Raw genomic sequence first — 72089 nt, forward strand, 5'->3', positions numbered from 1 at the left:
CCCAAGTACCTAAAGTAAGAGTAACCACAGGCAAAGACAGATCTGGTTCGTTCGTATAGAATGCTGTTTGTAAGAGCAGCTAGACTCAGCAGTAACCATTAGGTAACCTGACAATTGGGGTTTTCTCGTCAGAGATATGAATGTAATCAATCTGAATTGCTTCGATGTCTTCCTTTAATCCAACCTGGCATGTATACCAAACACTCAGGCAGTCCTTAACTTTAGGTCACACTAGCATCCTATATGCTGTCTCCTTTACAGCTCAACCACATTTCCTAGAATACTCCAAATAAATCGAGGTTCTCATGTGGATTTACGTTTTAGGACAATTTTCACTTATTGTACCATGTAGCTATCTAGTCGAAAACATTTTGCATTTCGTTTTGATCCGACCACCCCCTTTTGCTGAGCGATCAGTACATTTCACTGCCATGTATGGGCCCGGGTTCTATTCCTGGTCAGGTTGTAGACATCTTCGCTCGGGGACTGTGTGTTGCATTGTTCTCGTCATTTCATCATCATTGACAAGCAAATCTCCCATTGCGGTGTGAATTAAAAAGACTTGCAACTCGGCGACCGAACTGTCCCAGGTGGGTACTCCTGGCCATCAGCGCCACACGATCGTTTCATTTCATATCTGACGACTTTACAAGATATTCTATGACAGCATCACCTGCAAGCAGTATAAGACTTAGCGATATGGGTCTGTAATTCAGCGGATTACTCCCATTTAATTTCTTGTTGTTGATGTGATTTATGCAACTTTCCAGTTTTTGAGTACGGATTTCTCTGCGACCGGATATATATGGTTGTGAAGGATGGAGCTTGTAATGTTACCTAACGGCTACAGTCGGTTTAGTTGCTCTACTGAACAGTTTCCCATATGAGCAAACCAGTTGCATCTTTACCTGTGGTTACTCGTACTTTATGTATTTGGGCAATGCATGGCTTGCTTAAGAGAACAGCTCGATGTAGTCATAGGTTTGAGCTGTACACATCTGATTTCATGACATGAAACTAATTCACTGCAGATGATAACCTGTAGCTGTGATAAACGATTAGTTTAACAAGGCCAGTATTCTAACGTCTGTAATTAATTTGGACGACAGAGAATTATGTTGAATAATGATTATTCAAGAAAGGACATCTCAAACAGGAAGTGGTCCTATGATACTCAATTAGAATAGAGACGGAAAATACCCTTATCAAATGCAGTAAAGTCAGATTGAGAGCGATACGAGAATGAGAGAAAAATCCTCTAACTAAATATTGATCAAAGATTCGCGAAAACTAGTCAATTTTATGATCACAACACACGAAAATTCACCAGCTCAAAATACACTCCTGGAAATGGAAAAAAGAACACATTGACACCGGTGTGTCAGACCCACCATACTTGCTCCGGACACTGCGAGAGGGCTGTACAAGCAATGATCACACGCACGGCACAGCGGACACACCAGGAACCGCGGTGTTGGCCGTCGAATGGCGCTAGCTGCGCAGCATTTGTGCACCGCCGCCGTTAGTGTCAGCCAGTTTGCCGTGGCATACGGAGCAACATCGCAGTCTTTAACACTGGTAGCATGCCGCGACAGCGTGGACGTGAACCGTATGTGCAGTTGACGGACTTTGAGCGAGGGCGTATAGTGGGCATGCGGGAGGCCGGGTGGACGTACCGCCGAATTGCTCAACACGTGGGGCGTGAGGTCTCCACAGTACATCGATGTTGTCGCCAGTGGTCGGCGGAAGGTGCACGTGCCCGTCGACCTGGGACCGGACCGCAGCGACGCACGGATGCACGCCAAGACCGTAGGATCCTACGCAGTGCCGTAGGGGACCGCACCGCCACTTCCCAGCAAATTAGGGACACTGCTGCTCCTGGGGTATCGGCGAGGACCATTCGCAACCGTCTCCATGAAGCTGGGCTACGGTCCCGCACACCGTTAGGCATTCTTCCGCTCACGCCCCAACATCGTGCAGCCCGCCTCCAGTGGTGTCGCGAGAGGCGTGAATGGAGGGACGAATGGAGACGTGTCGTCTTCAGCGATGAGAGTCGCTTCTGCCTTGGTGCCAATGATGGTCGTATGCGTGTTTGGCGCCATGCAGGTGAGCGCCACAATCAGGACTGCATACGACCGAGGCACACAGGGCCAACACCCGGCATCATGGTGTGGGGAGCGATCTCCTACACTGGCCGTACACCACTGGTGATCGTCGAGGGGACACTGAATAGTGCACGGTACATCCAAACCGTCATCGAACCCATCGTTCTACCATTCCTAGACCGGCAAGGGAACTTGCTGTTCCAACAGGACAATGCACGTCCGCATGTATCCCGTGCCACCCAACGTGCTCTAGAAGGTGTAAGTCAACTACCCTGGCCAGCAAGATCTCCGGATCTGTCCCCCATTGAGCATGTTTGGGACTGGATGAAGCGTCGTCTCACGCGGTCTGCACGTCCAGCACGAACGCTGGTCCAACTGAGGCGCCAGGTGGAAATGGCATGGCAAGCCGTTCCACAGGACTACATCCAGCATCTCTACGATCGTCTCCATGGGAGAATAGCAGCCTGCATTGCTGCGAAAGGTGGATATACACTGTACTAGTGCCGACATTGTGCATGCTCTGTTGCCTGTGTCTATGTGCCTGTGGTTCTGTCAGTGTGATCATGTGATGTATCTGACCCCAGGAATGTGTCAATAAAGTTTCCCCTTCCTGGGACAATGAATTCACGGTGTTCTTATTTCAATTTCCAGGAGTGTAGTTCAGAGTTCAGCATGATGATTCACAAATTAACAAATGTGGTACAAAGAATAGTAACTTATACTCTATCTATTCTCAGTACTATAAATCAAGTGGTAAAAGTTAAGAGTCCTATTCTGAAGCACATCAAAACCTCTCGAAATATGAGTCCCATCAGAAATTGAAGAATAGTGGTGGTCATTCACCACCCACAATCAAACACCTCCACGATCGAATATCACTCGTTTGTCTCCTTCCAGCACTCGACATAAAGTGTCCAGAATCGTTCCCTTGAGCTCTTCAATCAAGAAGTCTTAGTCTCCACTTTATTCCTGTAGTGTTCCACTACTATCTGCTTTGCCATTGGCTGAAGGCCACCCCCACCAGAAATACATCGTTCTTAAGCTGTAGAGACATGATATGATTCAAGTTGAACACTTCCCAGACTAAGGTAATACATTACAACAATATTTAAACAAATAAATCTCATGAACATTCAGTTACACTCAGATCATATACACGCCAGCCACTGTGGCCGAGCGGTTCTAGGCGCTTCAGTCCGGAACCGCGCTGCTGCTACGGTCGCAGGTCCGAATCCTGCCTCGTGCATGGATGTGTGTGATGTCCTTAGGTTAGTTAGGTTTAAGTAGTTCTAAGTCTAGGGGACTGATGACGTCAGATGTAAAGCCGCATAGTACTTAGAGCCAATTGAACCAATTTCAAATCATTTACAATAAATATAAGTAATAGTTGTTTTATAAATCAATAACCAAGCATTCTTGCTCAAGTTTGCTCACAGTAAATGACAACAGATTGTCCTTAAGTATTATTTGAACAGTTATTTAATGCCCTTTTGACAGTAGCAATTTTGGTTCTCCTTTCAATCATGGTGTCCATTCGACTGAGCGCTTACAAATTAGCACAGTTTTTAATGGAAATGTCGTGTGGCTAGGGCCTCCCGTCGCGTAGACCGTTCGCCTGGTGCAGGTCTTTCGATTTGACGCCACTTCGGCGACCTGCGCGTCGATGGGGATGAAATGATGATGATTAGGACAACACAACACCCAGTCCCTGAGCGGAGAAAATCTCCGACCCAGCCGGGAATCGAACCCGGGCCCTTAGGATTGACAGTCTGTCACGCTGACCACTCAGCTACCGGGGCGGACACAGTTTTTAATAGCACTTACAGTCAACATTTAATGAAGCTACTGACACAATATTAAACCGTTCATTAAATAACTACACGAGCACGACGATATGAAGTATTGATGCTGTGTTATTGTGGTGGATATGATGTTCTGACAAACACATGCTTAATGAAACGGATATAAAAGACGTTATAAATAAATAAATAAAAAGATGTAAATACTTAGCTTTCAGGGACGATAGATAAAGTGCAACGCCATCATCGGAGATATTGTTTATTGAAATTGCACAAAGTGTTTAAAAGATATTAACCCAGAGGTTCATTGTGTAATTTTCTTTTCACTGCTAAATATTGACGTTCTTGTTTTCAAGATATTGAAATTACTGTTGTGTCATTCTATGCGCTTCATTTTTCTGGGATCGCCGATATACTCAGGTTCCCTTTAATATTTTATTGCACTCTTTCAGTTTGTCTCAAAGCCCGCCATTGTTTGGAGCAAAGCTGGCCCTCTCAAACCCCGCCATTGCTTGGAGCATAGCTGGCTCTCGTAAGCATTCGACGCACCGTCCAAACAGGATTTTCTCCACTTCCGGTGAAGCCTTTACGCTCGTGCCTGGGCTCGCCAGCAATGGTCTGTGTCTCTGGACCGAACGCGGCTCTTTGGCTGCCCTGGGGCGGCTGACGAGACTGTTGCTACAACGCTTTCACAAATACTTTTACATACTTCCGTGGATATACCATAAAATTTATCTCCCATTGACAAAACTACTGCTTCGCCGCCTGCATAGATAGCTTCTCCTAATCTCTCCGATACAAAATAGTCTTCATTAGTTTCACCTACCTTACTATAATTGTTGCTATTGACTAATGTGTCATTAGAAATCGTCATACATTCCACCCCATCAAATTCAGATCCACCTCTGCCTCTCTAGATAACAGACGCTTACAATTAACATACATTCGTTCCATCATTCACTTCCCTTTCACCAAATAAATTCTGCAGTGCCATATCATTATCGAAACTCTTAACACATTTCATGGTATTTCTTGCACCTTCTTTATGGTTTCCCTGCTTAAAACTACTCTCCATTTTATTCTTACTTGTTATAACATCCATCTTTAACATTTGCGGTTTCTTTGGTGAATTTTCGACGCCCACAAAATTTCTAAAATAACGTGTCCTTTTCAAAGCCGAATTATTTCGCTACCTCCGGCCCTGAGATGCGTCAATCTCTGATTCCCCGATCTCACGTTCTGGCGTTCCATCTCATGAAGCTCTTGCCCCTCAAATCTTTGTTTCTGGTTTTGATTTTCGTTATGAAAGTTCTCGCTTCCCTTTCCTCTGTGAAAGTTATTGTTACAGCGATAACTGTTTTGGTGATTATTATAATTCCTGTTCTGGTGCCCATTTGGTGGTTTGAATTTACACGCCTGTTCAAATTTCTCAATACAGTTTAAAACTGGACTAACTGGCCCACTGACATTACCTGAACCACATGCAGTGGGTGATTGCTTACTCATTGGAAGCTCCATTACTAACAGAAACCCTGCAGGTTCACACATATTAAGGGGAGTTAGAAGCGATTTTTTTTCGTTCTCGCATTTTTATCTCATTATAAAATTTGCAATTTTCTGAATAAAGTGATAGATAGATATCACTTATAAACTAACATGGGAAGTATTTTATTTTATTTTTTAAATATAATCTACACCGGTTGAAAATATTAAAATTTTTACGTGCATTACTTTAAGATCTAATAAAATCGGTAATTTTTTTTATATAGAATGCTATGGATTGCTGTGTTATAAAGATTAAATTACATGTTTGTATTGGTAGCACTGTCAAAAATGGTATCGTATCGTTTCATAGCATAAACACGCGTTGTATATCGAAGTGCTAACGTTTTTCCGAGGAAAACTGACGAATAGTTTGGTAAATCTCTCAAAATGTAAAGTATGACGCCAAACCGAAGTGTTTTTAAGAAAAGTGTGTTTCATGGTAATAGATTTTCGAAAAAAGGGAAACATTGTGTTCAACATGTGGCGTGTGAGGTTACAGACAATAAAATACAGGCAAACTCGTCAGTATCTTGAGAAACACCCATTAGTGCTTCGAAGATTAAAATAAAATGTTGTGATACACAGTTTTCTCAAAACAAAAGTGAGTTAAACGGTAGGTTAGGTTATATGTAGATAGATTTACACAAGGGTGTTAGGTGAATGTGTGTGTTGTAAAATATGTGGAGGGCCAGTTAGTTTACATGAAGACAGTGAGGTATCAAATGGACTAGCCAGGGAACTTATCATTAATTGTGCCAGTTGTAAATACACTCATTTATTTTGGAATTCTGATAAGTGTAGAGATAATTATTTTGAAGTAAATGTTAGGTGGCTTTATGGATTGAGAGCTATTGACAAAGTACACTCTGCAGCAGAAACAAAAAATGGTTCAAATGGCTCTGAGCACTATGGGACTCAACTGCTGGGGTCATTAGTCCCCTAGAACTTAGAACTAGTTAAACCTAACTAACCTAAGGACATCACACACATCCATGCCCGAGGCAGGATTCGAACCTGCGACCGTAGCGGTCTCGCGGTTCCAGACTGCAGCGCCAGAACCGCGCGGCCACTTCGGCCGGCAGCAGAAACAATGTGTGCCGTGATGAATATGCCACGCCCACCTTGTAAAATCGACAAGTATGCAGGATTCCTTGGAGCTGCCGTGGAATCTGTTGCATGTGAGTCAATGAAGGGTGCTGCAAACGAAGCTGTTGAAATAAATGATGGTATGACTGACATACCAGTAGCTTTTGATGGTACTTGGCAGAAGCGCAGCTACTGTTCTAAGAATTCTGTTGCTATGGTGATCAGTGTGGATACTGGAAAGGTAATAAATTTCCAGATTTTAACCAAACATTGTTATAAGTGTAAATCAGGGATTGAAGAAGGGCCTATCTGTGACAGAAATTATGAAGGGACAAGTGGTGGTATGGAGACCCCTGTAGCTACTGAAATTTCCAATCGATCTGTGAACGAAAGGGGAGTGTGCTACATTAAGTTATTAGGTAATGGAGACTCAGGAGCATATAACAGTGTAGTAGGCGCTCAGCCTTATGGTGAGAAGATTGTCACAAAACTTGAATGTGTTGGTCATATCCAGAAGAGGATGGGCACCAGGTTGAGGAAGTTCAAACAAAGTTTGAGAGACAAGAAACTTTCTGATGGTAACACCATAAGAGACAGACTGACAGTCAAAATGATTGATGAATTACAGCAGTATTATGGGATGGCCGTAAGAAGTAATACTGAGGATTTGTTGAAAATGAAACAAGCAGTATGGGCTAACTTCTCCCACAGACTGTCAACTGATGAAAAACTAGTACACCACCTTTGCCCTCCTGGACCTAATTCATGGTGCAATTACCTCAATGCTCAGTACTCAAATAGTTCATACAGCCATAAAAATTCCATCCCAGCAGCAGTCATGGATATCATAAAACCTATTTACAGAGACCTGGAAGATCCTGAGTTACTGAAGAAGTGTCTGCAAGGTCAGACTCGAAATCCCAATAAGTCGTTCAGTATTCTTATATGGACTCACTTATCGAAAAATGTTTTTGCTGGCATGAAGACAATAAAATGGAGGTTTAGTGATGCTGTTGTTGCTTTTAATGATAGCAACATTGGTAAGGTGAAAGTACTACAGCATATGGGAATTAATCCTGGAACAAACTGCATCAGAGAACTTGAACCGATGGACAAGGTTCGCATTGATAAACCGAAGTATGCAGCACAGTTGTCCACTAAGGAGTCCAGAAATAAGAAAAGAAGAAATAACATGGAATGATCAAGAGATGATATACAGTATGGGTGCAGGGTGCTTCTGAGTGACTAAAAATATAGTCTTTTGAAACTTTAGAAGCCGGTCCCGAAAATTTACATTTTCTGTTGTATTTTTCCCTAAATCTGAGAAACCACTTCGAGTAGAGTATTCAAATTTTCAGGGAGTAATTGAACTAAAAGAAGAACATAATGTTATGTACAATTAAAATTGTTTAGGATAAATTACAAAAAAGTACACAAATTTTAACCGTGTAATTAAAAAATTATATTTCCGGAAGCAATGGCTGAAATGCAATTATTGTAGTTAAGTAGACTCAGAACATACAGTTTAAATGTCCTGTAAAAGTTTCATGTCAATGGCTACAGTGGTTGCTGAAATACAGTGAAGCCAAGTCACTAATCATAGAATGAAGGCTTTCACGGCAGGTGTTGTCATCACTTAATACTTCCGGGCTGAGATGCCGTGGTCACGTGACTGACAGCGGCGCCCTCTGGATGGCTTGTATACGCGGTGCTCACTCGCGCTCTCGTTGCTGTTCGCCCATTGTCCTCAGAGGATGCATTCCGCAGTCGAAGGAGAAACGTCAGGGGAGAGTTTTATGTATGGACCACGGCATCTCAGCCCGGAAGTGTTAAGTGATGCACAGTCACTAAATTTAACGTTGTCGGGATAGGGCGTTCCAACTCCCCTTAAAGTTAGCGGCGGCGATATTTATCGGTCATGTGGGCTTTTTCCTCTGTACTGCTGCTGCCCGAAGTATCGATGGTCATGAACTCGAAGTCGCCGCCAGTGGCCAGCGTTTCAGTGGCCTCCTCTGCCGCTATGCCGCAATCGAAGTCTCCTCTGCTGTAGGCTGCTGCAAACTCAAACTCAGTGTGTCTCAGCGTAGCCTTCTTCTTCATTCTTGAAGTTCCACGGTTTAACTTCCTCACACTTAACGTTTGCCATCTATTCTCGCGCTCACGACTACTGCAAAATCTTACGTTCAGAGCCCCCACGCAAACTGCCTATCATGCAATAGATTTAGGACTGGATCACAGAATATTTTTCCCTCGTTTTATTTGCGAGTGGTACAGAAAAGGAAATGACTAGTAGTGGTACAGGCTACCCTCCACCACGCGCCGTAAGGTGGACTGCGGAGTATCTATGGAGATTTAGATGTGGATGGAAAGGAGGCCGCTAAATTTCGGCTACACGATACATCACACAAATCTAAAGGCATTAACCTCAGCTAAATCCTTAGGAATTGCAATACGAATAACTTAATTTGGAACAATGACATAGATAATGTTGTGGGTAAAGCAAACCAAAGATTGCGATTTACTGGCAGAACGCTTAGAAAATGTAATAGGTCTACTAAAGTGACAGCTTACACTACACTCGTCTGCCCTCTTCAGTAGTATTGCTGTCTGGTGTTGAATTAGCGTTAGATAGGGTTGACTGAGGACACCAAAAAGTTTCAAAGAAGGACAGCTTGTATTGTATTAACGCGAAATAATGGACAGATTACCATGGATTAATAAACGAATTGGGCTGTCAGTCATTAAAAGAAAGGATCTTCTCGTGAAGTATCACTCACTAATTTCCTCTTCAGAGAGTGAAAATATTTTGTTGGCGCCCACCTATACAGGGAGAAATGATCATCGTAATAAAATAAGAGAAATCGCACAGAAAGATTTAAGTGTTCGTTTTTCGTGCGTGCTGTTTGGGAGTAGAACAGTAAAGAAGTAGCTTGAATAAGGTTCGATGAACTCTCTACGAGGCACTTAACTGAATTGCAGAGTAATCATAAAGATGTGGGTATAGACTGCAACAACAAATGGTAGGCACTAGTGAAGCCACATCCTTTCTTCCAGCTCCACAGCGTCACAGCACGGAAGTCGAATATACAGCGGAGCAGAGGAAAAGACAGTCCGTGTTCAGACAACTTACTTTACATGATGCAGTTTTGCTTTGAAATTCCTGTCGAAATGTCGGTGGTTGTCACGGATGTTACCTGGCTGCATTCCCATAAGTTATCTGACCATTGCTTACGCCAGGAGAAACTAAGGCCTCCCAAAGACCGCCCAGTTCGTGACCTCGGATCAAGCAGATAACATTGGCTAGATGGGACACATGTGTTACTTGTTTTTTAGACTGAGCTGTTATTGTGAACTTTGTACATAAAGAGAAGAGTTTTGCAAACATGTACATTAAGCGATGCTTTAATATTCAAAGACATTTGGGACATTCCTATGGCAATGGGTTGTATAAAGTAAATATTTTTATCATTCTTATAGTGAACTATACAGAAGAATGCTGAAGATTAGATGGGTAGATCATATAACTAATGAGGAGGTATTGAATAGGATTGGGGAGAACAGAAGTTTGTGGCACAACTTAACTAGAATAAGGGATCGGTTGGTAGGACATGTTCTGAGGCATCAAGGGATCACCAATTTAGTATTGGAGGGCAGCGTGGAGGGTAAAAATCGTAGAGGGAGACCAAGAAATGAATACACTAAACAGATTCAGAAGGATGTAGGTTGCAGTAGGTACTGGGAGATGAAGAAGCTTGCACAGGATAGAGTAGCATGGAGAGCTGCATCAAACCAGTCTCAGGACTGAAGACCACAACCAGAACAACAATAGTGAACTAATATTCACATGTTGTAGTTCCAGCATCTCACAGAGTAATTAAAGAAGCCACTGTTACCCAGAACGATGGTAGTTTCGTTAAGTCATAACAGAAGTTCTACGAGGCTTTTCGCGAATGACCCTGTTGTATACAGCGAAATTGCAACACTAGAAAAGTGTAGCGAAATGTAGGAAGACCTGCAGAGGATTGATGCCTGGTGCAGGGAGAGGCAGTTGACTCTCTAGTCCAGTGAAACGGTATTTTGAAGTTCAGGTGTAATTATTTTTAGTCGTGTATTTTATGTTTTCTGGTGTGCTGAACACGAATATGGAGTTGTCCAACAAACATTTCTTCGCGCAAATAAGAGAAATCATCAAAAATCCACTACAAGTAATGTTTTTTAGTGGTTTTCAGCTCATTAGTTACAAAGAAAGCCTAAAATAAAGACTAGGAAACTACCTACAATTCATATCTTCAACATATTTTTGTAAGTCATATGGTTTCCACGCAAAAACAGAGTCGAAATATCGGAAAAATCAGTAATTTTAGAAAATAGAAAAAGTGCCATTAATATAAACTACATGTGTGTATATAATTTAGGTGAACATTATTCTAAATGACAATGGAAGAGGATAGTTTATATACAAATAGTATATATTTAAGTCCTAATGTGAGCTCTCCTTGACATGGATTCCATAGATTCTTCAGGGCAGCCTTCCAGTTCTTCTACACCTAAAACAAATAATCGTTGACTTAATTCCAAATACTTGATAATTTACTGAATAGATATGAAAGCAGTACATATTAAGAAACATGTTTTGAACACACAAATAAATAGTGAGTGAAGAGATAAATTCGAGATTTAATTACTAATACATAATTACCTTCAGGTAATCCAGAGAATTCAGGGTCATCCTATGCTTCTCCTTCAATTTCTGCAGTGAGTATGTTATTGCCGCTGTTCTCCCAGTTCAGGCACATATTAGAACAGTTCAGTCCCACTTTTTTGCATTCACAGTTGGTCTGACAGGTTTTCATGCATTTGCAAGAAACAAATTTTAAAATTGATTCTGATGTTGGTGGCTGTAGAGATGGTACTGGCTGCAGACCGCCCTTGCTTCTCTTCCAACCCCAATTGCACAGTAAGGTTTTTGTTACCAATCCACTGTTGTGCTTGAAAACATACTTTCAACGGATGTTGCTGTGCTGCAGCCTCAGTGGGAGGTAGAGACGCCAAATGGATTGTTCTTCTGTATAGGGACCTAAGGTAGCATTTATACCTCAGTTTGTTCAAGGACGTACTTTCTTGTCAATCAGTTTGAACAAGGTAGCATTTATACCTCAGTTTGTTCAAGGACGTACTTTCTTATCAGTCAGTCTGTACAGTGCAGTGCAAAAGGGAAGCCAGCATTTGTAACAGTGTCGGCATGTGGTGTAGGATCTTTAAAAGTTTCAGTGGTCTTGGGTAGAGCAGGGCTTTTCTTGAGAGATTGGAGAAGCATCATCTTTCCGACTTTGAATGAGGCTGAAGTTATGTCACATCCTCCCAAGGTATGCAAAAACAATATTTTGTCACTGATGGATTGTTCTGATTGGCAGTCAGGAGTTGTGAAATTGCCACTGTGCCCGGAATCAGAAAATACGCATTTGAATGTACACCTTGACAATGATTAACCACCTTCATCCACAATAACTACAGAGTTATGCTGTTGTGCGAGATCCATTGCTGTAGCTACAATAAGAGTATGCCCATCCTCTTGTGCCTGCTGTGTGTGAACGCCAACTGCTGAAAAGTTGCCCTTCAGCATTGAGATGGGAGGATTTTTGTTTTTCGTATTGCCTAGGAACAATTTTCTGGTGACACTGTCGGGATCATTATTTAGTTGAACATCACGCCTACTGACATCTACTTCCGTGACCTTCTAGCTCGTTCGGCGAATTTAGTACGTTCTTGAGGGTAACCATCGAAAACAACTACAGCACTGTCCTTGTGCTTGGACTTAATAAATGAAACATAACTTTAACAAATTGATGAAAATGATTGACCCCTAGTCCTCGTAACTGTGCCTCAGGTATCCTCCATCTGTGACGTACACACACCCTTTCGGATTTTCCTGTACAGTTGGTGTGAATGCTTTGTACGAGTATAAAGCAGACTTGGTACCTTTCCTCATACCACAGACGTTATAAAGAAACGACGGATAATGAGCCCGTTCGTATTTTGAGAACCAAAATGGTTCAAATGGCTCTGAGCACTATGCGACTTAACTGCTGAGGTCATTCGTCGCCTAGAACTTAGAACTAATTAAACCTAACTAACCTAAGGACATCACACACATCCATGCCCGAGGCAGGATTCGAACCTGCGACCGTAGCGGTCACGCGGTTCCAAACTGAAGCGCTAGAACCGCAAGGCCACACCGGCCGGCTTTTGAGAACTCTTCAAGTTCTTCATCAGATTATTTAACAATAGTGATTCTTTGAAAATTAGTCGTAGTAGATGTGGATGATTACATCACTTGTTTTGGTTGCATTGTTCTTGGTAGATGGTGGCAAAACTCCGTCTTTACTCTCGAGTTTAACAGTTTCAAAATCACAACACACAGTTATATCAGCTACAAGAAGTCCAGTCTCCTTAGCCATGTGACAGTTGATTGTGCTGCCTCCTACAATACCAGTACTAAGAGATAAGATGCCTGTGACATAAGGAAAAGGATAGTGTTGTGTAAACCATTCCATTAATTTTTTAGATTCACTTGTATCCCTTTCAGTCCTTGATTATCTCATTTCTATATATTGTTCAAATGGTTCAAATGGCTCTAAGCACCATGGCACTTAACATCTGTGGTCATCAGCTCCCGAGACTTAAAACTACTTAAACCTAACTAACCGAAGGACAACACACACATCCATGCCCGAGGTAGATTTGAACCTGCGACCGCAGCAGCAGCGCGGCTCCGGACTGAAGCGCCTAGAGCCGCTCGGCCACAGTGCCTAATGTGGCAGAGGAAGTCCGCCGAGAGACCTGCAGGGCCCTCACCAAGGCCAGGCCGCCGAAATCTAACATCACATCCGAGGAGAGGCTTGCACTCAAGAAACTACGCGAAGACAACAGCATTGTGGTACTGCCAGCAGACAAAGGGAACTCCACTGTCATCTTGCAGCGAGTGGATTAAGATGAGAAAGTACGCCAACTTCTGGAGGACCCTGCATACAGAATTCTGGAGTGTGACCCCACGGACAAGGTGGCCAAGAAGACTAGTGCTCTCTTGAAGGAAACAGGGATGCCCGATAAGATCATCAGACAACTACGGGAAAAAGCGCCAGTGCCACCTAGACTGTATGGTCTGCCTAAAATACACAAGGAGGGTGTGCCCCTACGTCCTATTGTCAGTAATATTGGGGCACCTACGTACACAACAGCCAAGTACCTGAAAGGTCTCCTGGCTCCATATGTGGGGAAATGTATTCACCACATCCACAACTCAGAAGATTTCCTGCAACGCCTCAAGCAACTGCACATCACAGATTCGGACATCATGGTTAGTTTTGATGTGGTATCGCTGTTCACCAGGGTCCCACTGAAGGACTCACTAGAACTGATTGCAGAGAAATTTGATGGTGCTCTGTTGGACCTGTTCAGTCATACACTGACATCCACGTATTTCCTGTACAGAAACCAATATTACGAGCAAACTGAAGGTGTAACTATGGGCAGCCCACTGTCCCCTGTGGTTGCCAACATGTTTATGGAGAGTTTTGAGGAGAGGGCATTGGAGACAGCCACATTTAAACCCACATGCTTCTTTAGGTATGTGGATGACACCTTCGTGATCTGGCCACATGGGATGGACAGGCTCAATGAGTTTCTTGAACATCTTAACTCGTGCCACCCTAATATCAAGTTCACCATGGAACTGGAGAAGAATGGCCAGCTGTCATTTCTGGATGTACTAGTCCAGAGGAAAGCAGATGGATCAATTGGCCACAGTGTGTACCGAAAACCTACACACACTGATTTATATCTGCAGGCCAGCAGTTGTCACCACCCTGCACAGAAGAATGGGGTTCTGAAGACTTTAGTCCACAGAGCACGTGCCATATCAGACCAAGAGAATCTACCCATAGAGATAGAACGTCTCAAAACAGTTTTCTCCAAGAATGGATACATGGACAGACAAATTGAGAGGGCACTCCGACCAGCCACTATACCACAGGTTCCTGAAGAAGACCAAGATGAAGCAAGGAAGGTGGCATATCTGCCCTATGCTGGCTCTATTTCTGCCAGAATCAGTAGGATCCTGCGTAAACACAATATCAACTGTGTTTTCTGTCCATCCAACAAGATCGGGGGACTGCTGGGGAGTGTCAAAGACGACCTGGGGTTACGAAAACCAGGGATTTACAATATACCTTGTCAATGTGGCATGTCCTACATTGGCCAGACGACAAGAACTGTGGAGATCAGGTGCAAAGAACATCAGAGGCACACTAGATTAAGACAGGTGACTAAGTCAGCCATTGCTGAACACTGTATAGGACTAGATCATGCCATGAAGTATGAGGATACCAAGATTCTAGCACAAACACCCAGATTTTGGAACAGCGTTATAAGAGAATCGATTGAGATTAAAATGGCTGACGATCTTATGAATCGTGACACAGGGTACCAGCTAAGCAGAGCCTGGGATCCGGCTCTGGAATTGTTAAAGGAGCAACAGGGCCAGCTGAAACACTACACAAACAGAAGAACCAGAGACATGGAGATGGTAAACGAGCCCCTGACGGACTGCCAGGAGCACCAGACCGAAGATGGAACACCCAGAAGTGGGACTGGTGGGCGCGGACCGCAGAGGGAACATCCAGAGCCGCACCAGACGAAAAACGGAGCGGCAACGCTCCAACAGGTCGTGGTGAGCGGGCGCGGACCGCAGGGGGAACGCCTGGTACCCCAGACCGTAGATGAAACCCCCAGGTGCGGGTTTGGTGGGCGCGGACCGCAGAGGGAACACCTAGAACCGCAGCGGACGAAAAACGGAGCAGCAACGCTCCAGCAGGTCACAGGGAATGGGCGCGGACCACAGAGGAAGCGCCTGCAGCCGTTGGTGGAGGGGGAAGGCCATAGGCATAAACACTGGACCAGGTCCACTCGAGGAGCGGCGAGGCGAGCGCATCGCTGCTGTTGCGCGCTTCGCTTACTCGGCCGTTGAGAGCTCGTGAAGAGGTTTTCTGTGCTGTGGGCGCTGCGGAGAGCAAATTGTCGTGCGTTGTTTTGACAACGCGTGCAAATTGTCGTGTTCCGCGCCTCGCAGCATGGGAAAGAAGGGTGCGCAGAGGAAACCTGCCGCTACGAAGGGTCCTTCGGTTGTGCGACTCTCTGAGTCTGCCGACCGTGCAAGGAACTCCTGTGAAGACGAGTCGCGGCCTGTCCCCCCTTTGTACGTCAAGTGCAAAGGCGGGTGGACAGCGCTGTTCGACACCATGACGAAATGCGCTCGGAACGAGGTGGTCTACGAGTCTGTCGATACAGACTCGCTGATCTGCGTTCGAGCCGCAAACGTGGCCGACCACAGGGCGATCAAGGTCGCAGTGGCCGACCACATCGTCGACGCGCCGCCGGCGCGGGAGAAGGCACCTTCCGTAGGAAGGATGAAGACGACTAAGGCACTCCTCAGGGGGTTGCCTTGGTGCTGTGACGAGGCAGCGGTCTGGGAAGGGCTGCTGCGAGCCGGGTTTGGTAATGCAGCCGCAAGGTTGCACAACCGGACCAACAGGAAGAGGGCGCCGCTCTATGCCGTGACCGTGCAAACGGTCGACGGCGGGAGCGACATCTTCGACTTGCGGAAGTTGCTGGGCTTCCCGGTTACGATGGAGGCTCTCCCGACCGCCATGGATCCTCAGCCCCAGTGCTTCAGGTGCCAGGGCGAGGGCCATGTTGCGAAGTACTGCCGCAACGCGGCGCGGTGCGTCAAGTGCTCAGGTGAGCACGACAGCCGCGCCTGCGACCGCGGCAGCAACGCTCTGCCGACTTGTGCCCGGTGTGGCGGCCCGCACGTCGCCAGCTGGCGCGGTTGCGCGGCTTTCTCTAGCCGCAGCCGTGCCGGGGACGGCGAAGCGGCCGCGGCCGCACCGACGCAGCAGCAGAAGAGAAGACGACGTCGGAAACGGCGTAGGGCGGAGAACAGCCCGGTGCAGCTGAGGGACGGCGCAGCAGCAGATCCACCTGCCAGGGGCGGGGACGGCCGCTCGGAAACGGGCCGCCAGGACGCAGCTCGCCCTCCCACGAAGAGATGTGACCTCGAGCTCGGCATCGCCGTGAAGGAGGCCACAGCAGCCCTCAAAGCCGTAATGGCGGCGGAGAGGGCTGCCTTCGCAGCCGCCGTGGCTGCAGAGAAGGAAGAGGCCTTGAGGCAACTGCGTGCAGTCTTCGCCCAAGGCCTCAGTGCAGTCGTACCTGCGAACACTCCTGCGACCTCGCAGAAGGACGTTCGCGCGCCTGTCCCAGCGGTTGCCCCAGCAGCACCGCAGGTGAAAGGTGCAAAGAAGAAAACCGCCAGGGCAGTCTTCATCGCGCAAGCGTCGCCGCGCTGCCGCGCCGAACTTTTGTGTTACAGGGAGTAAGCCACTGCGGCCGGCCCAGGAGACAACGAGGGAGCCCAGCCGCGGCACCGGACTGACCCAGCGAACGACCACGCAGTACATAGGTAACGTTGCACGATACCTCACGCTAACCCCCCTCACCTTGCATGCTCTGTCGCAGCTAGCAAACCGCTACTGCTCTTACTTCCCGTCCTACTGTCGCAGAGGTTTTTTTCCCTTGGCGCTGGCCTTGGCACTTTTTTTTCCTCTGCTCTTACAACCGCTACCCTTCGATCGCTTTCGACCACTACTATCTCCTGATGGACCATGTTAATGAGTAGCCTTACCCAGACGCATGGATAACATCACAGCCTGCATCCTGTGACGCCTTGATTCAAAACTAACATGCATACGGAGGTGACAGTAGAACTTTTGTGTTGGTCACCACGTTGGTGCGGGCGTGGAGGGGCCCCATCCTTAGTTAAAAAAAAAATTTAGTTAAAAACTCGAGGAGCAGTCTCAGGTCGCACCTGATGAAGGTCTCGAGCTACGTGACCGAAATATCGTGCAAGTACGACGCTGATATCCGGCAGAACACCCGACAACCCAAGATGTCATTAGATCGCCGGGAAAGCCTGAAGAGTTACATTTCTATTCCTTTTTCCTTGGCCACTTTCACTGCACCCTCACTCAAGTCTTTTTCACAAATAAAACACTTATCACGGGACATTTAGACCGAGCTGTTGCACTGTATCTCAGCGAAAACACGAAGACACCAAATTAACTTCACGCCGCTGTAGAGAGAGAAAAGCGACACGGCCGCGGCAGTGAACGTAAACAATCTGGGGAACTGAGAACTGTGAGGCCTTTAAGTGTCAAAACGTATTGTACCTCCCCATATAATGAAGGGCTTCTTCGGTTTGCCAGCGTGAGCAAAGAGAGGAGGGGGAGTGGAGCGCAGCCACAGGTAGAGAGAGGGAGAGAGAGAGAGAGAGAGAGAGAGAGAGAGAGACAGGTGGAGAGAGAGAGAGAGGGAGGGAGACAGTGAGGGTGCCCAGATGAGTTCAGTGTCACAAAGGACCAAAAGAAGCGCCTCTTCTATGGTTTGCTAGGTAAACACATAGAAAGGCGAGGAACTGCACGTGAAATAGTTCACTTTAGTGGAAAGTTGAAATTTATTTATTTTCTGTTACCCAAAAATTACTGATTTTTAAGAGTGTTTTTTAACAATGTTTTGCGTGAAAACCAGACGACAAACAAAAACATGTTACGCACATAAATTGTAGATAATTTCCTCCTCTTTATTTTACTACTGGTCCACTTTATGCGTAAATAGCTTGCTTTGCAATTTATAAGCTGAAAACCAATGAAAACGTTATTTTTTTCTGAGTTTTTGATGGTGTATCATACTTGTGGGGAAAAGTTTTGTTGGGCAAATTCATATTCGTGTTCGGCACTGTAGAAAACATAAAATAAATCACTAACAACAATTACAAAGCAAATTTCCACTTCGAGTCCTTTTGCGTACCATTTGACTGGATTACGTGTAAAGAAACATTACGCATTGCGAATACATAGACAGAAAGACACTGTGTTGTATGATTACACGATTGCATGACTATCACTGGAAGCAGTTACTTGCATAAAATGTCGAGGAGTATGCTTACAGAGTGATTTGAAGTGGAACGACCATATAAAGTAAATCACGGGTAAGGCAAAAGGCAGACAGAAATTCGTTGAAAGAATCCTCAGGAAATGCGCTCCGTCAACAAAAGAAGTAGCTTCCAAAACATTCTTTCCACCAATATCTGAATGCTGATAGTCACTCTGGGATCTGCACCATATAGGACTGACAGAGGAAATAGAAAAGAGCAGAATAAAAGTTGTACATTTCTTTACAGGTTCATTTAGTAAGCGCGAAGGTGTCATGGAGATTGTGAGGTAACGGGCGAGTTGTGACGCCCTGGAAATATTATATGTTCGGAGTTGGTGCGGCCGCACAGGACGTTCATCAAAGCCGGGGCCCGGCAGCAAACACGTTGTGGCAAACGTTAGCCGGACGAGATGGGTAGCCCCAGCGCATGGCGCAGCCGCGTGGCTGGGAATTCCGCTGTGACGAGGACGGTGCTTTGTGACAATGAAGGAGACACGCCGGGAGTGCCAAAGATGGCGGACTTTGTGAAGCCTTAATGGCAGACATTTCACAGTTCGTATAGAAATTAATAGTAGCCATTTGAATCATGATACCTCAAAAAGAAACATGTACATTACCATTATTTGCACGACGATTCTGATGGTGTAATCAGATTTTCAATATATTTATTAGTTTAAAGTTTAATATCTGACGATAAACTATACAAGTAACACCGAGCAACGAATTTCCAAAATCTAACCGGTTCATCCGATTTCTTCGGTCTACGTGTCTTTAGAAAGCTATTAGTGTAAACCTAAATTGGTATGTATTACAGGCATGCAACTTGAATGGTACATGAATTATTGGAGGTCAAAGTGGCCGATTATTATCGATCGCGCCAGGCCATAAGTACTCCACAGTTACACGAAAAATCGGTAGCAGCATGCTTATATATATAGATTCATCTATGTCTTTGTTAATACCCGATGTATGCTATTGATAAAGAAACTGGTCAATTATTTACTGTGTTTTAGAAAGCACAGAGACATTAGGCTCCTGGACTACCTTTTGCTTCTTTTTTTGGATAATGTTTATTTAATTGTTTACGTATTTAATAGTGTGTGTTAGGGTGTGTTTATGGTCCAGCTGTAGGAATATTCATTTAGTTTCAAGTAGTGAAATGTAAATCCAGTATTTCAAAAATGGCTCTGAGCAGTATGGGGCTTAACATCTGAGGCCATCAGTCCCCTAGAACTTAGTACTACTTAAACCTAACTAACCTAAGGACATTACACACACCCATGCCCAAGGCAGGATTCGAACCTGCGGCCGTGGCGGTTTCGCGGTTCCAGACTGAAGCGCCTATAACAGCTCGGCCACACCGGCCGGCTTCCTGTATTTCGTATGTGCTTGAATATGTTTCATTATGATTGTGACTGTGCGTTGGCATGAAGACATGGCGCGAGCGCTCTAGCCAATCCCAGCGCTCGTGAATGGGGAGACTGGGTGGAAGCGAGTTTCCGGAGAGGACACGGGGGAGTTCTGGGAGAGCGGCAGTCGTGGAGAGTACGGGAGAGAACACGGGAAGTGCCGGGACGGAACGGCGCGAGGGACGCACACGGTCGCGAGAGAGACTTTGAGAGTGTGGAGTGGTTTGCGTGTGGTCGCGAGATATAGAAATACTTCGGAGTGCGGACTTGTAAATTTGTGAGATTTCTACAGTGAAGACGTAATGAGCGTTTAGAAGTGAATATCACGCGAGCTATGTTGTTGTTCATAGCTAATTACGTGCAATAGGAATCTATTGTTTCCCTGTTATTCAACTTATAGTTTATTTAATTGCTGGACCATCGACACCAATAAGTGTTTTGCACAAATATACAACGTTCTCAAAAGTACTTCTGCTATCGTACTCATCATTTGAAGTCGTTAAAATAGTATCCGAAAATTTTATTTTATTGCAAAATTTCATTTATAAAATTCTATATTAATTCGCAATTGCCGAGTGAAAGGAACCTTGGACCATTCGATTCATGTGTGTAGTCTTATCGTATACTGTAGACTCAGCAGTATTTGGCTTGTAATGCGGCAACTACGTATCCCAGCCCCTAGACAACGAAACCAGTCAATACTTTTAATATTCCAACGTCGAGTCGGAGGGTGCGCAGTTATTTTTTGAAAGCTTACAAGATGCTCAGTCAATTCCAGTGGCAAACGATGCCAGAGACGCTTTTTGCATCACGGTGTGGTTCACTGTTAATAGTTCCGAGAGAACACATTCTTAGAAGCTTCAATAAATATATTGCTACCTCCTGAACATATCTCGCGAAGAGACGTGAAGACAAGATTAGACATTTTTGAAAAAGGAAAACTGGGAAGTAATACTGGTACGCAAAGTACCCTCCGCCACACACTGTAAGGTGGCTAGCAGAGTATAGATGTCGATCATCTAATCTTCACTGGTCATCGCGGCTCAGTTCGAAGCAGAAATCACTAAAGACAATACAGCTCCAGTAAATGAGATCCCAGGCCGAGGACGTGTCTGGAGAGGCACTGGACCACAGTGGGACAACAACCTGACTGCCACGCGCCATACGCCCCCACAACCAACAACTCTTCACCTTTGCTTATAAACTGCGGTAAAGGGTGCCACTTCATTTAAAAGCAGGACGCCTTTGGTTGTCATTCGTGGCACCCTTACGTCACAACGGTACGGCTGGCCGCGGTGGCCGAGCGGTTCTAGGCGCTTCAGTCCGGAACCGCGCTGCTGCTACGGACGCAGGTTCGAATCCTGCCTCGGGCATGGATGTGTGTGATGTCCTTAGGTTAGTCAGGTTTAAGTAGTTCCAAGTTCTAGGGGACTGATGACCTCAGATGTTAAGTCCCATAGTGCTCAGAGCCATTTGAACTATTGAACAGCAATACGCTCTGTTGTGTTGCTCTTCATGCAAGCCATCCTGGGCTTACATTTCACCGAGATACTGCCAGCCCACACACGGAGACAGTTTTTACTGCTTGTCTTCTCTTCCTGCTTGCCAAACCCTACATTGGCCAAGAAGGTCGCCAGATCTCTCCTCAGCTGAGAAAGATTGTAGCATCACGGGCAGCGCCCTCCAACCAGCTCTGGGTTTTCACGATGTAACACTCCAGTTGGACAGAATTTGGCACTACAGGGTGTTACAAAAAGATGCGGCCAAACTTTCAGGAAACATTCCTCACACACTAATAAAGAAAAGATGTTATGTGGACATGTTAGAGCTCATTTTAGTTTCGTCTGTATGTACTGTACTTCCTCGATTCACCGCCAGTTGGCCCAATTGAAGGAAGGTAATGTTGACTTCGGTGCTTGTGTTGACATGCGACTCATTTCTCTACAGTACCAGCATCAAGCACATCAGTACGTAGCATCAACAGGTTAGTGTTCATCAAGAACGTGGTTTTGCACTCAGTGCAATGTTTACAAATTCGGAGTTGGCAGATGCCCATTTGATGTATGGATTAGCACGGGGCAATAGCCGTGGCGCGGTACGTTTGTATCGAGACAGATTTCCAGAACGAAGGTGTCCCGACAGGAAGGCGTTCGAAGCAATTTATCGCCGTCTTAGGGAGCACGGAACATTCCAACCTATGACTCGCGACTGGGGAAGACCTAGAACGACGAGGACACCTGCAATGGACGAGGCAATTCTTCGTGCAGTTGACGATAACCCTAATGTCAGCGTCAGAGAAGTTGCTGCTGTACAAGGTAACGTTGACCACGTCACCGTATGGAGAGTGCTACGGGAGAAGCAGTTGTTTCCGTACCATGTACAGCGTGTGCAGGCACTATCAGCAGCCGATTGGCCTCCACGGGTACACTTCTGCGAATGGTTCATCCAACAATGTGTCAATCCTCATTTCAGTGCAAATGTTCTCTTCACCGGTGAGGCTTCATTCCAACGTGATCAAATTGTAAATTTTCACAATCAATTTGTGTGGGCTGACGAGAATCCGCACGCAATTGTGCAATCACGTCATCAACACAGATTTTCTGTGAACGTTTGGGCAGGCATTGTTGGTGATGTCATGATTGGGCCCCATGTTCTTCCACCTACGCTCCATGGATCACGTTATCATGATTTCATACGGGATACTCTACCTGTGCTGCTAGAACATGTGCCTTTACTAGTACGACACAACGTGTGGTTCATGCACGATGGAGCTCCTGCACATTTCAGTCGAAGTGTTCGTACACTTCTCAACAACAGATTCGGTGACCGATGGATTGGTAGAGGCGGACCAATTCCATGGCCTCCACGCTCTCCTGACCTCAACCCTCTTGGTTTTCATTTATGGGGGCATTTGAAAGCTCTTGCCTAAGCAACCCCGGTACCAAATGTAGAGACTCTTCGTGCTCGTATTGTGGACGGCTGTGATACAATACGCCATTCTCCAGGGCTGCATCATCGCATCAGGGATTCCATGCGACGGAGGGTGGATGCATGTATCCTCGCTAACGGAGGACATTTTCAACATTTCCTGTAACAAAGTGTTTGAAGTCATACTGGTACGTTCTGTTGCTGTGTGTTTCCATTCCACGATTAATGTGATTTGAAGAGAAGTAATAAAATGAGCTTTAACATGGAAAGTAAGCGTTTCCGGACACATGTCCACACAACATATTTTCTTTCTTTGTGTGTGAGGAATGTTTCCTGAAAGTTTGGCCGTACCTTTTTGTAACACCCTGTATATCACTCGGGAGAATATCCTACCTCTCTGTCAGTCGACTGAATAACTACTTGCATAAGGCCAGAGGTGGAGCAACCAATTATTGACTTGCTCAATTTAAGAACCTCTTTCTCTTGAATAAATCCTCCAAATTTTCTGAAATTGTTATTATTTGTTTGTCTACGCGTGTTCATCACATCTATCGATTTCCGTCCCCTTCGTGGTGTGTCGTCTTTTTCTTAATTTTTTAAATGTGTAGTCAGAGTGTGTGTTCAGAAATACGGTAACTGCTATGAAAACATCGAACTTCTGTTTTTGGTTGCAGTTTTTTGGTACAGTTACTGTGAATTATCAGTCCTAAGTAAACGTTAGTCCCTGCGACACGGACTGCGTGTCACAATGATAGGTCTTTGCGAATAATGAAGTACGTGGACTACTACTCACGCAGACAGAAATTATTAAGCTCAGAAACACATGTATCTTCTAAGTAAGTATCCTTTACGGCTTATATTACGCTTGATAACAGAGTAAGAGAAAACTTTAGCGATCAGGAGCTGTCGTAAAGCTACGCGAAGACGACGGGAGACAGGTGATTGGCGAAAGCTTGCGCCTAAAGCGGAGGTTCGGAGCTGAATGAAGGGTCATTCCGGCGGAGTGACGCGCAATTTGCATAGTGAGTGGCCGGATTACCGTCTGAGCAGGCCGTGTGAAGACTCGGCATTACGGCGCTGTTTGTATGCAGATCGCGTCACGGGCAGCCACGGAGCGGCCGCGGCCGCGGTTCAGGCATAACCGCCGGGGACGCTCTTCTGGCTCTGCTCCGGAACCTGAGGAAGAGTCCCAAAACGCCGACACGTAATGGCTGTTGGATCGAGTTTTCCTCCAGTTGATAGTCTATAGCACGTGTGGGTCTACATCAAGGGTTGCCTGTCCTACGACAACGATTTCAGCCGCTTGTGGCAGTCGGAGGCATTGGGTGCTGAAGAAGCTATGTTTTCCCTTACTCTTTCGCCCACGTCCAAAATAACAATTGCAAAAAACAGAAAAGGCTATGTAGAATAATACTATGACAAGTGTAATGAAATACACTGCGTCCAGTGATGCCAGCATTAACATAAATTAATATACCAAGGAAATGATTATACGAAATTCGGTATTACTGTTACCGTGCTCTCCTTTCCCAAGACTATATTGATGCAGTTCTTCAGGCTGGCCTATTCAGCACAAGCTCTTCATCTTTGCTTATAAACTGCGCCGGCTGGTGTGGCCGAGCGGTTCTAGGCGCTACAGTCTGGAACCGCGCGGCCGCTAAGGTCGCAGGTTCGAATCCTGCCTCGGGCATGGATGTATGTGATGTCCTTAGGTTAGTTAGGTTTAAGTTCTAGGGGACTGGTGGCCTCAGAGGTCAAGTTCCATAGTGCTCAGAGCTATTTTTTTATAAACTGCGGTAAACATTCATTTGCACATGCTTGTTATACTCAGGCCTTAGGCTCCCTCTACAATTCCTGCCCCCCCCCCCCCACCCCTCACCACCCATATTTACCACTACTACCAAATGAACTATTTTTTTTATTTCTCAGGATGTGTCATATGAACAGATCCCTTCATCAAGTCTTATGGCGCCACTAATCACCATAGCTGCCGTTCGATTCAATAACTCTTCATTAACTGTCGAATATATCTGTTACCGCTAAAGCTCCAAAGTCGTTAATGTGCAAATTACCTAGCTAAACCCCCCCCCCCCTCCCCATAAGAACCATGGACCTTGCCGTTGGTGGGGAGGCTTGCGTGCCTCAGCGATACAGATAGCCGTACCGTAGGAGCAACCACAACGGAGAGGTATCTGTTGAGAGGCCAGACAAACGTTTGGTTCCTGAAGAGGGGCAGCAGCCTTTTCAGTAGTTGGAGGGCCAACAGTCTGGATGATTGACTGATCTGGCCTTGTAACACTAACAAAAACGGGCTTGCTGTGCTGGTACTGCGAACGGCTGAAAGCAAGGGGAAACTACGGCCATAATTTTTCCCGAGGGCATGCAGCTTTACTGTATGATTAAATGATGATGGCGTCCTCTTGGGTAAAATATTCCGGAGGTAAAATAGTCCCCCATTCGGATCTCCGGGCGGGGACTACTCAAGAGTACGTCGTTATCAGGAGAAAGAAAACTGGCGTTCTACGGATCGGAGCGTGGAATGTTAGATCCCTAAATCGGGCAGGTAGGTTAGAAAATTTAAAAAGGGAAATGGATATGTTAAAGTTAGATATAGTGAAGTTCGGTGGCAGCAGGAACAAGACATCTGGTCAGGTGAATACAGAGTTATAAATACAAAATCAAATAGGGGTAATGCAGGAGTCGGTTTAATAATGAATAAAAAAATAGGAGTGCGGGTAAGCTACTACCAACAGCATAGTTAACGCATTATTGTGGCCAAGATAGACACGAAGCCCACGCCTACTACAGTAGTACAAGTTTATAAGCCAACTAGCTCTGCAGAGGACGAAGAAATTGAAGAAATGTATGACGAGATAAAAGAAATTATTCAGATAGTGAAGGGAGACGAAAATTTAGTAGTCATGGGTGATTGGAATTCGGTAGTAGGAAAATGGAGAGAAGGAAACGTAGTAGGTGAATATGGATTGGGGCTAAGAAATGAAAGAGGAAGCCGCCTGCACAGAGCACAACTTAATCATAGCTAACACTTGGTTCAAGAATCATAAAAGAAGGTTGTATACATGGAACAAGCCTGGAGATACTGACAGGTTTCAGATAGATTACATAATGGTAAGACAGAGATTTAGGAACCAGGTTTTAAATTGTAAGACATTTCCAGGGGCAGGTGTGGACTCTGATCACAATCTGTTGGTTATGAACTGTAGATTAAAACTGAAGAAACTGCAAAAAGGTGGGAATTTAAGAAGATGGGACCTGGATAAACTGAAAGAAGCAGAGGTTGTACAGAGTTTCAGGGAGAGCATAAGGGAATAATTGACAGGAATGGGGGAAAGAAATACAGTATAAGAAGAATGGGTAGCTTTGAGAGATGAAGTAGTGAAGGCAGCAGAGGATCAAGTAGGTAAAAAGACGAGGGCTACTAGAAATCCTTGGGTGACAGAAGGAATACTGAATTTAATTGATGAAAGGAGAAAATATAAAAATGCAGTAAATGAAGCAGGCAAAAAGGAATACAAACGTCTCAAAAACGAGATCGACGGGAGGTGCAAAATGGCTAATCAGGGATGGCTAGAGGACAAATGTAAGGATGTAGAGGGTTATCTCACTAGGGGTAAGACAGATACTGCCTACAGGAAAATTAAAGAGACCTTTGGAGATAAGATATTACGACGATAGTGATATATAGCATTTGCCTAACATTCATTTACCTAACAAGTCTAGAAAACTTAGCCCCCCTTGCCGTGTGCGGTTGTAGTTCTGCCCTAAAAGAGAGATCCAACATTTGTGATGACTTCATCTGCCAGGATTTTCACACCAACTTTTATAAATTCTTTTCCTTCCGCGATTTAGTGGTAGTAGAAAACAAATGATTTGCTGTGTGGAAGGTGGGGAGAAAAACTGGACACATAGCCTTAGTGAAAGATAACTGGTTTTTCACACAAAGTGAAAACTTGGTGTAAAATTTGGACTAATACTAAACTAAACTAAACTCCGTCCGAACAGGCCTTGGAAGGCCCAATGGGTCCGATCGGCCGCCGTGTCATCCTCAGCCCATAGGCGCCACCGGATGCGGATATGGAGGGGCATGTGGTCAGCACACCGCTCTCCCGGCAGTATGTCAGTTTACGAGACCGGAGCCGCTACTTCTCAATCAAGTAGCTCCTCAGTTTGCCTGACAAGGGCTGAGTGGACCTCGCTTGCCAACAATGCTCGACAGACAGGATGGTCACCTATCCAAGTGCTTGCCCAGTCCGACAGCGCTTAACTTCGATGACCTGATGGGAACCGGTGTTAACACTGCGGCAAGGCCGTTGGCTTAGACTAATACTTCAGTCTAAGTTACGTCGTTAAATTTTAGCCAGGAAATTAAATTCCACGAAGGAGAAATCTCACAGAACGGGAGATGATTTAACAGCAGGTCGCACGTGGCAACATCTGTTGCAGAATTCGATTAAAACGGCAACATCTATAACACTGGCAGAAAACTAAAATAAGCACCTCGCTGCCGAACAGTTGGTGAACAAAAAGCATACTTCCGTTAAAGAGTAGATACAATGTAGCAGTTGTAGAAATTTTAGGTAGTACCTGAGAGGAACTGAATTTTGTTTCAGAGGCAGACTAAAAGAAGAAAACAGTACAGCAGTAGTAGAGGTAAACTGAGGAAGTTATTGCTAGAATTTTTTTTTTTCGAAATGTGTTTCGTTCGAAACGTGTTTCATTCGAAACGTGTAGCCGTTGTCTGTGCAATGTGACCATTCTGGCTACCTATCGTAAGACGGGTATAAATGAAAGCACCATGTGTCTTTCCTGCGATGGCGGCTACATAAGACAGCGATATCTGTAGCACATGGAATGAAAACCCCGGCAGCTCTATCCACGCCGTCAGTCAGTTTGTGTGGCTCGAATCGGGGAAAAATTTTTCTCATATTCAAATATTTGTTAACAATGGCGTTAACATTGTCCTCAATAACGCCCTTATTGCCACATATCAGTCGCAGTCAGCAGCTGACAACATCATAGGAATTGTTCGATCTTAAGAAAAGTCCTCATACGTGAGCACATGTTCAACGGCCCAACAAGAAATCGAGGCTGTGTGATAGGTCAGTAGTCCAGTACTGGTCTTTCGGCACTTCTAATAGATTGAGTATGTATTACAAATTTTCTCTGAGAATCGATATTACTACAATGTCTGAGGGCGGGACGAATTCCCGTTATCCTAGTTTCAAAACTCTTCTGTATCATTCTGATCACCTTAGACGAACAATATTAATCGATAAATAAATTGAAACTGATAACAAACGATTTCGAAACGTAAATGGGACAAAAATTTGGTTGATACTACGACAAATACCTGGTAGAAGCCATGAGAGGGCTTTGTTAATGCTGTAACCTATAGCAACTAAACACGCTTTTACTGTTTCAGTGTATATTGATTATCGTCCATTAATACATCTTAAATCGATCCGTGCACGGCAGCGCATGGTATCAATATGTTCCAAAAAGCCGCTAGCGAAAACGCGATTTTTTGGATAGGGTGTAATATCTCGGGTTCTATTAATCGCAACGATAAGGGATCAAGTGTTTTGGATAACCCTTGGCCTAGCGACCGTTCGTATACCTTTCGGAAGAACAGGCATACCGTAATACTGCACTCTGTCAATTGTGCAGCCACTTTCCACAATTCACAACGAATAAGCCCAAAAGAATCTTCCTTAGCAAGACAATAGTAAATTAGAACTGTCCCCTAGACTTAGAACTACTTAAACCTAACTAACCTAAGGACATCGCACACATCCATGCCCGAGGCAGGATTCGAACCTTCGACCATAGCAGCAGCGCGGCTCCGGACTGAAGCACCTAGAACCGCTCGGTCACAGCGGCCGACAAACATCCTGCAAGGGTCCAGGCAGGAGGTAAGAGCGTTATGGTCTGGGGAATATTTTCGTGGTATTCCCTGTGTTATCTCCTCATTCTGTAAGGCACAATGGATCACCGCAAGTATGCGTCTATCCTTAGGGACCATCGAGTTTGTTTCTCCTCTGCTCGTTGACATCTACCAGAAGCACAGTGCGACTTGTCACACAATTCGCAGTGTAAGTGCGTGGTTCGAAGAGCACCAGGATTACTTTATCATACTCCCATGGCCACCAAAGTCCCCGGATTTAAATAGAATCGAGATTCTGTGGGACCACCTCGTTCTGACTGTTCGCGCCATGCATCCTCAGCCGATTTTCTGGAATCGGAATGGCTCCTTCGTATTCTTGTCGGTACCTTCCAGAACCTCATTGACTATTCCTGCTTATGGTTCGCACTGCAAAAGGTGGTTATTCAGGCTTTTGAAAGGTCGTCACGTTAATATGATTGGACAGTGTACAACTATACTCTGCAAGCCACTGCATGGTGCGTTGCAGAGAGTACTTCCCATTGTACCGTATGTTAAGATTTTTTTACGTTCTATTTGCTCATAGAGAGTGGGATGAATGATTTGTTAAAGGCCCATGTGAGCGTTGTAATTAATCTAATATTGCCTTCTTGATTCATACAGGAGCGATATGTAACAGATTTTAGTGTATTCCTAGACTGTTTAGTTAATACTGTTTCTTTAAACTGTATACGCAAGTCGCGAAAGGCAAAGGTCCCGAGTTCGAGTCTCGGTCCGTCACACAGTTTTAACTTTCCAGGAAGCTTCATATCAGCGCACACTCCGGTGCAGAGTGAAATCCTCATTCTGTATACGTCTGCTTTAAAGCGTCACCCAGCTTAGGTTTTTCATCAATTCAGCCACCCTCTGTTGTGGATCAAACAAATCCGTGACCATTTGTGCTACCCTTCCTTTTATACCTACAATATCTCCTGTTAGTTCTATTTCGTATGGATTCTACGCAACTGGATATTCTACATTTTGTGTTGTTTACTAATTGCGCGGCTTCCAACTATGATGGTTGTTTCATCTGCTTCAGTAGCCATGCATGGTGTGACGAAGTATCTTATAGCACTATCGTAAATTGCTAGCAACGGTTCGATCATCTCGTGAGCTGGAACTGTAATTTACAATACCAATAGGACTATTTTCTTTCATGCAGTTTCAGTTATGGATGTTACGTAGTGTTCTTTCGACATATGTTGGCGTAGTCGGCAGAGACTGTATATCTTGTTTGCGAGAACTGCACTATCCGACCTCCGTAGTGATCTTCATGATCACCTGAAGCGCACATACCGTCATCGCTGAATTGGATGGGGAGGCCACATCTTATGGCCAGCCTCATAACTGGATATCATTTCTCCCCGTGGGGTTCAAAGAAGCCATTGATCGAAGAGGAGCTGATTGGTAAGGATCGAGCTGCCTGCCTAATTTACATCAGCCAACACAAATATCTGAGGTAAAATTTTATGTGCGATTATAATGGACCCATTGAGACTGGCAGTCGTCACTTTTTATACTGGTTATGAGCTCTCTGCGCGTAAGGCGTACGCCATTTATGGCAATAAAAAAGCAAATATTCATTTTTCGTCGTATTTTCTTACGTTACTTGCACTTGCCCTACCCGGATTATTATTTTTAGTCTAAAGTTTTGAGATATTCTATATAGCTTTCGGATCAATGAACTGTTATTTCGGTTGGGCTTATTTAACCTCAGTACACTCTATGGCGTCTCTGGTAAACCTTGGAAATGTCTGTAGCGACCGTGGGCTCACTAAAAACAAGTAGAACGCTCACTGGCGCTGGTGTAGCGCTCCAGTACTGAAGCTGCCATTTGCAGGAAAATGCTGCGTTTTGCACTTGGTAAATTATATCATAATGTGATAGAACAGTCCAGACACAATGAGTTAACACGCACAGGTAACTTTCATAAGGACTCTGTATCCGTGATGTTAGAAAAGAAGTGTGAAAATGAAGTGACTAGCTCATGTTATATTGGGGATCACGATTGTTCAAGTGCAAGATACCTGAAGGAGACTTACGATAAAAGTATGGAAAGTGAGGTAGATAACATTATACCATACAAAAGTAAACTAAGGACTGAAGAACAATTGCAAAGGACAGGCACAAAGTATTTGTCAGAAAATATTAAACAAGTACAAAAAGTGAAAAACTTAGTGAATGATAAAGTAATATCACTATCTGCTACTTCATAAATTAGCTATTTTGAGATGAAAACTTGACACATCTTCGCTCATCTGGCATCCCGGTCCGACAATCTGGACGGCCCGCCAGGAGGCATGGACGTAGACGACAGCCACGAGGCGGCGTCCCTATCACCTGCGAGCGTTGTTGTCGTCGCCAGCCGGCCGTTGGGGCCGAGCAGTTCCAGACGCTTCAGTCCGGAACCGCGCTGCTGCTACGGTCGCAGGTTCGAATCCTGCCTCGGGCATGGATGTGTGTGATGTCCTTAGGTTAGTTAGGTTTAAGTAGTTCTAAGTTCTAGGGGACTGATGCCCTCAGATGTTAACTCCCATAGTGCTCAGAGCCGTTTGTACCATTTGTCGTCGTCACTGCGCTGTGCACGGGCCACGTCCGCCGCGCCATTCTGTAGGTACTCACGAGGGCCCCTATTAAGCTGGCCGTGCAGGACCTCAGAAATTGCCCAAACCTCCCCCCTCTGTTCATCTCCTCCAATTTGCTGATGACACCGCCTCCCTGATCCTTTATCCTACCGTCAACGGTCCCAACATACCCTTCAGACCCACCTCGACCAGTTCACCACCCGGTGCAACCAGGGGCTCCTTCGCGTCAACCCTTCCAAGATTCACACAATCATCATAGGTCGCAACACCCGCTCCTTCGAGCTCCACGACTTATACCTCACCATTTACAGTCATCCTATCCTCCTCACTCCTACCTTGAAATACCTTGGCCTCATTCTCGACCATCATCTCACCTGGACTCCCCATCTCCTTATGGTCCAACACGAAGCCCACAGTAGAATCCGCCTCCTGAAACTCCTGTTCGGCTGGACATGGGGACTGCATCCTTCCACCATCCTTCATACCTACAAATGCTTGATCTTTCCCATCCTTTGTTATGCCAGTGTCACTTGGATTTCTGCCCTTCCCAGATTCTATTAACCCATCCAAATCCTTGAATGCCATGCCCTCCACCTTGCCTTCTGTATCCACCTCTCATCCTGCGCACGGATCCTCTACAACCTCATCTCCTTCCCACATCTTCTCCTTTTCCTCGAACATATTCGCACCCTGTACGATAACTGTCGTATAAAAAAAGCACTTCGCCTTGAGCCTTGAGGCTACATGTGGTCCATCGGGACCATCCTACCGCAGTGTCATCCTCAACTGACGATGTGGTTAGGAGGGGCGTGGGGTCAGCACACCGCTCTCCCGGTCGTTATGATGGTATTCTTGACCGAAGCCGCTACTATTCGGTCGAGTAGCTCCTCAATTGGCATCACGAGGCTGAGTGCACCCCGAAAAATGGCAACAGTGCATGGCAGCCCAGATGGTCACCCATCCAAGAATTGTTGCATTAAACTTAGAAAAATATATGTAAGTACAGAAGTTTTATAATCATTTTATGATAAGCCACTCTCAAAATGACGTAGTTAACTATAGACAATGGAACTTAAAAAAATATACCTAAGTACTTATTATGTTGTATATATTGTGATTCGATCTCATTTTATGGTAAGTGAATCTCAAAATGACATAGTTTAACTATAGATAATCTCCGACTGAGTTTTCACCAAAAAAACTTTGATATACATAGCTAGTGACGACATATGACTACATAGTACAGTTCATCCAGCTTCAAAGTGCTGTTTGTATGGCCACAAAGTACACGGCAGTGTTACGAGAGGGCAGAGACTATTCAAGCCAGGCGCCTCAAAGTTCCGAGCAGGCGTCACGTAGATGGCATTCCCGTAAATGTTAATAAGACGATGCTGAAATGTAAAAGAGGTGGAGAGCTTGCCAGTGGTGAACTGAAAAGAAGGAAACAAAGAACAATGGAGAAATGAAACAGATGAGGAGTAAGGTGCATACTTAGCTTCACAAAGGACGAGAATGAACAGATTAAGAGAAAACTGACACTGTATGAGATGAAAATAGAGAAGAGGAATGAGTGAGACACTCAGCCAGCTGACGTAGAGAAACTGCTTAAGAAAGAAGGTTTGAAATGAACTTAGTAAAGTTACAGTGAGTGAAGTTGGTGAAAGACGATATTCTCAACTGCGTGAAAAACAATAGCAATGTACAAGACGCCCGCCCGGTTAGCCGTGCGATCTAACTCACAGCTTTCCGGAGTGGGAAGGAGCGCCTGGTCCCCGGCATGAATCCGCCTGAAGGACTTGTGTCGAGGTCCGGGGAGCCGGGCAGTCTGCCCCGGAGAACGCGGGCTGGTTCCCCTTATTCCGCCTCAGCTACACTATGCCGGCGATTGCTGCGCAAACAAGTTCTCCACGTACGCGTACACCATCATTACTCTTCCACGCAAACGTAGGGGTTGCTCTCGTCTGGTGTGAGACGTTCGCTGGGGAGGTCCACAGGGGCCGAACCGCACAATAACCCTGAAAGAGTTCAAATGGTTCAAATGGCTCTAAGCACTATGGGACTTAACTTCTGAGGTCATCAATCCCCTAGAACTTAGAACTACTTAAACCTAACTAACCTAAGGATATCACACACATCCATGCCCGAGTCAGGATTCGAACCTGCGACCGTAGCAGTCGCGCGGTTCCAGACTGAAGGGCCTAGAACCGCTCGGCCACCCCGGCCGGCCCCTGAAAGAGTGGTTTGGTGTGAGGCGGCGGAAGGGTGAAGTGGACTGCGGTAGTCGTCGTGGGGTTGTGGACCACTGCGGCTAGGGCGGGGACGGAGCTTCTCCGTCGTTTCTATGCCCCCGGCTATCGTACAATACATACAGTGCAATACAATACGATGTACAAGAAATGCAAAGCATAAGTAGAGATTATAGTTTAGCAGTTAAATGTTCATATCGCTACGCGTCCGTCAATGCGTCGGATTCATCCGCAGATAGTGATGTCAGACGCCACATCAGGGCGTTGACATCAGGAACCACTTTCTGCTTTTGCCAACGATAACGCAGATGTAAGGTTATGCCGGTAGTAGCGGATAAATAGAGACGAGCGGCCATACTCAGCCAGTTCCTGTCACAATTCGCCCAGCAACAGTTCCGGTCTACAGTTATCATCAGCCGACGCAGACCAACAGTTGCCGCCGTAGCAGCAAGCACCTACTTTGCTGCTGTTACAATTGGTTTCTCTATTAATGACAAATCGAAATATCTTCAGGGAGTCTTATTGATTTCTTAAAGAACTTAAAGGGTATAAAGACCTTCAAATGTGACTTTGAAGCACCGATTGTGCATCACTGTCGAAGTGCATTCTCACATAGGACTACAACTTTAAACGAAATTTCCCCTGTGGCTTTGATGAGAAAAAGCCCACTAAACATTTCTTCCAGGCTTTAATAAGCTTACTTCCGTCAATGGCTTGAAAAGGCTCTGGTTTCTCCCTGCATTGTTTAAGGATTATGACATACTCTTCTTTTCAATGCACAGTTTCCCTCTTCTTCAACTTTCTTTCATAAATTTCTTCTTTAACTTCCCCCACTGTTTCTTTTCGTCTGTAAAGTCATATTCTGACTCATCACCACTCGCTTCACTTATTATATCACACAAGTTAACACGTAACGCAGCTCAGAGTCGATACAATAATCTGTACGCAGTAAACAAGGTGACAACTGCCTGTCATCCACTGCTTTCTTAAGATGATTACTTAGCCTACACCAAAGATATCGAGCTGAAATTTGCAGGGTGGCTAATTCAAATATGGACGTATAGATTTAGCAGTTTGACGGAAAAAGAGCCTAGATCTGTTTACGCCCATAGTCCATAGCACTCCTCAATTGTTGTTGATTTACATTAACAACATATTTTTTTAAAAGATGCTCTGATTTGTAAGAAGGATCCAGAACTCGAAGATACCTTTTGGCATACTGTTAGCAATAGAAATACGCTTTCAAAAATGGTTCAAATGGCTCTGAGCACTATGGGACTTAACATCTATGGTCAGTCCCCTAGAACTTAGAACTACTTAAACCTAACTAACCTAAGGACATCACACAACACCCAGTCATCACGAGGGAGAGAAAAATCCCTGACCCCGCCGGGAATCGAACCCGGGAACCCGGGCGCGTGAAGCGAGAACGCTACCGCACGACCACGAGCTGCAGACAAAAATACGCTTTCAACAACGTGCAGTAGCAAGAGCTGAAGGCGAGGCGATGTTGTCGGAGTTCTTTATGACCACCACAAAAATAATTTTTTGTATTTCTATGACTGCTGTTGACCGTTAGTGACAAAACTTTTTACGAGAGATATTGATGTACAAGTAGGGTCTTGAACCTGAAAGAATTGAAAATGATATTCGTTGTGAAAAATCGCATCTACTGCGAGGGCGTGTTGAAAAGTAACACCTCCGAATTTTTTTATGTGAGGAGTCTTAAAGTTTTTTAAATAAGACAAACGTTACTAACGTTCTACATCTTTAGTCTTCATGTCTACGTGTTTGCGGCGCTCTGCTGCTAGAGAACTACGAATTATAGTGTGTAACGTGGCGATGGGTGAAAATAGCGTTCTGCAATCGAGTTTAGAATTCGAAGGGTTTATCCACATTGAGCACCCCCTCCCACAATGCCAGACCACTTAAGAGCGCTGCAACATTTGGAACAATCCGACTCCCTAGGTTCCCTGTCATCGATCATTCTCCATACAGTGCTGACTTTGTCCCATCTGCTTGTCACCTGTTTCCAGTACGTAAACAACACCTTCGAGGGCTTTACTTTGATAGTGTTCAAGCGGTGCAACCAGATGCGAGGTTGTGGCTCCGTCAACAAAGTGAAACATTCTATGGTAACAGTATCAACAAACTTGTCTCTCGCCATGGTGACTGTGTTCAGAAATAAATGTGTAGACGTGAAGAATAAAGATGTAGAATGTTAATAGTGTTTGTTTTATTTAAAAAGCTTTAAGAGTTTTCACCCAAAGTATTCGGGTCATTTCTTTTCAGCACATCCTCGCACTAAGGCTTAAGTTTTTTGGTTTAAGTTTATCTGAAAAGTCTGACTCGGTTGTTTAAATGGCTCTGAGCACTATGGGACCTAACTTCTGAGGTCATCAGTCCCCTAGAACTTAGAACTACTTAAACCTAACTAACCTAAGGACATCACACACATCCATGCCCGAGGCAGGATTCGAACCTGCGACCGCAGCGGTCGCGAGGCTCCAGACTGTAGCGTCTAGAACCGCGCGGCCACTCCAGCCGGCTAAGTCGGTTGTGAAATCTACTAGAAGACGCCATTAAAAACGGTAAATATTTGTTTCAAAATTTTAAAATATTAATTACCTGGCTAGATCACAATATTATAAAAAGGTGGGCACAAAGTACCAGGCCCCTAACACCCCCCGTATTGCGAGGGTTAAATAACTGAGCATTAAGATAAGCGAGAAACTGAGAAAATGCAATGCTTCTATGAGGAAGTGTTGTTTCAAATAAATTGACCTCATGAGCTTCTGTGTCAAGAAATGCAAACTGTCAGTCACCTATAAAGTAATGGAGCAATGTAGAGCACTTTCTAAAGCACGAGGATCAAATCCCGTCACACCATCAAATTTGAGTTCTGAGTGGTTTTTTTAAACAAATAATCAGAATACCTGTAAGGTTTGTGGAACTGCAAAGACAGTTCGTTAAACAGGTCAAAGCCGCTTCGTTCCGCCGCGCTTGTCAAAGCCAGCAAGTGCTTCGCCTCTGTCATCAGTGTCAGGAAGACTTTAAACTCGTGCTTCGTTTCCTCTCTCTCCTTTCGTGCTAGCCAATGTAAATCGAACTTCGTTGTTCGCTCTTTTGACGGCAAGAGACGCCATTCATCAAGGGAGCACTGATTGTATACAGCGTCGCTCTCTGCTGACCCCGCTGACAGTGAGCTATGCCCCAGAATTCCGGCAGCGGGCTGACAGATGCAATGCTGTGTCCATCTGGCTGCCGGGGGAGAATGCATTGCCGTACTGCGCTCGCTTATCACTTACCTATCGACGACAGACTCCGCGCCGTGGGCTCACCGCGTTATACGTAGAGCAGTGATGTAGATCAAAACCATACGTCGCATTAACAGGAAAAAAATATTGGTCTGCATTGTTACTACTCCCTAGATTCATCTGTACAATGAGCTTTGAAATATTATGAGCATTAAATGTCAAGATAATAAACTAGTGTCAGTATCACAGATTCTGCTTACTGGGTTTGCTCTCCGCACGCTCAGCTCAACTGAAACAGAGTATTTCGCCGGAGCTGCCAGGTGTAATTTGAAAGCCATAGAAAACTTAATTACGTCAATGTTCAACTAGCCGAGTGGCTCGAAAATTTCGTATGTTGCCAAATATCAGATTATGTCCATTAGGGTACGAACATCTTATTCTCGTGGGTTTTTGTTATATTAAAATGTACCCTTCTATTGTTTACTTAACAAACCACTGCTAGCCTTTTTTTTTTGGCTCTGTTTGCATTTATTTCACAGATAATAATTACATCACGATTTAAACTTCGGTTTGTTCTCTTTTGCAGAAGTTCATCGTTTCTTACGCAGTATAATTCAAATTTCAGAAACTTTTCATATTTATGAAGTCTCTGATTTACGCAATCTCTTACTTAGAAAAATTACATTCACCTAGAGAACATTGTAACGAATAGAAAGTAGTACAGTTTTTTGTGCTCCTAGGTCTAAACCAAAATCACAATTTGTTTTCCAGAAACGATACAGTGACTCATCACTGATTACCAACAGCCTCCCAGAACGTATGCTCTTGAGAGAGAGAGAGAGAGAGAGAGAGAGAGAGAGAGAGAGAGAGAAATAAACAAAGTACTATCCGCCGCAACGTAACTTAAAAATGCCCTGACCACTTCATGCATAAGCTTTTCTCAAAAATACTTCCAGATTGACAATATGATGTTGGTATTCTAACTTAAATTTGGCAAAAGACTTCACTGTTCACGCTACTTCATAAATAAGTCAGAACCTTCTTGCAGACAAATCTCCCGATAATCTAATACAAGAAATATATCACTATAATTTTCAACACAAAGTGATAACACTACATTTCTGCAACAAATCGAATCGATAGTGATACTCTCAAGTGATAAAGCGCTGACATCTTGCAGATACACTATGTGACCAAAAGTATCCGGACACCTGGCTGAAATTGACTTACAAGTTCGTGGCACCCTCTATCGGTAATGCTGGAATTTAATATGGTGTTGGCCCACCCTTAGCCTTGATGACAGCTTCCACTCTCGCAGGCATACGTCCGGTCAGGTGCTGGAAGGTTTCTTGGGGAAAGGCAGCCATTCTTCACGGAGCGCTGCACTGAGGAGAGGTATCGATATCGCTTGGTGTGGCCTGGCACGAAGTCGGCGTTCCAAAACTTCCCAGAGATGTACTATAGGATTCAGGTCAGGACTCTGTGCAGACCAGTCCACTGCAGGGATGTTATTGTCGTTAACCACTCCGCCACAGGCCGTGCATTATGAACAGGTCCTCGATTGTGTTGAAAAATGCAATCGCCATCCCCGGATTGCTCTTCGACAGTGGGAAGGAAGAAGGTGCTTAATACATCATTGTAGGCCTCTGCTGTGATAGTGCCACGCAAAACAACAAGAGGCTGCAAGCCCGCTCCATGAAAAACACTATCACAGCATAACATCACCGCCTCCGAATGTTACTGTTGGCACTACACATGTTGGCAAATGATGTTTACCGGACATTCGCCATACCCACACTCTGTCGTCGAATCGCCACTTTGTGTACCGTGATTCGTCGCTCCATACAACGTTTTTCCACTGTTCAATCGTCCAATGTTTACGCTCCTACACCATGCGAGGCGACATTTGGCATTTACCGGCGTGATGTGTGGCTTATGAGCAGCCCCTCGACCACGAAGTCCAAGTTTTCTCACCTCCCGCCTAACTGCCTTAGTGCTTGCAGTGGATCCTGATGCAGTTTGGAATTCCTGTGTGATGGTCTGGATAGATGTCTGCCTATTACACATTACGACCCTCTTCAGCTGTCAGCGCTCTCTGTCAGTCAACAGACGATGTCGACCTGTACGCTTTTGTGCTGTACGTGTCCCTTCAGGTTCCCACTTCACTATCACATCGGAAACGGTGGACCTATGGATCTTTGGGAGTGTGGAAATCTCGCGTACAGACGTATTACACAAGTGACACCCAATAACCTGACCACGTTCGAAATTCTTGAATTTCGCGGAGCGCCCCATTCTGCTCTCTCACGATGTCTAATGACTGCTGAGGTCGCTGATATGGAGTACCTGGCAGTAGGTGGCAGCACAATGCCCCTAATATGAAAAAAGTATGTTTTTGGGTGTGTACGGATACTTTTGATCACACAGTGTACCCACCAGTTCCTCAGTCCATAAGCGTGTACTACTTAATCATACTGCATAGACTCCCACATGGTAACTATTAGGTGAAGTCAAATGAAAACGAGACAGATGGGAAAAGGTATGTAACTGTTTATTATTTCAAAAGTAATCGTCGCAACTATTCGTACATTTATCCCACTGTGAGACAGATGGTCAGTGCCTTCATGGGAAAATATTTGTGGTTGCTTACGAGACCATGACTGCACCCACTCATGCATCTCTTCGTTTCAAGCTAATCAAGTGTCACGAATGGAAATCGCATGAGGTAGGATCTGGAATGTATGGAGAATGTGAAGATCTTCCCAGTGGAACGTCTCCAGCGTAGTCTAAACAGCATTGGCATCATGTGGGCCCGCTTTATCCCGCCGATCGTCAACGTTCCTGGCTATTTTCACTTGATGTGGTGCTCCAATTTTTGTAAAGTGACCTCATACCGCTGTGTGTTAATAGTGGTGCCGTGTCCCAGAAAGTCAGTGAGTAGCGAATTGACGGGCGGAACCATGCTGTTGCAGGATAACGCCCTCCCACATTTTTCCAAGGTTATTGCCACTACGCTGCAGACGTTTCAAAATGGTTCAAATGGCTCTAAGCACTATGGGACTTCACATTTGAGTCGGCCGGAGTGGCCGAGTGGTTCTAGGCTCTACAGTCTGGAACCACGTGACCGCAACGGTCACAGGTTCGAATCCTGCCTCGGACATGGATGTGTATGATGTCCTTAGGTTAGCTAGGTTTAAGAAGTTCTAAGTTCTAGGGGACTGATGACCTTAGAAGTTAAGTCCCATAGTGCTCAGAACCATTTTTGAACTTAACATTTGAGGACATCAGTCCGCTAGACTTAGAACTACGTAAACCTAACTAACCTAAAGACATCACACACATCCATGCCCGAGGCAGGATTCGAACCTGCGACCGTAGCAGCAGCGCGGTTCCGGACTGAAGCGCCTAGAACCGCTTGTCCACAGCGGCCGGCTGCAGACGTTTCGCTGGGAAGCCCTTATACTTTCTTCATACAGACCCGATCTCTCCCTATGCGTGTTCCATATTCTTGGTGCCCTGAAGAAAGACATTCGCGGCTGTCGATTTTCTTCGGATGCGAAAGTGGACGCTTGATTACAGTCATGGTTCCACAGTTAACCGAAACATTTTTCCGCGGAGGCACCAACCGTCTTGTTTCCACAGTGGTTTTGAATCTATTAATTCTTTTGGCGATTGCTTTTAAAATAACAAACAGTTCTCCTTCTTGTGGCTTCACAACTTGCTTAGGTTTTTGCCTTATTAACAATTTCCTTCCATTCCGCTCTTTCGTTTACTTCCCTTTTCCATCGTCTGATTACTATGAGTGTGATGTTTTCTTGAACGTTGTCCAGTCGTTGATTACATAGTCTCCATTTCAATCTCCTCTCTGTCGGTTTCCCGTGGAAGATCTTCGTCGTAGCTCTTGTATCCTCCCTCTTTAGGACATGCCCCTGCCAGACTACTCTTTAACTTTTAACTTGTCTTACAATATCAGCTTCTTATATGGGACTATACAACCCACAATTGTTCCAGGTACCATCATTATTTCGGATCTCTCCATAATTTTTCCGTAGTATTCTTCGTTCAAATGTTCTGCGTCGCTGCTCATTAGCGTTGGTTAGTGTCCATGCTTCACATACGTATGTAGCCACTGGCCTAATCATAAGCTTATACATAGTCACTTCGAGCTGTCGGTTTACCATCGTAGATGTCGTTAGCTTTTTAAATGTATGATAACATCTATTATCACTTAAAATTGTGGCTTTTATTTCAGTGGACATGGAATTTACTTTATTAATATTAGCCCATAGGTATTCAAAATTCTCTGCACGCTGAAAGTTAAAACATGCTGCTGCTGGCCATTTATACAGATTATTGTCCCCTGATCTATGGCATTTCATGTATTCAGTTTTTGATTCCTTAATTTCCAGTCCCCTACGCTGTGCTGCTTCTTTCAATTCCACCACTACTCTCTGCAGCGACATCCTTCGTCTAATCATAACTGCAATCTTCATCAGGAGATGCAGCCAACTATGTGGCTCTTTCACCTACGTGGCCAGATATTTGCAGTTTTCGTATACTTGCTTCCAAACTCCAACTGAAAAGCATTATGGAAAGAGCATCACCTGTTCTAACTCCTTTATTGATACCGAAACATTCCATTAACTCCCCATGCACTCTCACCGATGCTTTGGAACCTGTCAAGGGTGCCTCAAGAACTGAAATATTTTTGGATCGTGTTCCAAGCAGTTTTATACCTTCTAATATCTCTTCACTATTTAGAGTATCGAAGGGCTGACTGATGTGAATGTAGATATTATTGAGTTCTATATTCAATTCCTATGCTTTTTCTTGTATCTGTCTCCGTAGGTACCCGAAATATTTTTCCATAAAGACCGTCTTGTATCACAGTGTGATAAGTCTATTAACAGCTTCTGAAATACTGAACAGTAACTTACTTTTTTTCATCTGTCGATTTTCTATTTCACAGACCCTTATACGACTAGCGTCTTTTGCCATTGTACATGATTACGTCAGATTTCATAATAAGAGCAATCAGTTCTTGTTGGCCAGCTTCCCAAGTAATTCTTTTCCCTTCTCTCTAGAATTTTCAGATTTCTCATTATTCGGCTGTTGATTTCGCTGGCCGTTATCAGATGACTCTGACGTTGTTCCCGTATAACATCTGATGTTAGCGTAGTATTCACCGCTTCCATCTCTCCTCTCGTGAGATACGTACAAAAAACATTTCGAGATTCATTAATATTTCACACAAACTGATATGTAATAGCATTCGTATCTATTTTTATTTTATGCGACCCATCTTTTTCCAAGAAAGAGAGAAACTCAATCACCCTATATTCTCTAGTGGTTTCTGGCTATTACGACGTTCACGTATACTCCTATAATCGGATCCAGTACGAAGTGAATGGTGGAGGTTACCTTTTTTTATACTTGTATGAATGCATGGTGTCTATTCCTTCGAAAGAACAGACACCACGCAGATCCCGCAGCTCTGAAACACTATATGCAAATTGAAGGGGGATCACTGTGCGGCATGGCTGGGCTATCGAGTATTGCCGTGTGCAGGCTGCAAATTAGAATTCACCTACCTCAGAACGGCGTCTGCTCGATGTCCCTCCACTCAGCAACGTAGATACTTACAAGATGATGTAAAAGCAGCGTTGATAAAAAAAACACCATCTAATACCTACAATTACTGAGGCTGCGCAACTTTAGTAATGAAATAAAGTCCTGTAGAAAAACTCTCTTTAAAAACTTTATCGGGCGGTAAGATAATGGACTGGCTTCTGGAAAATAATGTCCGAAATTTCCACACAAAAATGTTTATTTTGTCCATCTAGCCAAAGAAACACTACTATTCAGTCCGCATGTAAACTATTGGCTATTTTCTTCGTATTCACATTTCGTACAGTCATTTCACATGCACAGCAGCCAGATATCTGTACAAACCCGACGCGAATTAAACAACGTTCTCACAGTCATTAATTTCACTACCAACATGAGTTATTGCATTCGGTCCTTCTTGCAGATTTCTCAAAAAAGAAACTGCTTGTCAAAAACCGCTCAGTGGTTGAATACTGCAACATTGACACAGGGATACTATGAAGGCCAAATTTCACACTCGAATATCTGTCCAGCTAAAGAGTTCTAGAACTTCCAAACTTCACAAAACAGTCCGTAACTACATCAGAGTTATTCACGCCACGTATCAAACGCGAGGAACTCAATATTCCTTCATTTTACACATTATGAAAGACGGGCACTAGTAATATGACCGTCCACGTTCAAAGCTGGCGGGTGACTCCTTTCTTGTGGCCTCATTCCCAGTATAACTGTCAGGTAAAGAGAGGGAACCGTCTCAATTGCGATTGGCTAACCATACTTGCTGCCAATCAGAATGCTCGCTCATGACCACATTCGCACCAAAACTGGCCTGCACCAATCCTCACATACAGACACATCTATGTCATTCTGATATACAAAAATGTTTAATAAACGAAAACGAAAAGGCAATTAATCTGGAAATATTCTTTAGATACAGATAATACTCTAGCGGACTTTCAGGCTGCTCTGTTACAATAGCAATCACACCTAGATATACATCATTAGTGCTGTGGCCTTCTCCACCAGACATCACAGCGCCTAGAGTATCAGCAACCAAACTGACAGCCTGCAGCCGCGGGTTGCCCGCTTCGCAGGCACACCGAAGCACTACACAACCGACAGTCAATATTGATGAACTGCCAAAACAACAACTACAACAACAACACAGCAAAAGACACCAGGGGCCACTACCGGCCCACATAAACATAAGGAAGAGGTCACTGCAGATCCTGGAACTATTTTCACATGTCAAACCACGTGATGGAAAATAGTTCCGAGGTACTCATCTGCTGAAGCGCTAGAAAGGCCGGCGCTCGGCCGCACATCGGTAGTTCATTGACTGCCAGCAGACGTGGGTAGCTGCCGCCCTGGCAGCCCAGCTTGGATCTTCTTGCTGATCTCTGGATTAGGCTTGGTATATCGGAGAAGTCTCTGGCGGAGACTAGTAGGAAATTATTTCAGTTGTTTTCTGTATTATTCTTGTATGTAGTTGTGATTCGAAGACGGATCACTGTTTTGTGTTGGTGTTATACTTGGAGAATTTGTTTAGGTTAATTGAACAATCCAATAAATTGTTTTCGGACTTTGATCGTTAGTTTCTTCTGCTTACGCAGACATATCAATCAGCAATGTGGGTAATTTCCCTCGGATCAGTTTCCCATGACAGGCTTATGTAACTCTTGCAGGTTACTTAAGACGGTATATAATGCAACATTACAATTTGATGAATGTCCCATGTACACATTCTCATTCACTCACATTTACTTCCACAACAATATTAGACACAAATAATAATTTTGTCTGATTTTTACATTACGAAAACGAAATATAATTAAAGCTTTAATATGGTTCAAATGGCTCTGAGCACTATGGGACTTAACATCATAGGTCATCAGTCCCCTAGAACTTAGAGCTACTTAAACCTAACTAACCTGACATCACACACATCCATGCCCGAGGCAGGATTCGAACCTGAGAACGTAGCTGTCGCGTGGTTCCGCTCGGCCACCCCGGCCAGCGCTTTAATATGAAAATCTCAATTAATTAATTCTAATTCTGCACCCTGCGAGATCTGTTCATGTTTTTAGATAATACCAAAGGATAAACTATTACATTTCCTAACTTAACTTAGTTTCTTGAGTGTCCCTTCTTGCCTTTTTGCCAATTTTTTCCATCTCTGAAACTATGGTAGTTATAAAGCTGAAATTTGGATACAATCTTCTCCCGAATGTCAAAAGTTAGTGTACCGCTTTTGAAAACGATTGAGTAATACTTAATAATATTTATTTAGGTTCTTATAGGTGGTGAATGCACGGTCGCTAAGAAGTGACACAGGAGCCGTTCTCATGCTGCCGTAGTAGCAGGTGTACTTGACTCATTGGCTAAGACACAAGTGGCGAATTTCTTTCACAGCCTCTGGCTCCAATACTGCGGGCTGTATAGTAACGAATCTTATGGCGCATTAACTCGCGACGTTACAACTGCTATCAGCTGCAGCGGCGACGAACGAAAAAAGTGCACCGGACTGGGATTCGAAGCGGGGATCTCGTGCTTATGTGGCAGCTGTGGTAACCACTGTGCCACAACGTTATCGGAACTGCACGGACTATCCCAGTACCCGCCACGGCCGATCCACTCTCGCACCGAATGCCACCTGTCCGCAGCCCTGTCCATTTTACTCCTGTTCGCTCCTTAGAGATTCCCACAGGAGTATAATGAACAGGGATTGTGGGAAGGTGGCGCTCTGTGGGAGTGTGGGTCGGCCGTGACGGGTACCGAGATAGTCCGTGCAGTTGCGATAACGTTGCGTCCCGGATGGCGCAGTAGTAACCGTACCTGCCCAGTAAGCAGGTGATCCCAGACTCGAGACCCGATCCACCACTCCCTTTATATTGGTACCGAGTATAGAACTATACGTGAACACTGTACTGCCCAAAAACCACTAGAGACAGCTCGTCGCCGCTGATTTCGCTTAATATCCCGCTGCGGCTGATAGCAGTCATCCCCCTGCAATTTACATGTAGCTTTTTTTTATACCTTATATTAAGGCTTTTCCGATTCCATTCACGGATGGAAGTGCGGGATCAATGACTGCTTGTACTTCTCTGTGTGAACTGTGTCTGATTTTATTGCACGATGACTACTGGACAGACACGCGGACAGCTGAAGATCATGCACAATATATGCCCTGAAATCGCTTCTTGAAGATTTTCTTGGTGTCAGTAGATATACGGCATCTTTCTTCGAGTGTCTGTCAATTAAGATTTTTCAACATTTGTTATGCTCTCGCCCCTGTCAAACAAGCCTTCTTTGCATACGTTCAGTATCTCCTGCTGGTCGGACCTGTTGTGATGAAAGGCAGTGTGTCTGTTGCGTCACAGCGATCCTAGAACAGAGGTCGGTATCAGCTACACGAAACACTCGTATGTAGCTTCTTGGAAGATACACACTGGAAGGAATATTCAAACAAATAAAAATAGATTGAGGTGTTGACATAATGGTAAAATTGATTGAGGTTCCAATTTGTCGATCAGCTGTCTGTTACAACTGGTTTTCTACCATACAGTTACATCCTGAGGTGTATTTAAGGTCTAACGTCCCACGTTATCTACATACCTTAATCCGTGTTCCTGGGTTCAATGTGGAGTACTGACTGACGCAACCACCAACGGTAGTCAAACTTCATAAGACTAGTTATCACGGATAATTTGCGTTCGTAGAGCGCCAGACGTTTCCTGTGATAACGTGAAACGGTCTAGACTGTTGAACATCTGAATTTTGAGATTACGACACAGTTCTTGTGTTTAGTACAGCTATTTGCTGCTTACGCCAAACGAATGGCACAGCTGAAATGAAATTAGCGAATTTGCCTCGTATGGTGTTTGTGGCATGCCGTTCGTTTCGAATAGGTGGCTATATTTGCGCTATAATTCCACAAGAGCCCAACCTGTTGTCTTCGAACTCTGAGGGCCACAGTATTGTGACATCAGAGGTGTTACATTCCCTACATTCCCTAGTGTCTCATGAGGCTTGTTTTACGAGAAATGCATCAACAAGTTCTCGAGTGTCTTGAGTAAAGCGCTCGAATTTCCCGTCCCCACATGATATACACGGGGAAGGAGCTAAGTTGCGCTGCACGCGATGCATCCAAATTCACGCTCAGGATCACTCAACCTCGTTTCGCACCCACGTCTCTAAGATCTGTGCCACAGAGGCTACATCACGGAAACCTCTCTGGGAGGAGCAGTGTTTCAAATTCCTGTTTAGACATTCACATTTGGGTTTTCCGTGTTTTCCCTAAGTCTATCAAGGCGATTAGCTATCACTGTCCTGTACGGTTTTGTGCTATGTCTCTAACACACTTTTCGACGAGTGGCCTCCAAACTCCCTTCGTCGCTTCCTTCCACACCACCAGTAGCTGCCCGAGTTCGAAACATCAGGTACATAACTTTTATCGTGATATTAATTTGCCGTTACTTATAGTTGCGCTCTTAGGAATTTGAAGTCACTTCTTCTGAAGAATGTCACGTCAAACTGTCTCCTTGTACACGAATGCTCATAAATTAAGGATAATGCTGATACAGTTGAAACAATGCTCTGGTGGGCGGGTTGCGGGTTTAAATCACCTCAGGTGCATTTGACCTGCGGTCGTCGCACGGTGGCGCTGGCAGCAGTCCACATACGCAGAGGTGTGTCGGTGCATGTCAGGGCACTGTGCAGCGAGTAAGTGTGCAGACGTTTACGGGCATGCTAATGGTGACTGTGTGTTGAAAATGGCTCAAAGAACACATATTGATGACATTATGAGGGTAGAATACTAGGGCGACTGGAGGATGGTCGAACACAGCAGGTCGTAGCACGGGCCCACCGTGTGCCACAAAGTGTGATTTCAAGATTATGGCAACGATTCCAGCAGACAGGAAGCGTGTCCAGGCGCTACATTACGGGACGTCCACAGTGTACAACACCACAAAAAGACCGATATCTCACCATCAGTGCCCGCAGACGGCCACGGAGTACTGCAGGTAGCCTTGCTCGGGACCTTACCGCAGCCACTGGAACATTTGTCTCCAGACACACAGTCTACAGACGACTGAACAGACATGGTTTATTCGCCCGGAGACCTGCAAACTGTATTCCACTGACGCTGGTCACTGGAGAGCCCGTAAAGCCTGGTGTCAAGAACGCAGTACATGGTCACTGGAACAGTGGTCCCAGGTTATGTTCACGGACGAGTCCAGGTATAGTCTGAACAGTGATTCTCGCCGGATTTTCATCTGGCATGAACCGGGAACCAGATAGTAACCCATTAATGTCCTTGACAGGCACATGTATGGAGGTCGTAGTTTGATGGTGTGGTGTAGGATTATGATTGGTGCACGTACACTCCTGCGTGTCTTTGACAGAGGAACTGTAACAGGTCAGGTGTATCAGGACGTCATTTTGCACCTGTATGTCCGCCTTTTCAGGGGTGCAGTGGGTCCCACCTTCCTCCTGATGGATGATAACTCACGGCCCCTCCGAGCTGTCATCGTGGAGGGGTACCTTGAAACGGAAGATATCAGGCGAATGGAGTGGCCTGCCTGTTCTCCAGACCTAAACCCCATCTAGCACCTCTGGGATGCTCTCGGTCGACGTATCGCTGCACGTCTTCAAACACCTAGAACACTTCAGGAGCTCCGACAGGCACTGGTGCAAGAATAAGAGGCTATACCCATGCAGCTGCTCGACCACCTGATCCACAGTATGCCAACCCATTGTGCGGCCTGTGTGAGTGTGCATGGTGATCATATCCCATACTGATGTCGGGGTACATGCGGAGGAAACAGTGGCGTTTTGTAGCACATGTGTTTCGGGACAGTTTTCTCATCTTATCACCAATACCGTGGACTTACAGATCTGTATCGTGTGTGTTCCCTATATGCCTATGCTATTACCGCCACTTTTGCGTAGTGCCACGTTGTGTGGCACCACATTCTGCAATTATCCTTAATTTATGACCATGAGTGTATTTTGCTACGATCAGGAGGAAGTGATAGTAGACTACTTGAGAAGATGTTATGTGGGCCTGAAGAAAAGTTTCAGGCATAAAGTATCTCGTTATTTTATTTTTAATCTTGATATGGATAAGTTACAGTTAGTAAAGACTTCGAAATATATATATTAAATGTCAAATTTACTGGCCATGGAAGTTATTTCTTGACTATATAGCCGAGCCGTTTAAAGCTTGATGAAAGGCGATGTTATTAACTTTATTTTTCTGAATTTTTAAAAGAAATAAACCGTAAGGGAGAGGCAACAGCGGCCTTGCTCGCGAGAGCTTTACTGCCCCATAAGTCAGGGCCTGTGGTGGAGATACTGCGGCTGCATGCGTTTATCACGCCCCGTAGCTCATTATGTATTCATTCGGGCGTCGCGCGAAGAACTTCACCAATGGCCACCATTGTGGCTGCTGAGTGAGGCACTAGTCTCAGATACGTTGGCTACCAGTAGTCGGCCCCCTGAAAAAATAGCAGTTTCTGAATTTATCCTCACTTTCGATAACGATATATCCTCTTCAACAAATGTCTTTAACGATAGTTTGCATTTCAACTGTTTCCTTATACACTAGGAGACTTGGGGGGCGACGGTACCTTTCGCAAGTTGTGTAACTCCCAAGCAACGCTGTATAGTACAGGAGGCAACTGAAAGAAATACGCAATGAAAAGAACCGAAAAGACATTTTTATTAAAATGTAATAGTAACATTGGGGTCACCGCGATTCATGGTGGTCTCCTGGACATCAACAAGGCAGGGAATTGTTCTTAATAGGGTCTTTGAACACCACAGACGTTGGGGCATGCTCTGTCCAATGGTGCTCACAAGATTGGTAATTTCTTGTGGGAGGACATTCCATTTCTCCCCAACGCAGGATGGTCATTGTGCATATCGATGTGCTGCGCAATGTCTCCCCAATGCATCCCACACTTGCTCGATTGGTTTAAGTCTGGAGAACGTGCAGTCCAGTCCAATCACCGATTATACGGGAAGGTCCACTGGTAGTGACCGGGCCAAATATCTCACGAAATAAGCGTCAAACGAAAAAACTACAAAGAAAGAAACTCGTCTAACTTGAAGGGGGAAACCAGATGGCGCTATGGTTGGCCCGCTAGATGGCGCTGTTATAGGTCAAACGGATATCAACAGCGTTTTTTTTTAAATAGGAACTCCTATTTTTATTACATATTCGTGTAGTACGTAAAGAAATATGAATGTTTTAGTTGGACCACTTTTTTCGCTTTCTGATAGATGGCGCTGTAATAGTCATAAACGACTAAGTACGTTGTAATATTATTGGTATTTCCGTACTACGAAAGCTTTGAGTATTCTTTGAAAGACATTTGTTTTGTATAATTTACGTAACTGTAAAGATGCGCATCTAGCGCGGACGCTAATACATCGATTGCGCAGTCAAAGAAACATTTTAACAGAAGCTGAACTGTCGTTCCGCTTCGATCTAAATAAAAGATGACGGTAGAAAACGTTTGTAGATCTTCAGATTTTAATGTACTTCTGCTTGTGGTGTGAAAGCGTAAAGGAGGTCGACTTTAAGCTAAAAGAGTGAGCGGTCTTGCCAGCGTGCAGACAACATTATTAATTAATAACATTCAAGTAATTTATGTTCGAAATTGTAACTCGGCAAGCTATTGTTATCGGGGGTGTTGGACAGTGCAAGAATTGTCTTCAACGAAGGAGAAAAGTGACTGTAATTTGTGACAAAAAACGCGAACATGGGAAACAGCACAGGACAGGCTGAAATCTGATCGCACCATACTGTTAGAAAAGTAATTATGTAAGTTGTATTGTTTATAAATAAGCCCTAATTTGGTAGTGAGAATTGTTTGAATATATTTGGTGTTTACCAGACTTCTTATTCTGTTCTTTTTCCTTTATATTTTTTTATCCTCCATGCCATATTATTTTTGTAAATGTCAAACAGCCTTTACTACAGCAGAGAATACTGCGGCCTCCTGGTCGTAGACAGAAGGCCGCTCCTTGTCATCTATAGCAGCCCCATTTATGAATGATTTCATTTGCAAATGCATTTTTTCTTACTGGTCATTGTTAAAGGTCCCTTAGGTAATTATAAAATTCATACTGATTACGTAAAGAAATCCGGGTTGTTCTTTTCCAAATAATAGAAGTCTTTGCGTAATCAGAAACTAGTCTCCTTCTGACAACGATCAGGAGCCGACCAGAAGACGGACGTCTTCGACCGCTTTCGTGTCTCCTGTGGCAAAGCTGTGCCAAACTGGGAACACGACATTCTAGTATGAAATACCGATCTAAATTGAAAGAATTGAAATATATTTAATAGTAATAATAATTTTTTTTTATCATACTAGATCTGGCGCCCGAACAGGGACCTGATAAAAAAATTTTAATCTGTTCTGTTATTGTTTCATGACATCATCCGGTGGACATCGGGAAGCCGTAAAGGAAGTACTGAACGAAATCGAGGAAGTATAAAAAACAAAGAGAAAAATTCGAAAAATAACAGCAGTGCGCAAAACGACTGATGTAAGTACGGTTTTCATTACGCATAAAATCTCGCGTCTTGTATAATATAACTGATTTCCGGAATTTCTTTCCTTACTGCTTCATTTTATCCTATCGCTGTTATTTCCTTGCAGAGTTGCTTATTTACGTAGTTAGAATTCATTTCTGATCATCTCTTCATGCAAAGTTTATTTGTTAGTATTATGAGCATCTTCATTTCTGCTACAGTTAAGAACACAAGATGGATGCCATAATAGCAGGATTCAGTGTCTAGTAGGTGTTTGTCACTTATTTTCAAAGTTAGGTGCCATCTTGTCTTCTACCCGGTATAGCTCTGCAATTGTCACCTACCGCGGTGTGACGTTTGACTATCAGCGCGCGCATCTGAGGGTTGACGATCGGCGTACTGCGAAATATTTCTTTGAGCAGTTACGTCACAAACTTGAAAATAAACATGGCAGATGACAAAGGAAAGCCGACAAACAGTCTGGATGACGGTGATGACACAGTTGTCAAGTCATACCCACTACGTTCGCTAACGGGAACAGGCAGACCCGAATCGCGAATGGAGACAATGGTAGACGATGATGGTGTGCGTGACGTATCGTCACAGCAATCATCGTCACAGCAAGCGGGAGAAAATTTGATGGTTGAAATGATGAAAATTTTTTTCCAAGATAGAGAACAGGAGAAACGGGAAAGGGAAGTTTATAAATTACAAAAACAACGAGATAGACAAGAAAGGGAACAAAAAGAAAGGGAAAAGGAACGGCAGACAGAGCGAAAATGGTTTGACCTGAATACCATGATTGGTACAATGAAAAATAGGTTAGATAATATTGATGCCAACTTAGAGGCAAGAATTAGGACAGTCACGGTGGAATATATCTCGGAATTAAGTACTAAAGTTAATGAAAGGATAGAAGGTATTCTGCAGAAGGTAGATGCATGTGAGAGCACAGTAGGTAACGTGCACAAAGACATCAAAGTACAAATCGAAAGTTGCCAGGCAGTTACAACAGAAGTTTCAAAAAAGTCCGCTGAGGTCGTAGCTAAAGTAAACAAGCTTGCAGACAATGTCGTCACTCTGCAAGGCCAGGTCAATGACCTGACACAGGCGCTATCCGAAATAAACATTGAAAAGAGGGTGAATGATGCTGCAGCCAACGTACGTTCCACGATAGGAAAAGAATTTGTAGAATGGGTCGAGACTAAGGAACAGTACATAGCAAACAAGGTTCAACACGACTTAAAAGAAGCCGTTAAGTCAGCCACAGTTGAAGTTTTAGCTGCTCCAGGTACATCAGGAGATACGATTCTCACTGAATTAGGAGAGATTCGTAGAGTTTTTCACCGAGATCTTCCCGAGTGGAAACGACACCTCACTGAGGAAATCGAGCAGTTGAAACGACAAGTCAATGATTTTCCTAATGACAATAGAAGTGAGCATTCACACTTGCTTTCTTCAGAACATGAATACAATAATAATCCCGTGTCTCGTGTAGAATTCTCTCCACTTGTACATGGACACAGTAGTAAGAATCCTTTAGTACGCAACCAGAATGATCAAGTAACTCTTGTCGAGCTCATGAAAGAAAAAAGCGTTCTCAAGCACCGCGTATTCCAGCCTTTTCTGCCAGAGAAACGCAACATCCACCCAATGGTTTTTCTGAAGTCATTTAATGGTGTTTTTCCTGAGAGCTGGGATGACAAGCAACGTATGCGCTTTATAGTAGGTTACATTCAAGGAGAGGGTTCTGTCTGGGGAACAGAAGTAATTGACAGATGTAATAATTACGCTGACTTCGAAAAGCAATTTCTGAACAAATTCTGGAGTTCAGGCATACAACAACGCCTTAGAAAGGAGGTATATAATGCTGAACCATTTAATACGAGAAGTGCTGGTCTCCGTAGGTACTTCGAGAAATACCTGCGAAAAATACAATATTGGGACACGCCCATTTCCCCGAAGGACGTAATTATGATTCTTAAGTCAAAGCTACCGGTATCAATCAGGGAGAAGTTAGTAAATGTCAGTGACGACGACACGGAGGCTTTTCTGTCAGTACTTGACAACCTTGACATGATTCAAGAAGACGTGCGTGCTAGTGCGCGGAGTAATTGTAATCTTGGCCCGTACACTACACAGCCGCACGGTGTAGGCGCAGACTCAGGTATGTCATATCAACCCAACAACAGTAAAGGACACGACGTTCCGTGCGATAATAACAACTACTATTGCCGTAACGGGAAGCAGAAACATAAATTCCAGGATCAAAATAGGTACCACCCCATATACCAGACAACACAACAGCAATACGGTAATTCACCAGTTAATTACAATGATCGCTATAATAATAATTTCAATGGAAAAGGACGTTGGCTTAACACCAACAGTCAGCAGCAGTATGGTAACCAGCCTACATTCCAGCACCGTTCTCAAGGGAGAAATCCTCCAGATCCTTCCAAGCAATACAAACAACAGTATGCTCCAAACTTTAGGAATAGTCCTCCGCCTTTTACCAACTATCAAAGTCACAATCATGAACCTCAAAATTCTCGCATCTATTATGCCCGAGCAAACCCGCCAACACACACCATCTCGACTGAAATTCCAGCAAATAGCTCGCAACTTAGGTGGAATACGGAAGCAAACCTCGTACCGAGCGTACCGCCCGGTACTTCAAAAGTAATTGTGAGCGAAATTCAATCTAATGAACATGCGGAAAACTAAAAGCAGCTTCTTTTTCTTGCCTCCTTGGGGAAGCTGCGGAACATGTTGGGGGCGATTTCATTAGGGGGCAAATCAACCTTATACGATATGACAATGACTCTGACTTACGAGATGACTTGCTGAAGGAGAATGACGTTTTGAATGGTGAGGATTTATGGGAAAACCATGTTCAGGCATCCACTATGATTCATATTCATGATGTACCACTTGTCGCTATAATAGATACTGGTGCCAATATCAATGTTTTGTCTTTATGTGTATATAAGAAAGTGTGTTCTGTGGCAAAAGTTCTGTCATTGCCAGTACAAGGGTGTACCGTCTCCGGAGCTGTAGGCTCTCTAGTTCAAAAGGTGACGCTACAAATTCATGTACCAGTGAGATTTGCATCAGACACCATACCATGTACTTTTCTAGTTGTTAAAAATCTGTCAGTACCTTGCCTCCTAGGAATGGAGTTTCTACGTAAGAATCGTGTCATCATAGATTTGCATGAAGGTACATGTACTTTCAGATGCAGTGATAAGAGTATAGTGATTCGACTTATGAGGACCAAAGTTAAGTTGTCCAGCCAAGAACATAAAGTAAAGCTCCGCAAGCTCACATCTCGGCAACAATATTTCAATTATTTAGACGAGTCAATAGATGCAGACGAAGACTTTGACTTATTACCGACACATGAAGAATTACTGACGAAGGTTAATGAATCTGAAGGATTAGGTGACCGACAAAGAAAGGAACTATACGATCTGTTGACACAATTTACCAAAGTGTTTTCTAAGAAACCGGGAATCATAGCCAACTATGTATTCGACATGAAGGTTAAGCCCCACAGCACCTACTGTAAAACCACCTATGCAGTTCAGCAATCCCGCAAGGAAGCAGTACGACAGGAAATCCGCAAAATGTTAAACTGGAAAATAATTGAGCCCTCTGACTCTCCATATTCGAGCCCATTATTGTCTATATTTAAACAGGACGGAAGTGTTAGGCTTGTTCTAGACGCTAGGAACATCAACTGACTCTTAACATAGACAAATGAAATGTAATGTATTGCGAATACATAGAAAGAAGGATCCTTTATTGTATGATTATATGATAGCGGAACAAACACTGGTAGCAGTTACTTCTGTAAAATATCTGGGAGTATGCGTACGGAACGATTTGAAGTGGAATGATCATATAAAACTAATTGTTGGTAAGGCGGGTACCAGGTTGAGATTCATTGGGAGAGTGCTTAGAAAATGTAGTCCATCAACAAAGGAGGTGGCTTACAAAACACTCGTTCGACCTATACTTGAGTATTGCTCATCAGTGTGGGATCCGTACCAGGTCGGGTTGACGGAGGAGATAGAGAAGATCCAAAGAAGAGCGGCGCGTTTCGTCACTGGGTTATTTGGTAACCGTGATAGCGTTACGGAGATGTTTAATAAACTCAAGTGGCAGACTCTGCAAGAGAGGCGCTCTGCATCGCGGTGTAGCTTGCTCGCCAGGTTTCGAGAGGATGCGTTTCTGGATGAGGTATCGAATATATTGCTTCCCCCTACTTATACTTCCCGAGGAGATCACGAATGTAAAATTAGAGAGATTAGAGCGCGCACGGAGGCTTTCAGACAGTCGTTCTTCCCGCGAACCATACGCGACTGGAACAGGAAAGGGAGGTAATGACAGTGGCACGTAAGGTGCCCTCCGCCACACACCGTTGGGTGGCTTGCGGAGTATCAATGTAGATGTAGATGTAGATGTAGATTGTTCCTGTGTGTACCCAACCGGAAGCATTGGAGGAGCAACTGCAAAGGTTTTATGGTATCAAATTTCTAACCTCCATCGACCTTCGAAGTAGCTATTGGCAGGTGAAGTTGTCGCCTTCTTCAAGGAAGTACACGGCCTTTATCTTTGCGGGTCGGTCATATCAATTTCGTGTCGTACCCTTTGGCTTGAATATTAGTTCAGGTGTCTTTATTGCCGCACTTGACCGTGTCTTAGGTCATGATTTACTGGACAAAATAACTGTCTACGTCGATGATATCTTAGTAGCCTCGACTTCATGGGAGGAACATCTTGACTTGATTCGGAAAATCTTCGTGAGGTTTGCTAACTTTGGCGTTACTGCCAATTTACAGAAATCAAAGTTTGTAAAAAGCCTACGGAACTTGTAGAACAGATTTCCAATCACAAGACACTCCTTATGAAAGATCCCTTGAATCGTAGTTATTTTCTACGTCTTTGCCGACAGATGGGTACTCTGCAAGAAAGTGACCGAAAATGGAAGAGAGTCAAACAGCTTCTACAAGACAACCCCAATCATCGTTTGTCGAAATTTTATAAATCACACAATGGTGTTTTATTTCATCGTACATCTGTGTTGACGGAGCAATGGTGTGTTTGTATTCCTGAGGAGTACGTTGAATATCTCATATGGTACACTCACCTATCCTGGGGACATTATGGCCCCGAGAAGTGTAAAAGAAAGATTTCTGCCTATTGCTACGTACCCAATCTGCATAAGAGAATTCATAAACTGCTAAGCACTTGTGTAATCTGTCAGAAGGCAAAGCCCTTCAATCTTTCGAATGTCATACCATTGAATCCTATCTACACTGAGGGTCCTAACCAAATAGTCAGTCTCGACTATGCAGGTCCACTTCCTAGAGGAAGAGGAGGTGCTAAGTACCTTGCTGTTTTGCTAGACCTCTTCACTAAGCACGTGCGTTTATACGCGATGAAGTCTTCCAGTGCAAAATCTTTAATAAGACGAATAGAAAAGGATTATCTTCCTCGTTTTGGTAAGCCGGAAACCATGTTGTCTGATAATGCTTCAAACTTCGTTGGAAAAGAGTGGAGACAGTTTCTTGCCAATAATGGTATTAGACAGATTCTAATCTCAAGATTTAGACCGCAAAGTAACCCGACAGAACGAGTCTTCAAAGAATTTAATCGTTTTATTCGCACCTATGTACCGAACCAGCAAACACGGTGGGTCGATTTCGTTACTCCATTTGAAGAGATTGTAAATAATCTTCCGCACACTTCGACCGGTTTCACACCTTCAGAATTAATCTCAAGGCAAAGGGAAAGCAATGAATGGACTGATCCCATTCCCAAGATAGAAGGTCCAGAAGTCAACCTAGATAATAAGTTAAGACAAGCCCTGATCTCTCTCACAACTCATGCCAATTTAAGAAAAAAGGCATTTGACAAGCATGTCAATAAAGTTCTGTCGTATCGCCTGAACGAGCGTGTTCTTCTGAGGACACACTTCAAACCATCTCTCATCTTACGTAAAAATCGTAAGTGGCAACACTTATACGAAGGACCGTTTGTTATAGTCAGGAAGCCACATATTGGTTGTTACGTGTTGGCAGATCCAGTTAGTGGACGAATAAAAGGACTTTACCACCATGTAGACCTGAAGAAGTACCATGAAAAACATTAAAAAAAATATCATTTATTATGTTAAGCTGCAACTTGAAACAAGAGTGTGATCTGTTTAGAAAGTAAGGGAATCAACAGCATGTACATGTATTCTGCAGGTGACGTAATCATTTGAGTGAAGTGGTCATGAAGTAATGATGGAGCTTGAAAGATATGAAGTGATTGAAGAAGGTACTCTACGTATTTGGAAAATAAGATTTGCTTTAGTTTTAAGGTAGTTTTAAGTTTCTTGAGCACGAGAAGACTGCAGTCGTTGGATTGAGTAAGGGATGTGCCAAAGTGCCACCTGCTGCTTTAGTTTTAAGTTATGGCAAATCTCCTTTTTACCAAGTAGTAAAGGTTTTCTTTAAATCCCTCATTCAGACCAGAATGTCCGTATATGTGAAGTATTAACCTAAGTTAAGCCTTCAAAGGATTGATATTTTAAGTCGCTAGAACCATGTACGATGCAAAACTGATACATTGTAATCTGTAGATTACACCGAGTATAAGCAGCAACATATAGTTAATGTACAAAGAAATGAATAATGGTACTCGCAACTGGAGAGCAACCTTAATTTATTTGTTACTATGAGTCAACCAGTTAAGAAATTTGCATTTATAATAAGAATTAGGTCCTGTATTGGAGAAACTTAGAGAGACTATTCCTATGTCACGAGTATTATACAGAAACCTTCGATATTAAGACACCTAGTTGAGGACTGAGATAATCTGCTTATATTCTTCTGCTATGTCCGCATGCCGTGATGTTGAGATATATTTGAAGATGCTTTGGAAACGGATTTGTGCGAAATTTTGATACTGAAGTCAAGTTATGCCACGTGGATGACATTAAAAACGGTGGAGCCGAAGAATGAATTTGCTCAACTGATTATTTCACCTATTATCTATCTTCGTATCTTTCATTTCCTTGCACTATCCTATTGTAGTTTTCTTCTTTAGCGTTCTTACCTTTCTACCCTACCCGGTAGGGGAAGAAATTTGGAAATTGGTTCAAAAGACTTGACGTGTGTATATTGTGTGTATTGACGATCGTGGCTCGTTGGTTAATGCGTATCTGCGGTTACTTATCGGAACGTGATGTAAATCTGATTTGCTGTGAGCAAAAGCATCCCAGGAAATAGGAATAATTTTCCCGATTTCTGCTAGATGAAGTTTTGAACGTGAACTGTTCGGCACGCCAAAGTGGGTATATTTACTGATTATTGATGTAACCGAATAAATGAAAAAAAAGGGGCTGTTATAGAACAATAAGAAAAGGAAAAGAATCAGATTTAAAATATATATAAAATCTAACGTGCTTCAGAAGCACCATTCAGAATAGCAAACACGTTTTTCGTTAGGTCTTGGACAGTAATTTAAAAAAAAACTATGTATATTTTGTAAATGATCCTTTCATGATAAGTAATTTTAGCATTACCTGTGCTACTCTGTGGTATAGAGAGACCTATATGGACACGTATGGATTGCTGCGTGTGACTCTGTGACAAAATGATGGACACGTGTGTAAAATAGTAATTTGACACATGTATGGGCACGAGAAACTAGTTATCTCTTGTGTGAATCAGAACTGTAATAAACTTATGGACACGAGTGATGTGCCGCGTGTGAAGTAGCATTACAAGTATTCTCACGTTGCAACGACGATACAGTGACTATCAGTCAAAGGATAGACAAGCTATTGTACTTACTGCAATAGGAGACAGTAGTCATTTTCATCGATGACTGTTCTTCGTCGCTGGTGCAGTCAATTTACCGTCCAGGTTGACCATGTCGCCTTGACGAGCTGCTCCAGTACCCACGATTCAACAAAATGCACAAGTTAAAAGAAAGGTTGGCAGCCACAGAACTATCTGCCTCGTGCAGGACGCGGACTGCCAACGCTGTTAAACCGCCAGTTCGTTACCACGTGACTGTGAAGCACTGTGGCAACATTCAATGACTGCTCGCCGGCCCGTACTCAACAATAAGCATTCCTCTCCATAACGGGCGCAAGCGTGCTCCAGATTTGAGATGAAAATGGACATAAAAATAATAAAACGTTGATAAACTACGCACGATTTTACTATATTTACATTTAAAGGACACTAATGATGACTTTTCCTTAACTATAAAAATTGCTACGGCAATATTGCTAAATACATTGCTTAAGAAAGACCTGTACCAGATGAAACGTGTTTTGCTAATATTTGCTAACGAAAGAACATAAAATCTAGACACAAAATATGAATAATATATAATGTATATGTACATAGTCTATGTAGTAATTTTTATTGTCTTAAATTCTTACTCTATATTCCCTTAGATTAAGATGCTAGTTAATGAGCAAGTCCTAATACAGATTTTTTTTTCTGTATTTTCATGTGCTGAAACATGAATTGGAATGAAATTAAGACAGCCACCAAACTGACTCATTCGTCATTGAACCAGTCATCAACTTTCCTGATTCCCGACATGACCCGGTGGATCGTCGAGTCGAGAAATATCACTGCCCCCTTCTCATAGTGAAATTCCCAGTGTTTTTCCACCAGAATGTGAAAAGGTGATCCCCAGTTTTAGTGCAGTGAAAAGTGACAGGTGATGAAAGAATTCCCCTGTGAAAATCACCCGAGTTCATGGGAAATACTCCCAACTACAAAGTGAAGAGTGACGTCGCTACGAGAAAGACTGATAAAAGTTTTATGTTCTGTTCACAATTGGCGGAAATGCACCAATACTGTAATAGATTTTTTTTCTTATTGTCAATATTTATGTATTTTGTATCTGTATGTGTATTTAATTTGTACTTGTATCTATGTTAGTATTTCAATGTTTCAATTGACTGAATGAGAGTAATTCTTGAGAACCTATGTTAAATCCTTGAACACTTATGATGACATCATGCCACAACCAAGTTTGTTAATGATCAAGCAACTGTGAGTAGCTTTGACGACTTAGTATGAAACGCATATAATTCTATGTGCCTTATGTGATGTCTGTTTTGCTCCCTACAAGGAGACATCCTTAAATACTTCATTCACTAAGTACGTGAATCCAATAATATTACGACTGCGCGTGAGTCGTAACGATCTTTCAGACTCATTACTCCTCACGCGGGAAGCGATGTAATATTATTGGTATTTCCGTACTACGAAAGCTTTGAGTATTCTTTGAAAGACATTTGTTTTGTATAATTTACGTAACTGTAAAGATGCGCATCTAGCGCGGACGCTAATACATCGATTGCGCAGTCAAAGAAACATTTTAACAGAAGCTGAACTGTCGTTCCGCTTCGATCTAAATAAAAGATGACGGTAGAAAACGTTTGTAGATCTTCAGATTTTAATGTACTTCTGCTTGTGGTGTGAAAGCGTAAAGGAGGTCGACTTTAAGCTAAAAGAGTGAGCGGTCTTGCCAGCGTGCAGACAACATTATTAATTAATAACATTCAAGTAATTTATGTTCGAAATTGTAACTCGGCAAGCTATTGTTATCGGGGGTGTTGGACAGTGCAAGAATTGTCTTCAACGAAGGAGAAAAGTGACTGTAATTTGTGACAAAAAACGCGAACATGGGAAACAGCACAGGACAGGCTGAAATCTGATCGCACCATACTGTTAGAAAAGTAATTATGTAAGTTGTATTGTTTATAAATAAGCCCTAATTTGGTAGTGAGAATTGTTTGAATATATTTAGTGTTTACCAGACTTCTTATTCTGTTCTTTTTCCTTTATATTTTTTTATCCTCCATGCCATATTATTTTTGTAAATGTCAAACAGCCTTTACTACAGCAGAGAATACTGCGGCATCCTGGTCGTAGACAGAAGGCCGCTCCTTGTCATCTATACAACTCATAGCTGCCCCATTTATGAATGATTTCATTTGCAAATGCATTTTTTCTTACTGGTCATTGTTAAAGGTCCCTTAGGTAATTATAAAATTCATACTGATTGCGTAAAGAAATCCGGGTTGTTCTTTTCCAAATAATAGAAGTCTTTGCGTATTCAAAAACTAGCCTCCTCCTGACAACGATCAGGAGCCGACCAGAAGACGGACGTCTTCGACCGCTTTCGTGTCTCCTGTGGCAAAGCTGTGCCAAACTGGGAACACGACATTCTAGTATGAAATACCGATCTAAATTGAAAGAATTGAAATATATTTAATAGTAATAATAATTTTTTTTTTATCATACTAGAACCACTTTTTTCGCTTTCTGATAGATGGCGCTGTAATAGTCATCAACGACTAAGTACGTGGTATTACGTAACATTCCGCCAGTGCGGACGGTATTTGCTTCGTGATACATTACCCGTGTTAAAATGGACCGTTTACCAATTCCGGAAAAGGTCGATATCATGTTGATGTATGGCTATTGTGATCAAAATGCCCAACGGGCGTGTGCTTTGTATGCTGCTCGGTATCCTGGACGACATCACCCCAGTGTTAGGACGGTTCGCCGGATAGTTAAGTAATTTAAGGAAACAGGAAGTGTTCAACCACATGTTAAACGTCAACCACGACCTGCAACAAATGCCCAAGTAGCTGCTTTAGCTGTTGTCGCGGCTAATCGGCACATCAGTAGCAGACAAATTGCGCGAGAATCGGGAATCTCTAAAACGTCGGTGTTGAGAATGCTTCATCAACATCGATTGCACCCATACCATATTTCTAAGCACCAGGAATTGCATGGTGACGACTTTGAATGTCGTGTACAGACCTGCCACTGGACACAAGAGAAATTACGGGACGATGACAGATTTTTTGCACGCGTTATATTTAGCGACGAAGCGTCATCCACCAACAGCGGTAACGTAAACCGGCATAATATGCACTATTGGGCGGCGGAAAATCCACGATGTCTGCGACAAGTGGAACATCAGCGACCTTGGCGATGTAATGTATGGTGCGGCATTATGGGAGGAAGGATAATTGGCCCCCATTTTATCGATGTCAATCTAAATCGTGCAATGTATGCTGATTTCCTACGTAATATTCTACCGATGTTACTACAAGATGTTTCACTGCATGACAGAATGGCGATGTACTTCCAACATGATGGATGTCCGGCACATAGCTCGCGTGCGGTTGAAGCGGTATTGAATAGCATATTTCATGACAGGTGGATTGGTCGTCGAAGCATCGTAACATGTCCCGCGCGTTTACTGGTTTTGACGTCCCCGGATTTGTTTCTGTGGGGAAAGTTGAAGGATATTTGCTATTGTGATCCACCGACAACGCCTGACAACATGCGTCAGCGCATTTTCAATGCATGTGCGAACATTACGGAAGGCAAACTACTCGTTGTTGAGAGGAATGTCGTTACACGTATTGCCAAATGCATTGAGGTTGACGGACATAATTTTGAGCATTTATTGCATTAATGTGGTGTTTACAGGTAATCAAAATGGTTCAAAAGGCTCTGAGCACTATGGGACTTAACTTCTGAGGTCATCAGTCCCCTAGAACCTTTATTTTTTAAATTTTTATTCAATAACATCTATAATATTTATACGAATTAACCCACCAGCTTAGTGATTAGTGGGTCGTAATGTTAATACAATATTATATGTTATCAGCAGCTATTATTATTATTACAGTGTTATAATGTTATTTATGAGCTACAGACAGTGTGACACAGTACATGTTAATAGGCAGACTACAATTATTAATCTATACGCTACTACCTAGTTGTTAATTTGCCTACCTACTTGTTAATTCGTAAATGCCTGCAGCGTTACAGGTGTGTCAGCCTAGATATAAACCTACTTCAAGGCCCTGCTCATCGAGCTAATCCCGATGAGCGTGCCCCTGACACTGGGCAGGCCAAAATTTCTTTTCGCTGCAGGTTCCTAATTTAGTATCTACTTCTAATGCTACTAACTACTGTTCTAACCTACGTCTATTCCGGTGCTATCTTAGTCAAAAGTAGGTGTACCCCGGTCCCCCTAGTCCTGCAGGTGGCGGATTCCAACTAAAAGTGACCTGTCCACGCACAGGCGGTACAGGATTAGGGTACTAGGACGCGTTCAGTGATTGTCTCTAGTCGCTAAAGTCCCTCAGGTATGCAGGCAGAACTTTTCATGATACATTTGGCAAGTTGTTCAAAGTTTCAAAAGTCTCTTCGTGTCTTTATAGGTCACATGTGTTGTTGTTTGGAAGTTGATGTCTTAATGTCGCTGCTACATCATCGAAAAGGGGGCACTCGTAAACCACATGGTCGGGAGTACCCTCCAAAGCGCCACAGTCACACTCAGGTGTAGTCTTTTTCCCAAAGCGACATAGATGTGTCGGGTAGGGCCCATGACCAGTGAGAAAATGTATTAGACCCCGTGCTGGTTCGAAATACCTCATGCCTAACCTTTCTTTGACCATTGGCAGGAATCCGAAGGTTCATCTGCCAGATTCATCCATTTCCTGCCATAAGTCCTCACACCTTCTTCGTATTTCTCCCTTGTCCCTAACCTGAGCTCCCAGGATATTCTCTATTTTCATGTTGTTCCCTTTCTTGACCCAATACCATGCTGCTTGTTCTCGTATTTTGATATCTAGAGGACAGAGCCCCATTATTACTAATAGGGCACTTCCTGGGGATGTTCTGTACGCCCCTACAGATCTTAACAGCATGTTTCTTTGTACTCTTCTCTTTGTCATGGCAGGCACCACCCTTGTGAGCCTGTGTGCCCAGACTCCCGATCCGTAACCCACTATTGAAGTTAGTATACTATTGTGATACAGTTTGATTAGGTGTGGTGGAATGTGAAATCTTTTGTGCCCTACGGAGATAAGGTTACTGAGTACTTGTAGTGCTTTTCGGGTTACGGACTCCGTGTGCCTTCCGAAGTTCCACCTTTCATCGATGATGACACCCAAGTAGCGAGTCTCTTGTCGTCTGAGAACTGGTGAGCCCCCAATTCTAACTGTAGGGCTTCTTACTAGCTGTCCTTTCAGCAATAAGTATGATGATTTAGTTGGTGAAATTGACATCTTAGTATTTGTACACCATAGTTGCAATTTTGACATAGCTCCATCTATTTTTGGTTCGATGTCTTCGCGGCTCCGGCCACCGACCAGCAGGAGGAGGTCATCTGTGTAGGCTATCACCTCTAGCACCTCTTCACTCTGCTGCAAACTGTCTAGAAGTGGTTCCATGTGGATATCCCAGAACAGGGGACCTAGGACGGAACCCTGGGGACATCCATTAGTTATGGTTTTTCCAACTCTGCCGCTAGGGGATGATAGCCAGACCTCCCACTCTTCACAATAGCTCCTCAGGCAACCATATAGCGACCCTGGACACTCTTTCTCCCGCAAGCAGGAGAAGAGCGAAGGCCACCACAGGTTCTCAAAGGCACCACTGATGTCAACCATGATGCCACCAACGTACTTGTACGGGGTAGAACCACCAGACCTCGGCCGCCAGGGCTATTGCATCGGTTGCCGATCGCCCCGGTCTGAAGCCGAACTGCCTGCCGCTCATCCCGCACAGCACTCGGTGTGCAGTCAGTCTGTCAGCTTGCAGTTTCTCGAATAACTTCCCAAAAATGTCTAGTAGGTAGATCGGTCTGTAGGACTTTACATCCGCTGGGTCCTTGTTGGGTCCTTTTTTGATGATAACCACATTTGCCACTTTGCAAATTTTTGAGAATTTTTCCTGTCTTAGACATTCGTTGTATAGCTGGGTAAGTGGAGCTACCAGTTGGGGTGCCAAGAACTGCACCACCTCCGCCACAGTGCCGTCTGGGCCGGGGGCTTTCCCTGTCTCTAATGCTTTGATGTGGCCAGCCACCTTCTCTTCGGAGAAGGGGTAGACTGCCCTATCGTTTACTATTCTGTCAGGATCTTCATTACGTAACTGAGACTGGTTTTCGGTGTCACTAGCCACATCATTATCGGGCAGCAGGGACCGGAGAAGGACCTCGGCAGTCTCCTGCCAGGAATACGTCATCTCATCCCCGTGCCTGACCGTTGATAGCATCATTGGGGATCGGATCTTTTCCCTAACTAGTTTATAGGGTACATACCCATGGGTCCAAGGCCAATTGGTCCAATACAAATCTCCCCCAGCTCCGTATTCTAACTTCTTTTAGTTCTTTTTGAAATTTCTCTTTCGCCTCCCGGTATTGCAGTAACCATTTTTGCTTTTCCCACCAGACGACACTGCGCTGGTAGTCCCTCCTCAGCCTTCTGACAGACTGACGCATATCCTCCAGTTTGGCTGACCATGGTGACGGGGAGGCCGCCATGGCCCTCCTCCTGGTTGGAACAGCTGCCATCACCGCTCTGGTAACTGCACTCACCAGTTCTTCAACCCTCTTGTCTATGTCCAGGCCCTGTTGTGCGTCACCTTCTGCCAATGGAGGAATGTCGCGCTCTCTCTCTAGTCTCTCCCAATCTGCTCTTCTGAAATTCAGTTGCAACTCCCACTCCATGGCTCAGTGGCACCCTCTATCTCCTAGGCTAATAATAATAAGATTATGGTCACTTGTTGTAGCGTTTTCTTTGACTTCCCAGTTCTGGATTATGTTGGCAGTGTTTGGTGTTATGATGTATCATGCAGCGTAACTTGCTGTGACAGTGCGAGAGAGAGACAAAGATATTGTTTATTACTCTGTGGCGGTCAGCGTCCACATAATTATTCTTAGGATATAGTTTTTGTTTGTTCTTGTTAAGAGTCATTTTAGGAAGAAGAGAGCCATTCTTGTGATGTAAAAAATCGACGCCATTGCGAGTTTTTGATTCACATTGTAAAGTATAAGTGCATATGGAAGGAAATCAGTTAATAGAACAATAAAATATTGTTCATTTCAAGAAGGTACGTCTTATTATACACCCAGCGATATACTGCTATTGTGATTTACTAATAAACACCAGCTGAGAACAGTTCCGACGGGAGCGTTCAGTTCTAGTGAAATAGTTCGATGTTTTCTTCGGAAAAGAAGTCACTTCATGGATCATTCAAATCCACAGTAGTAACTGGACATTTCTCAGAACTGAAAGCAATCTGATTGCTATGCAACAGAGCCCCGAAGAATATTTCTCCGTACTTTGGTTACCACTTTCAGCTCAACACGGTATCTGCAGCATCTGGAGCAGATTTCTACAACAGCGGAAGAGTGTAATCTCTATCAGTTTCACACACCGCCCTGTGTACGCTGTATGTACACTTCTGGAAATGGAAAAAAGAACACATTGACACCGGTGTGTCAGACCCACCATACTTGCTCCGGACACTGCGAGAGGGCTGTACAAGCAATGATCACACGCACGGCACAGCGGACACACCAGGAACCGCGGTGTTGGCCGTCGAATGGCGCTAGCTGCGCAGCATTTGTGCACCGCCGCCGTCAGTGTCAGCCAGTTTGCCGTGGCATACGGAGCTCCATCGCAGTCTTTAACACTGGTAGCATGCCGCGACAGCGTGGACGTGAACCGTATGTGCAGTTGACGGACTTTGAGCGAGGGCGTATAGTGGGCATGCGGGAGGCCGGGTGGACGTACCGCCGAATTGCTCAACACGTGGGGCGTGAGGTCTCCACAGTACATCGATGTTGTCGCCAGTGGTCGGCGGAAGGTGCACGTGCCCGTCGACCTGGGACCGGACCGCAGCGACGCACGAATGCACGCCAAGACCGTAGGATCCTACACAGTGCCGTAGGGGACCGCACCGCCACTTCCCAGCAAATTAGGGACACTGTTGCTCCTGGGGTATCGGCGAGGACCATTCGCAACCGTCTCCATGAAGCTGGGCTACGGTCCCGCACACCGTTAGGCCGTCTTCCGCTCACGCCCCAACATCGTGCAGCCCGCCTCCAGTGGTGTCGCGACAGGCGTGAATGGAGGGACGAATGGAGACGTGTCGTCTTCAGCGATGAGAGTCGCTTCTGCCTTGGTGCCAATGATGGTCGTATGCGTGTTTGGCGCCGTGCAGGTGAGCGCCACAATCAGGACTGCATACGACCGAGGCACACAGGGCCAACACCCGGCATCATGGTGTGGGGAGCGATCTCCTACACTGGCCGTACACCACTGGTGATCGTCGAGGGGACACTGAATAGTGCACGGTACATCCAAACCGTCATCGAACCCATCGTTCTACCATTCCTAGACCGGCAAGGGAACTTGCTGTTCCAACAGGACAATGCACGTCCGCATGTATCCCGTGCCACCCAACGTGCTCTAGAAGGTGTAAGTCAACTACCCTGGCCAGCAAGATCTCCGGATCTGTCCCCCATTGAGTATGTTTGGGACTGGATGAAGCGTCGTCCCACGCGGTCTGCACATCCAGCACGAACGCTGGTCCAACTGAGGCGCCAGGTGGAAATGGCATGGCAAGCCGTTCCACAGGACTACATCCAGCATCTCTACGATCGACTCCATGGGAGAATAGCAGCCTGCATTGCTGCGAAAGGTGGATATACACTGTACTAGTGCCGACATTGTGCATGCTCTGTTGCCTGTGTCTATGTGCCTGTGGTTCTGTCAGTGTGATCATGTGATGTATCTGACCTCAGGAACGTGTCAATAAAGTTTCCCCTTCCTGGGACAATGAATTCACGGTGTTCTTATTTCAATTTCCAGGAGTGTATTTACCCACAACAGTGAGCAAACAGTTACTCACACACGTAGAAAGACAATACTAGGTGGTGTGGAGAACCATTTCAGTATAAAGGCCCTGTAGAGCTAAATAGTAATTAGCCTAGTAAGAAGAGGAGTCTTTATAGTGTGACTAGTGTTACGTCGATGTTGGTGCCTAGGCCCCCTCCCGCCGCATGGGTGGGAGGGTTGCCAGGTTTGTTTGCCACTACAAGTTGTAAGGCCATGATCATATCCTCCACTTTTCCGCCATTTTCATCTCTTGTTCCTCTGTACCAGAGGGGGGATTTTGCATTTATATCAGCTGTTATGACCAGTTTTCGTCCCTGCATCGCCGTGGCTACTCTTGTCAAATGATCTAGGTGTTGTTCAATGTTGTCTCCGTACTGAAAGTACATATTTATGAAGGTTATAATTCCCACAAGAGACTGTATCTCCACGACGTTGCAGTGACTGGTGGAAAATTGTGAGAGTGTTGTGACTCGTAGAGATTGGTTCGTGATAACTATTGCCGCTTTGGGGGCATCCCCACTGCTAGCTATCTGCCATGTAGCGGCTGAAAATGAAAGTTTCCCAGCTTGAGAGTACGGCTCCTGTAGGCAGAGTACATCAAGCCTCCTCTCCTCCACCTCCCTTCGAAGCTCCTGCATCACAAGTCTACTGTTATGTGTATTTAGTTGTCCGACAGTTAGTTTGGTCACTATGGGAAATAGGTATGCATTCTGTCGTCAGGCCAGGTCTTACTCCAATCAAAGGCGATTCGACGGTGAGCTAGGACTGACTGATTGTAGATGTCGTCTAGGTCAAATTTTTCCCCACGTCTTTCAAATACTTTCTTGAGTAAGTCTCGCAGGGCTCCGAAGTCAGTGGGAAGTTTCACTGACTTTAGTTGTATCCAATCTACAGCCTCCATTACCGAGAAGGTGACCTTTCTGCCGCTCTCATGTCCCACCCGGACCACATGTCGTAAGGCAGTGGTTAGGATAGTCAGCTGCTCCAGTCTTGCCAGTTGCATCGTATATTCAATATTAGGATACACCCTAACCGGGTCTACAGGCGGTAGTCTGACTACGGGGGTGTCTGCTGCAGTTGTATGTGCACTGGTGCTAGTGACTGTGCTTTCTTGGAGTGGCTGACGTACAGCTTGTTTGGGTTTTTCTTTGGTAAGTGCCAGGGGGGCTGCCACCACCACAGGATGCTCTTTCCGTGGTCGATCTTTAATCGGCCTCGTTCTCCGGTTTTGGGAGGGGGGAGCTGTGATCTTTTCCAGGAAATAAGTCTGTATGCCTCTGTGCACCATAGGGGGATCTGTTTGGATTTCTTTCTCTGCTGTTGTGACATTTTCGGTGCCCGAAAGCGACCTTAAGAATTCTTTAAAGCTGTTGGCCCTCACAGCATCCCTCCTCTTTTTACTCGGGGATTTCCGCTTAAGCATCCTGTTAACTAAGCCCTGCTCAGCCATAGTCAATTCTGGAAATTAGGCGTTGTTCAAGCATCCGGTAAGTGGGGCAGTTCCGTCCCGTGGCACCACAGGATTTCTTACCGCGACTTTTGCACTGAATGCAGACTCCTGCTGCTTTACATTCTTTGCGAGTGTGTCCACTCTCACCGCACTTGGAGCATGCCGACTCCCTGGTGCAGTGCCTCAGAATGTGGTCCAGGTCGCCACAGTTGTGGCAACGAGGTACCACGATGTAATCTCTTGTGTTTCTGGCGTGGAAGCCTACATGTAGTCTGATTTTCTTCCACATTTGCGCAGAGACCTCGACGACGTGGTGTACAGCATCACGATCTCGAGGCCCTGTCTTGAATTTTAGCTTAAATGAGTTTTTAAATTCCTGTTCGGCCATTTCGTCAAAGTTCTATGTCCTGGTCGTTTCATGTAGCTCTTCATTTGTCATTATTGTCGGTACGTCATATAAAATTGCTAGTGGGTTTCGTTTTCTGGGTGGTTCGCATTTAACTACTGAATTCAATTTTTGATTATTTAATAGCTTCTCTTTATCATCTTCACTAGAAACTTCCACAATTACGGAATTCCTACTTGGTTTTACTCTCTTAATTTTAATCTTGTCTTTGGCTGGATCAATTGTTGTTGTGAGTAGCTCCTGAATTCTCTTGACACTTGTATCTTGGCCAGGCAGGGTCCTCAGAAAGACTGCCGTTTGTGACCGTTTCGCAACTCTTTCAATTGTGTCTTTTGTTGTGCTCTGTTTTGTTGGTGCTTGTGCAGCCACAGCCACCCAGGTCTTACTGGGCTGCTTTCTCAGCCTGTCATTCTCTTTTTCAAGTTCCATGACGCAGTCTTCAAGTCTTGCATTGGCTATAGCCCAAGCTGATAGCTCATTTTTGATTGCATTCAGAGCCGCTTGACTAATCTTTCCATCTTTTACGTTCTGCTCTAAGAGCATGGTAATTTTAGCGTGTCTCTGTACGACACTTTCATTCTCTGCCTGTCCCGTCCCATCCTGTGGAGAGGGAGCAGACATCATAGATGCCCGTAAAGGCGCACTCGAATCAGTCGTTTCGTTTTCAGCCATCATAGGTAACGAATGATAAAAGGTCTGGGAGCCCATCTCTTGCCCTGGACCGGCTCGTCTTGCATGGGGGGGGGGGGGGGGACTGCTGCAGCTCGCCCACCGCCCTCGCCCCTAGGTCAAGGGCATTCCCGAGCTGCCGGGTTCAACGCGCCGTTGCCAGTGCACTGGTCCCCCTCGGTGGCCCCGTCATCGACGATTTCACCCGACGCTCCTCGGCAAGTGCACCCCACACTCCGGAGAGGCGGATGCACCTCTCGAACTTCGCCGCCTACTTGCCCGAGTTTCCACCTCTCGCCCAAGGACCCACTCCTACTCAGGTGGGGGGTCGGTCCCCAAGTCGTTCAGCGGTCTGGACCCATCTAAGCTGGCCCAGGCGAAGTCACCACCTCCAGGGTTTGGCAGAACACGCCCCGGTTACCCAGGGGCGCGGCGAAGCACCCTTGCCGACTCGCGCCGCGATCCCACGCCGAGAAACGAAGTCGCCGGCATGCAGAGCACCTACTGGTCTGTGCCCTGCGAACAGAAAGGGACTGGTGTTCGGTCCCTCGACACAGCTCCCCCTGTGCCACGCACCCTTCGCTTTCACATCGGGTTGGGTCGCAGCTCTCCCTTTTGTCGCAAGGCAGAATGCCGAGCTTAACGTCTGGCACCACGGGAAGGCGGAAAGAGCCACTTGGGAAGGAGAGGCTATGAGAGACGCATCACTTCCCCTGTGAGGACTGCCGCGGCACGCCCGACTAGAAGCGATACGCCCTAGCGCGTCCGCAGCTCGTGGTCGTGCGGAAGCGTTCTCGCTTCCTACGCCCGGGTTCGATTCCCGGCGGGGTCAGGGATTTTCTCTGCCTCGTGATGACTGGGTGTTGTGTGATGTCCTTAGGTTAGTTAGGTTTAAGTAGTTCTAAGTTCTAGGGGACTGATGACCATAGATGTTAAGTCCCATAGTGCTCAGAGCCATTTGAACCTTTGAACCTTACGGCGCGCCGGCAACGGGCAGGGCCGCGCCGAACGTGCCGCCAAGCGACCGTCCTCACGCCTGACTCCCCTAGAACTTAGAACTACTTAAACCTAACTAACCTAAGGACATCACACACATCCATGCCCGAGGCAGGATTCGAACCTGCGACCGTAGCGGTCGCGCGGTTCCAGACTGAAGCGCCTAGAACCGCTCGGCCACAGCGGCCGGCCCAGGTAATCACGCTGAAACAGCATGCGTTCTCAGAAATGATACGTTCACAAAAATACATGTATCACATTGGAACAACCGGAATAAAATGTTCGAACATACCTACGTTTTGTATTTTAATTTCAAAATCCTACCTCTTACCAACTGTTCGTCTAAAATCGTGAGCCATATGTTTGTGACTATTACAGTGCCATCTATCACAAAGCGAAAAAAGTGGTCCAACTAAAACATTGGAATGGGGGTTCCTATTCAGAAAAAAAAGAAAACGCAGTTGATATCCATTTGATTTATGGCAGCGCCATCTAGCGGGCCAACCATAGCGCCATCTGGTTTCCCCCTTCAAGCTAGACAAGTTTCGTTCTTTTTAGCTTTTTCGTGAGATATTTGGCCCGGTCACGATGAATGGACCACCCTGTATACATACTATCGTTTGAAAAGCTCCTCCACTTGCGTTGTTCGATACACTAGCGCACTGTTGTCCATAAACATGGAGTCAGAGCCGTATAGATCCCTTAAAAGACGCACATAGGTAG

The sequence above is a fragment of the Schistocerca serialis genome, chromosome 2, assembly GCF_023864345.2.
Source record: "Schistocerca serialis cubense isolate TAMUIC-IGC-003099 chromosome 2, iqSchSeri2.2, whole genome shotgun sequence".
Lineage (NCBI taxonomy): Eukaryota > Metazoa > Arthropoda > Insecta > Orthoptera > Acrididae > Schistocerca > Schistocerca serialis.